The 72,089-nt window shown below is 45.4% G+C and overlaps 2 protein-coding genes across 2 annotated transcripts; one reads left to right on the forward strand and one right to left on the reverse strand.

Moving 5' to 3' along the window:
- Positions 1 to 885: 885 nt before the first annotated feature.
- On the forward strand, positions 886 to 18,880 carry TRMT61B (tRNA methyltransferase 61B). Its single transcript, XM_044291965.1, has 7 exons — positions 886 to 2,110; positions 4,007 to 4,109; positions 9,073 to 9,263; positions 9,349 to 9,440; positions 10,160 to 10,383; positions 16,523 to 16,606; positions 17,969 to 18,880. The coding sequence occupies exons 1-7, from the start codon at positions 962 to 964 to the stop codon at positions 18,034 to 18,036; spliced, it is 1,911 nt and encodes a 636-aa protein (XP_044147900.1). The 5' UTR covers positions 886 to 961; the 3' UTR covers positions 18,037 to 18,880.
- Positions 18,045 to 53,644, reverse strand: SPDYA (speedy/RINGO cell cycle regulator family member A). The gene is made up of 6 exons (XM_044291966.1): positions 53,437 to 53,644; positions 52,211 to 52,269; positions 34,486 to 34,571; positions 29,392 to 29,563; positions 28,489 to 28,792; positions 18,045 to 18,273 (listed from the first exon to the last, which is right to left on the reverse strand). Exons 1-6 carry the CDS (start codon positions 53,642 to 53,644, stop codon positions 18,191 to 18,193), a joined length of 912 nt encoding a protein of 303 aa, XP_044147901.1. The 3' UTR covers positions 18,045 to 18,190.
- Positions 53,645 to 72,089: the final 18,445 nt, after the last annotated feature.

The raw sequence follows: 72,089 nt of genomic DNA on the forward strand, positions 1-72,089 counted from the left end.
GCTACCCAGGTTCTGTGCAAGAACCATACCAAGAATTGCCATGATTTTTTTTTCTTTTGCCATAACACATATTTAAAAAAATGCTGCTGAAAAACCTGAGCCATTAAAAACAATGGCTAGTTGTTAAACAGTTTGGAATTCGGGCTGCAATCCTTAACAAAAATTTGCCATATAGATGTGCAATATCTCCATGTTACATTCTGTATGTTTAAAGGGGTTATCCGATATCACAAACAGCCCCCCATGTGCCGGGCCCCTCAGAGGGAACATACTTACCCCGCTCCTGGTTCCCGCAAAAAAATGGATCACTACATACATTGAAAGTCAATGGGTGACGGATCCGTTTTTATGACCGGATACAAAATGGAATGCTGCCGGAATGGAAGACATCCTGATGCATCCTGAGCGGATCTCTTTACATTCAGAATGCATAAGGACTAAACGGAAACGTTTATTTCCGGTATTAAGATCCTTTGCCAGAAAGCAACGCAGGTGTGAAACAGGCCGAACTGTTTGGGTAAAATTGGGGTTTGGAGGTTGGAGAACCTCATACAATTACAAATGAAGGCCTCTTCTCTGCTGAGCAGACGCAATTACGGCGGCTTATCGGTAGGTTTGCGTCTACTGTGAAGATACTAGAACCCTGACAAATATAAGGGAGACTTTACTGCTGGTTTCTGTGGACCCAGTCCCCTAATACCATAGTATTAGAAAACTGCTCATAATGCAATTCCCTACATGAGTGCACATGACCACAATGAGACATTTAGAGCCACTTCTATCCTCTGCTGTGTATAGGAGCAGCATGCACTTCAGAGCAGCAATCTGCTGGCTACTGTCAGCACATGGGCAGGAAGCGCTGACTGCTCACCCACGTGTGTGCTCTGCTTCCTGCTTGTCGCCGGGTGATGACGTAACGATCGCTGACCCTGCGGTTAGGGGAGATCCTCAGCTCCCCGGGATGTCGGCGCTGTGTGCAGGCAGGAGGCTGTGCTCTGCAGCGCTCTGGTGTCGGTCGCCCCCTGCCGGCCGCACGAGAAACCTGCTGACACCAAGAGTCCAGGGGCAGTTGCAACATTGTATCAATTGCTACTCCGCTTCACAGGAAGGTCAAGGAGGCGGGGGGCCGCCTGAAGCCCCCCATTCTACAGGTGCCCTAAGGACATGGAGGAGGAGGTGGTCCCTGTCCCCCTTGGACAGAGTGAGTCGCATGATCCCTCCTGAGTTTATCTCACAGGAGATCAGAGATCTTCAAACTCCAGAGGAGCTCAGACCCCCATCATCCTCCCAAGATCAAGCAGAGCAGCTCAAACCCCCATCATCCTCCCAAGATCAAGCAGAGCAGCTCAGACCCCCATCATCCTCCCAAGATCATGCAGAGCAGCTCAGACCCCCATCATCCTCCCAAGATCAAGCAGAGCAGCACATACCCCCATCATCCTCCCAAGATCAAGCAGAGCAGCACATACCCCCATCATCCTCCCAAGATCACGCAGAGCAGCTCAGACCCCCATCATCCTCCCAAGACCATAGAGAGCAGCTCAGACCCCCATCATCCTCCCAAGACCATGCTGAGGAGCTCAGACCCCCATCATTCTCCCAAGACCACGCTGAGGAGCTCAGACCCCCATCATTCTCCCAAGACCACGCTGAGGAGCTCAGACCCCCAGCATCCTCCCAAGACCACAAAGAGCAGCTCAGACCCCCATCATCCTCCCAAGAGAGTGGACATCATGGCAGCCCTGAGCAGGACCAACCCCCAGAACCTTTGCCATCCCTCCCAAAGTACAATGCCGCCCCATATAGCCCCCCAATATCCTCACCTCCCCAAGACCTTGCACCTTCAGGGGGTGTCCCTCTCCAGCCTGGAGATCTTCTCATGGCAGAGTTCAAGAGAAGACATTACTCAATGTTCAGGAAGATGTTCGTCCTGAAAAACTCAGGCAAACTGGTCAGCAACTGGGGGGCCATCAATTACCAGGACTTGTTGGGCAAACTGCCCGGGGAGAAGATCACGACCTCCACCGGGCACCAGTTCCTCCTGAGAAGACCCTCGCTGGATGAATACGTCATATACATGAAGAGGGGGCCCACCATCTCCTATCCAAAGGTTTGCGCTCGACCGACTTCTCCCATCGTGTTCTTTCCACTGTCTGCACATTCTTCAGTTTAAAGGGGGGGAGGAGGACGACATCTTTATATTTATTTGCTGGTCAGACCAGTCACATGATCACTTTCATGCTCAGTATCATTAGGATATATTCACATGGGCAGGTTTTGATCAGGTTTAAAGAGTGTAATCTTTAGCCGGAGTTGTTCACTTCAGATGCTAAGACTTAGCCGAGAGCGGACACTCGTTGTGGGTTAAAGCGCGTCTGTACGCTGGCTTGCGAACTGCTGCGCTGCCGCCCCCCCCAAAAAAAATAAAATAAATAAATATTGGAGGCAGAGACATAATGCTGCCAGTGTTATCCAATACATTCCAGAACTGTAAGGCTTACATAGCATCATAAATCAATATAACGCTGTGTGACCCCCGGCAGCGCTGGGAGGTCAGGCCGGGAGCTGCGTTGCGGACTCGCTGCGGGAGGAACGCTCGTCTGCAAGGGGCCTTAGGGCGGGTTTGCACTTGCGTTCGAGAATTCCATTATAAACGGAATATCCTAATGGAAGCCTTTTAAGAGGCATTGGGGAACGGATGCGGACTCCTTCGTACGGTCATGTGAATGAGCCCTGAATCAAATCAGGCGGATCCTGACTTAGTCCTCATGCACACGAATGTATTTAGTTTTTTTTGCGGTTAGGATGCGGACCCGTTCATTTAAACGTCATCCGTATTTTTTGCGTATTCGTGTTTTGCGGATCGCAAAATACATACAGTTGTGTACATGAGTCCTTATAGGGGTATATCCACACAGGACGTAATGAGTTACATGCAGATTTGTTTTAGATTTCACCCTGCATTGTAAGAGGTGAAATCTGCGCACGCTGCCGATGTAAAGTCCACCATTTAGGCCTCTTTTACACGAGCGTGGCGGATCGGCTCCGGATGCGTTCAGTAAAACTCGCACCGTTTTGCAAGCAAGTTCAGTCAGTTTTGTCTGCTATTGCGTTCAGTTGTTTAGTTTTTTCCGCGCGGGTGCAATGCGTTTTGAGGCGTTTTTCACTGGCGAGATAAAATCTGAAGGCTTACAAACATCTCTTAGCAACCATCCGTGAAAAACGCATTGCATTCGCACTTGCTTCCGGTTGCAGTGTTTTTTCCACTGAAGCCCCATTCACTTCTATGGGGCCAGGGCTGCGTGAAAAGCGCAGAATATAGAACACGCTGCGTTTTTCACGCAATGCAGAACTGATGCGTGAAAAAAAAAAACGCTCATGTGCACAGCCCCATTGAAATGAATGGGTCCGGATTCAGCGCGGATGCTATGCGTTCACGTCTTCGCATTGCACCCGCGCGGAAAACTTGCTTGTGTGAAAGGGGCCTTTTTTCACAGCATGTGGATCAGATTTCTTAAAGGGGTTCTGCAGCCAGTTTTAATTGATGACCTGTCCTCATTAATATCTGATCGGCGGGGTTCCGACACCTGGCACTTCCTCTTCATTACACTGCCTGTAGTCTCCCCTGTGACGATGCACAGTGTAATGAGGAGGAAGCAGCGCTTGCATGCGTGCTGGACCCCCACAGATCAGATATTGATGACCTATCCTGAGGATAGGTCATCAATATAATCAGGCTGCACAATCCCTTTAAAATCTCATGAACTTTGCTGGCACTGTAAAATATATATATATTTTTTTTTTAAAAAGCTGTCGATTTCCCGAATGCAAATCCAAAGTGATTCACCCCTGTGTGCACGTACCCTTACAGGTCTGTCAGAGGTACGGACTCATGACTCCTAACAATGCTCCATGTCCTGGACCAGAACGAATGATGTGTAGTGTACAGTAACATGTATGGTGCATGCCGGGGACTCTCCAGTGCTGACCGCCCTGTCACTTTCAGGACATTGCCTCCATGTTGATGATGATGGATGTGAATCCTGGGGATGTGATACTAGAAGCAGGATCAGGCTCTGGAGCGCTGAGTCTCTTCTTGTCACGCGCTGGTAGGTATGTGCCTTTATGCAGTCTGTTGTGAAGAAAATCACGGGGTGGCTTGGCATGAATGGTGTGTAATGGTTTCTGAGATGATCACATGGCACCCCACAAACCTGTAGCCTAAGGCCCCTTTCACAAGGGCGAGTTTTCTGCGCGGGTGCAATGCGTGAGGTGAACGCATTGCACCCGCACTGAATCAGGACCCATTCATTTCTATGGGATGGAGACCTTATTATTTTTCCTTATAACATGGTTATAGAATGCATAGTACAATAGCGCTGGAGGGGTTAAAAATAAATAAATATAATTTAACTCACCTTAAAGGGACACTGACAGGGCCAATAAGCATATTGAGGTATATATATGGCAGTACAGGTCTTATAATGGGTATTACAATCATCTAAGTACCCCCCCTGTCCACATTATACAAACAGTAAACTTAAGTTTTATAACCTGCTCCAACCGTCTTCAATCTGCCCAAGGGGCGGCGTTTCACCTCTCTTGCGCCCAGCCAGCCTCCCCCAACTGCCGCTTTGAAGCGCCACCCAGCTCATGAATATTCAGTTTGCTGGGCGGCTTCTGCGGTCCCCGCTCTGAAGCGCTGCGCTGAACAGTGCCCTGCGCATGCGCCGGATCTTGTGAAGTCGGGGACAGTAAGCGCCGCCCAGCGAAGTGAATATTGATGAGCTGGGCGGCGCTTACTGTACCGGACTTCACAAGATCCGGCGCATGCGCCGGGCACTGTTAAGCGCAGTGCTTCAGAGCGGGGACCGCAGAAGCCGCCCAGCAAACTGAATATTCATGAGCTGGGCGGCGCTTCAAATCGGCAGTTGGGGGAGGCTGGCTGGGCGCAAGAGAGGTGAAACGCCGCCCCTTGGGCAGATTGAAGACGGTTGGAGCAGGTTATAAAACTTAAGTTTACTGTTTGCATAATGTGGACAGGGGGGATACTTAGATGATTGTAATACCCATTATAAGACCTGTAGTGACATATATAGACCTCAATATGCTTATTGGCCCTGTCAGTGTCCCTTTAATCCACTTGCTCGCGCAGCCGGCACCTCTTCTGTCTTCTTCTTTGCAGTGTACAGGAAAAGGACCTGTGGTGACGTCACTCTGGTCATCACATGGTCCATCACATGATCCATCACCATTGTAAAAGATCATGTGATGACCGGAGTGACGTCACCACAGGTCCTTTTCCTGTACACAGCAAAGAAGAAGACAGAAGGAGATGCCGGCTGCACGAGCAAGTGGATTGAGGAGAGTTAATTATTTTATTTTTTTAACCCCTCCAGCACTATTGTACTATGTATTTTGTATTAAGAATGCTATTATTTGCCCTTATAACCATGTTATAAGGGAAAATAATACAATCTACACAACCCCGATCCCAAACCCGAACTTCTGTGAAGAAGTTCGGGTTTGGGTACCAAACCCGCCGATTTTTCTCACGCGTGTGCAAAACGCATTACAATGTTTTGTACTCGCGCGGAAAAATCGTGCATTTTCCCGCAACGCACACGCATCTTATCTGGGCCAAAAACATGACGCCCGTGTGAAAGAGGCCTAAATATCCACTTACCCGATTTTAAAGCAGCGCTTCACTTGTGAACATAATTTTGCAAGTCAAAGCTGCACAGACTGTGGAGACATTCTGCAGATTACATTGAGTGGTATACTCCCATTTACACCCAGAGCTGCATTCCCCATTCTGTTAGGTCCCATGCTGCAGAGGTTCAGATCTCGCCGCTGCTTCACAGCCCTGTGAACAAGCTGTAAGACATCTATGGGGAGATGGACCCCACTGAATGTTCTTGTTCATTTGCTTCCAAAATGAAACAACTTTCTAAACGGTCTGCGTTATAAACTTCCTTCCGCTTTTGTTATGCACAGTGTGTGTAAGTCCTTCACCTAGCGGCTGGCGCTGAGGAATGTGAAATAAATCCGTCAGAGCATGGCCCCTATTTCTGTCATATTTCTCTGCTTTTCTCTTCCCTGATTTGTTAGGCCCCATTCACACGACCTCATTTTGCAGTCCACAAATCATGGACACGGTGGCTGAGGTAATGTATGGAGCGGGCTTCTGCAGTGAGCTCGCTCCATACGCATCTGGTGCCAGATGCATAACACCGCAGACACCCGGCCACAATGACGGGGAACGGCGATCATTTAACCCCTCAGATGCCACAATCAACACCAATCACGGCATCTGTGAGGTAAGGCAGAGGGATGCGGCTCCCTCTGATGGGAGCCCCCGCCATGAAATTACAGTGCTCCGATCGCTTACCCTGGCATCCTGGAAGCTGCTGAAGCCTTCCAGGCCTGCCATGGTAACCTCCCTGCTGCTGTGTGCACGAGGCACAGCTCAGCAGGGAATGTGTCAAAATCCCATTCACCCTATTAGATCTCTTTAAGGGTCCGTGAATGTGTCCGCACCCGTTCCGCAATTCTGTGGAACGGGTGCGGACCCATTCATTCTCTATGGGGATGGAATGGATGCGGAGAGCACACTATGTGCTCTCCGCATCCGCATTTCCAGAGCGCGGCCCCGATCTTCAGGTCCGCGGCTCTGGAAAAAAATAGAACATGTCCTATTCTTGTCCGCTATTGCCGGCCGGGTGTATTGCGGATCCGCAATGCACTACGGACATGTGAATGGACCCTAAGGGTGAATGACACAAGGGATCAAAAGATCCCAGGTTCTAGCCCCCTAAGGGGGTTAAAAGTTGTTATTATAAAAGTAAAAAAAAAAATTTACAATTTTGAAAGTTTAATTCACCCACCTTTCCCAATTTTCCATATAAAAATATATAAACAACAAAAAAATAAACATTCCAGGTATCACTGCATCCCAAAAATGGCTAAACTAATAAAATATTTTAAAAAAATTCCAGTGTGTTCAACTTTTTTTAAAAAACACACAATTCACCATTTATTAGTCACCTTTCCCCCCCTAAAAAATGAGTAACAGTGATTAAAAAATACGTACTTACCAATAAAAATCAAAAATTTACCCCGCAAAAAAAAAAGCCCTCGTACAAATTAGCGATGAAAAGAAAATTTTGATTTCTTCAAAGGTTTTTATTTTTTTTAAAGTAGCAAAATAAACAAGTTTGGTATCGCTGTATTCATATTTAGCCGCAGAATATGGACGTCCTGTCATTTTTAGCGCGCATTGAACGAGATGTCAAAACCCAAAAAACCTTGACCGAATTGTGTTTTTTTTTCAATTTAATTCCACAAACAAATTTTTTTCCCATTTTTTTATTGTCTTTAAAAAATACAACTTAGGCTACTTTCACACTTGCGTTCGGGGCTCCGCTTGTGAGTTCCGTTTGAAGGCTCTCACAAGCGGCACCGAACGGATCCGTACTGCCCTAATGCATTCTGAGTGGATAAGGATCCGCTCAGAATGCATCAGTCTGGCAGCGTTTGTCCTCGGCTCCGCTCAGCAGGCGGACACCCGAACGCTGCTTGCAGCGTTCAGGTGTCCGCCTGGCCGTGCGGAGGCAAACGGATCCGTCCAGACTTACAATGTAAGTCAATGGGGACGGATCCGTTTGAAGTTGACACAGTATGGCTCAATTTTCAAACGGATCCGTCCCCCATTGACTTTCAATGTAAAGTCAAAACGGATCCGTTTGCACTATCATGAACAAAAAATAAAAAAATAAAAAAAAAATTTTTTTTTTTTTTTTTTTTTTATGTTCATGGTAATGTGAACGGATCTAAGCGTTTGCATTATAGGGGCGGATCCGTCTGTGCAGATACCAGACGGATCCCCTCCGAACGCAAGTGTGAAAGTAGCCTTAGGCCTATTGCACACGACCGTATGGCTTTTTCAGTGTTTTGCGGTCCGTTTTTCATGGATCCGTTGTTCCGTTTTTTGTTTCCGTTGTGTTTCCGTTTCTGTTCCGTTTTTCCGTTCCGTTTTTCCGTATGGCATATACAGTATACAGTAATTACATAGAAAAAATTGGGCTGGGCATAACATTTTCAATAGATGGTTCAGAAAAAACGGAACGGATTTTGCGGATCCATTGACTTGAATGGAGCCACGGACTGTGATTTGCGGACAATAATAGGACATGTTCTATGTTAAAACGGAACGGAAAAACGGAAATACGGAAACGGAATGCATACGGAGTACATTCCGTTTTTTTTGCGGAACCATTGAAATGAATGGTTCCGTATACGGACCGTATACGGAACACAAAAAACGGCCAGTAAACGGGAAAAAAAAACGGCCGTGTGCAATAGGCCTTAGGGTGGGTTTCACATCTACGTTCTGGATTCCATTATGGCTTTCCGTTTTAACATGGTTATAACGGAAAACAACGGAATCCATAAGACGGAAGTCAAAACAGAAGCCTTTAAGAGGCATTCCGTTTTGATCCGTCTTCATAGAAGTCTATGGGAATCACAACGAATCCCTCTGGTTCCCGTTATGCAAGACAGAAAACAAAGTCCTGTCGACAGGACTTTTTTCTCCGTTCAGCATAACGGAAACGGGACGGATAGACTTCTATTAAGATGCAATGCCTTTTAAAGGCTTCCGTTTTGCATTCCGTCTTAATACAAGTCCTTCCGTCTTATGGATGCTGTTATTTTCCGTTATAACGGAAAGACAAAACGCAGATGTGAATCCACCCTTATCCCACAAAAAATAAGCCCTTTATATGGCTATATGAACAGAAAATGTAAAAAGTTATGGCTATCGGAATGTGCTCGGTACTTAAGGGGTTAAGGTAAAGGTTAAAGTCTGGCGCAGTCAGTTTTCTGTTTTTGCCTCTTCATGTTCCGACACCCATGGTGATATGAGACATTGTTTTATTAGGACACTAGTTTGTCACGTATTCTGACTTCTAGCTGGTATTTTTTATTTCTGGAGCGGGTAGTGACATTCACCATACACTATAGCGCCATTGTACAGGTTGATAACTAATACGTTTTTTCTTTTTTCCCTAGTGGGGCCAGAGGGTTGTGTCCACAGCATTGAAGTGCGTCCTGACCATCATCATGTATCAAAGAGGAACTTCTTAAAATGGAAGACCGCCTGGGAAATTCGAAGCGGACGAAGTTGGCCAGATAATGTGAATTTCATCAACAAGGACGTGCTGGACGCTATGTCCGACCTCCGGGCTGTAGGATTCGATGCAGTGAGTAGGATTCGGACATCAGGCCTCCTGTGGTACCGGCCGTTTCTGGGTCATGTTCAGTCATCTCTGTGTCTGTGTTTTGCAGATGGCCTTGGATATGTTGAACCCACAAGTTGCATTGCCAGTGATAGTGGGGAATCTGAAGCAGGGTGCAGTGTGTGCTGTGTACATAACTAAGTAAGTGGGCAGCTGCAAATACCCAGGGTAACTCCACCCAATACACACATTACACATCTGTGTATCACCGTTTTTCTGTGCATGCGTTTGACGGCGTTTCTCAGAAGGCCATACAAGCAGCATATCCATATATGCCATATACCACTGAGACCCGTGAATGGCTGCAGCGGTCAATTGGGCTATATGGCTACGTCACCACTGCAGTCACGTAAACACAGACTGGAGGTGAGGACCGGAGTGCAGTGCTGGATGCAGCAGGCGAGTACATGGATGAGTATAAGATCTTTTTATTATTTTAACACAAATCCTGGCTTTGGGGTAGTTTTTCAATATCTTGGACAAACCCTTTAAAAAGGTCCTCCACTCGTCTACAAGGGATGGATAATCCTCATGATAGACCACCGCTATGTGATTGTCGGGGGTCTGATAGCCCGCACCCTTGCTGTTTGGCTGTTTTGCAGTAACTCCAGTGCTGGAAGCCGGCCCTGATACTACACAGCTCTGTAGGTTGTGCAGTGGACAGGGGAGATTACTGCAGAAGAGTTGACTTGGACCCCCACCGATCCTGAGGATAGATCATCACATGTAAGAGAGTGGACAACCCCTCTAAGGAGTTAATGCCATCATGTTTGCACTGGGGACCAAAACCTTCAAGTTACTTTCCTGTAAAGTTACTTATCTATGTAAATCACGTAAGAAATGTCTTTTACCTTCTACAGTATCACGCAGGTGATCGATCTTCTTGAGGGCATTCGTTCTTGTGAACTTCCCCTATTATGTGAAAAGGTTATGGCGGTCAGCGTCACGGACTGGCTGGTCACCCCCTCTGTACGTAAGGACGGCAGAATCTCCAAAAGGGTGGAACCCCAGTGGAATCTGTCTTCTGAAACCCAAACTCAAGAGCAAACAGATGACGATGAAGTTGAGGAAAGTCAGACAGACGGTGAGATGATTCAAGTTCCATAACTCTGTCCATACACTAGAGATTTGGGACGGTGGATTTGGACATTTAAAGGGGTTCTCTGGGCTTTTAATATTGACCAGTCCTTTGTTCCCAAGGGATATATGCTGTCGCCAAAGGTGCCCATCAAAAACACACACTTGTTTGGCCAGACTGAGTATGCATATACACTACTCACAAAAAGTTAGGGATATTTGCCTTTCGAGTGAAATTTATGGAAAATGTAAAAAGTTCCCACTCTAGTGATATTATATCATGAAAATAGGACGGCAATGGTGATTTCCTCATCTCAAACTATTTATTGACACAAAAGCCACCACCGGTGGTGGGTATACCCCCACAAAATGTCAGTGTCTCAGTAACTTGTCATGTGGCCTTGAGCGTCAATTACAGCTTGACAACAACGTCTCCTGTTCACAAGTCCACTTATTGTCTGCTGAGGCATGGCATCCCACTCTTCATAAAGGGCGGCCCTCAACTCATTAAGGTTCTGGGGTACACGGTGACTCAGCTGATCCCATAGGTTTTCAATGGGATTCAGGTCTGGAGAAAGTGCAGGCCACTCCAGTTGACGTCTCCCAGTCTCCAGCAGCCGTTCCCTAATGATGCCACCTCGATGAGCTGGCGCATTGTCCTCCATGAAGATAAAATTAGGCCTGTGTTCATGTAGAGGCACAATGACTGGATTAATGATGTTCTTCAAGTAGTATGGGCTTGTCACTGGACCATTCACATAGTGTAGGGCAGTTCTGTATTGACTAGACCCACCTGCCGCACTGTAACATCACCACCACCACCAAAGGCTCGTCTGGTGACAAGAGTGGCTCATGCATAGCACTCTCCTGGAAGTTTCCAACATCGTTGGCGGCCATCAATTCTGCTCAGTTTGAATCAACTATCATCAGTGAACAGCACTGAGGCCCACTGGTCTCTCATCCAGCGCAGATGCTCCCTGGTCCATGCAAGACGATAATACCAGTGCCTGGTGGTGCGGTGAGGTAGCAGCACGCAGACCACGCTGATATAGGCCTCATGCACACGACCGTTGTGTGCATCTGTGTCCGTTGTTCCGTTTTCTGTGATTTTCTGCGGACCCATTGACTTTCAATGGGTCAGTTGAAAACTCGGAAAATGCACCGTTTGTCATCCGCGTCCATGATCCGTGTTTCCTGTCCGTCAAAAAAAATATGACCTGTCCTATTTTTTTGACGGACAACGGTTCACGGACCCATTCAAGTCAATGGGTCCCTGAAAAAACACGGATGCACATAAGATTGCCATCCGCGTCCGTGATCCGTCGGCTACTTTACCACAGACGGATCCGCAGATCCGTCTGCATACAGCTTTTTCAGAGCTGAGTTTTCACATTGTGAAAACTCAGATCCGACAGTACATTCTAACACAGAGGCGTTCCCATAGTGATGGGGACGCTTCAAGTTAGAATATACTAAGAACTGTGGACATAACTGCTGCCTGGCAGCACCCGATCTCTTACAGGGGGCTGTGATCCGCACAATTAACCCCTCAGGTGCTGCACCTGAGGGGTTAATTGTGTGTATTATAGCCCCCTGTAAAAGCCAGGCAGCAGGGGGCAGACCCCCCTCCCTCCCCAGTTTTAAATTCATTGGTGGCCAGTGCGGCCCCCCTCCCCTGTATTAAATTTATTGGTGGCCAGTGCGGCCTCCCCTCTCCCCCCCCTAATTAAAATCCCCCCCCCCCATCATTGGTGGCAGCGGAGAGTTCCGATCGGAGTCCCAGTTTAATCGCTGGGGCTCCGATCGGTAACCATGGCAACCAGGATGCTACTGCAGTCCTGGCTGCCATGGTTACTTAGCAGTTTTAGAAGCATTATACTTACCTGCACTGTCTGTGACCGGCCGGGCGCTCCTCCTACTGGTAAGTGAAAGGTCTGTGCTATAAGCAATGCGCCGCACAGACCTGTCACTTACCAGTAGGAGGAGCACCCGGCCGGTCACAGAAAGCGCAGGTAGGTATAATGCTTCTAAAATTGCTAAGTAACCATGGCAGCCAGGACTGCAGTAGCGTCCTGGTTGCCATGGTTACCGATCGGAGCCCCAGCGATTAAACTGGGACTCCGATCGGAACTCTCCGCTGGCCACCAATGAATTTAATACAGGGAAGGAAGGGAGGGGCTGCCGCACTGGCTACCAATGAATTTAAAACTGGGGAGGGAGGTCTGCCCCCTGCTGCCTGGCAGCACCTGATCTCTTACAGGGGGCTATGATATGCACAATTAACCCCTCAGGTGCAGCACCTGAGGGGTTAATTGTGCGGATCACAGCCCCCTGTAAGAGATCGGATGCTGCCGGGCAGCAGTTATGTCCACAGTTCTTAGTATATTCTAACTTGAAGCGTCCCCATCACCATGGGGAATATACTGTCGGATCTGAGTTTTCACAAAGTAACTCAAATCCGATGGTATATTCTAACATAGAGGCGTTCCCATGGTGATGGGGACGCTTCAAGTTAAAATATACCATCGGATTGGAGAAAACTCTGATAGGGACTCCTGACTTTACATTGAAAGTCAATGGGGGACGGATCCGTTTGCAATTGCACCATATTGTGTCAACGTCAAACGGATCCGTCCCCATTGACTTGCATTGTAAGTCAGGACAGATCCGTTTGGCTCCGCACAGCCAGGCGGACACCAAAACAATTTTTTTTTTTACTTTCCTTTATATCTGGTGATCCTCCAAAAATCACGGAAGAAAAAACGGAGACGGATCACGGAACCCCGTTTTGCGGACCATGGAAAAATACTGTCGTGTGCATGAGGCCATAAACAGTTTCGAATGGTCTGACATGACACTTGGGTGCCTCTCACCTCCCTTAAATGTGCCTGGAGTTGTGTGGCATTCATCATCCGGTTCCACAGGGCATTGTTCACAATGAAGCGGTCATCAGTGTGGAATGTGGCCAAAGGACGTCCACTTCTCTACCTTTCTGTGACTGTTCCAGTCTCCCTATCTCTGATACAACCTGCTGATGACACTATGTGACCCTCTAAGCTCAGTGGCCACTTCCGTCTGAGAACATCCTGCAATGGCGAGGTACTGTTGATCAATTGTTAGGTGTCGTCTTGGTCTCATGATGTCAAAATGTGAACAGCATGATGAGGAGGACTGTTTAAATACCAATTCTAATGGAACCAGGGAATTTATTAGGTGATTCATGGATTAAACACCTGTTTTGAATTTTGCCGTTAAGCTACTTGTTAGAGAACAGCAAGTTGTGCAAAAAGTACTGAAACACTGAACAGTTGAACATGTGCATTTAAAAGTGTAGTGAAGGTTCACCTGTAAAGGTTAGAGGGCAACTTAGAGGGCATTTTAGGGTTATCCTGAAATTTTACTCACAAACCAAATCTCCCTAACTTTTTGTGAGTAGTATATATATGGGGGAGATAGGATCCCTTTACATGGGGACCATAATCGTGCAGACAAAATCCCACCCCAGCTGATGGCTCTTACTGGGAGTAGTCAAAGTGCTGGGTGGGTGACTACTCCCCATGTATTAGGCCGGGTTTTGCCAGGCATAAAAACAGCCGGCACTGCAAGGTTTGTGGATTTATCTCCCTCTGACAGTGGAGCTCAGGAGTCTGTGTGCTGTGAACTGAGGGCTGTGCTGGGATTTGAGGTTTGAGCCGGGCTGGAGGACTCAGGCCCCTCTAAAGGCGAACAGGCCGCCTATGGACTTGATGAGGATGAACTGCTAACAGGGTGTGAATTAACACCCAGGAGAAAAGGTGACTTTTGTTGTTTATGGACTTTCCTTGTGTGTGAACATACACCAAGCCACCTGCGTTTTGTGATACACCAATGTGTGAATAAACACTGCTGTTTGATTCAAGAACTGTGTACTTTGCCTCTTCTGTATACTGCATCCGCTAATCCTAACTACCAGAGCGAATCCCCACAATATACAGTATATATATATATATATATATATATATATATATACAGTACAGACCAAAAATTTGGACACACCTTCTCATTCAAAGAGTTTTCTTTATTTTCATGACTATGAAGGCATTAAAACTATGAATTAACCGTCTCTCCCAGCTGTATCTAGTGCACAGAGTATATAGGACTCCGGTATTTCTCCATAAAGTGGGTTGCAGGGATAGTCCCAATTGTCCGAAATGTGGCAGCGCTGAAGCTGATCTTCTGCATATGTTATGGTCATGCTCTTCATTGACCTCTTATTGGATAGCAATATTACATCTTGTTAATAAGGTACATAGTACTAAATTTAAAATGGATCCAAAAATTTGTATTCTGGGAATACTGCCAGAGGAAAATTTGCAGTCTACAGTAGCTACGGGAATAGAAAGGATGCTTTATCAGGCGAGGAAGACTGTCGCAGCAAAATGGATACAGGGGACACCCCCGGAAGTACCGGAGTATGTTGCTAGAATGAATGTGGTAGTGCGTCTTGAGAGGGGTGTATACCAGAAAAGAAAATGCTTGACTAAATTTGAGGCTATTTGGGGTAGCTGGATAGATAGGTCGGGATGCTGCAGTCCTTGGCTAGCATTGACGAGGAGTGCTTTGATTGCCCGGTAAGGCTGATCTGGGGAAGTGACTGTGTACAACCTGGTGTTAGGTGGAATGTGTGGTGTATGATTGTTGGTGTCTGATGTGTGATGTGTGACCGTGGACTGAATGCCATATCTGTATGGGAGTTTACTTACTTGGGGCTCATAGCCTGTAATGTTTATTGAGTTCAATCGAACTGGTGCCGATAGAATGAGGAGACAAGGAATTTGGAGGTAGTTATGCTCTTATTGCAATAATGTCCTGATCTTGAAAAGTTTGGGAGGGGAGGGGAGGGGGGGGGCTGTTTATAGGGATGTTTGTTGAGGGAGAAAACAATTAGATAAATAAAGATCTAGATCTAATGTGTATATTCCTACGATGTCTTATGGTCATAGGATGTATATTATGTAAAATGTGCATATGTAATATTTTGTACTTTTATCTTTTGTACCTGATGTCTATTGATGACTGGATATTTGATTTGACTGTCATTTGATGATGAAAAAGGAAAATTTGATAATAAAAATTATCTGATTCAAAAAAAAACTATGAATTAACACATGTGGAATTATATACATAAACAAGTGTGAAACAACTGAAAATATGTCATATTCTAGGTTCTTCAAAGTAGCCACCTTTTGCTTTGATTACTGCTTTGCACACTCTTGGCATTCTCTTGATGAGCTTCAAGAGGTAGTCACCTGAAATGGTCTTCCAACAGTCTTGAAGGAGTTCCCAGAGATGCTTAGCACTTGTTGGCCCTTTTGCCTTCACTCTGCGGTCCAGCTCACCCCAAACCATCTCGATTGGGTTCAGGTCCGGTGACTGTGGAGGCCAGGTCATCTGGCGCAGCACCCCATCACTCTCCTTCATGGTCAAATAGCCCTTACTTTCAAAGTTTTCCCAATTTTTCGGCTGACTGACTGACCTTCATTTCTTAAAGTAATGATGGCCACTCGTTTTTCTTTACTTAGCTGCTTTTTTCTTGCCATAATACAAATTCTAACAGTCTATTCAGTAGGACTATCAGCTGTGTATCCACCTGACTTCTCCACAACGCAACTGATGGTTCCAACCCCATTTATAAGGCAAGAAATCCCACTTATTAAACCTGACAGGGCACACCTGTGAAGTGAAAACCATTTCAGGTGACTACCTCTTGAAGCTCATCAAGAGAATGCCAAGAGTGTGCAAAGCAGTAATCAAAGCAAAAGGTGGCTACTTTGAAGAACCTAGAATATGACATATTTTCAGTTGTTTCACACTTTTTTGTTATGTATATAATTCCACATGTGTTAATTCATAGTTTTGATGCCTTCAGTGTGAATCTACAATTTTCATAGTCATGAAAATAAAGAAAACTCTTTGAATGAGAAGGTGCGTCCAAACTTTTGGTCTGTACTGTATATATATTAATATATAGATGCATAGGAATGTGTTCTCCTCCCCTGCTATAAAGAATGCCGTGAATAAAAACTGAGCTTTACTTTATCCTGGGTGTTGGTATTACAATTATATATACCGAACACTGACTTAAGATTTTGTTGTTTATTTTTTAGATGACGATTTCGCCATCGGATCCCAGCCTTTTGGGAAAGTGCCTTATATAGCGCGGCCAATGCCTTGGCAGGTAGGACATACAGGTAAATATGGATTCCTTCCTTATAGTCCTGTTCTGCCATTGGAAGATTTGAAGGCACGTTATTTATGATTATTTAAATTGCTGAGGTTCTACGTGTTCATATGTACTCAACTCACCCGTGGGTCTGGAAGATATCCTTAGTGGCAGTATCCATATATTGGGTTATCTTGGAATGGTGTGCATTCACTTTGTCAACGATGCATGCATGTACTGACACTAAGGATCATCATCTGAATTGTGCAGTCGTCTTAAAGTGTGCATGTCATTTGTGTACATGAGGGAAAACACCAATTCTGGCTATTATATGACTTGTATTCTGCATTTTTCACCAGTTTTCCCCTCTGCAGGCTCTAGCTGAGGGGAAGACTAGCTGATATAATGTCTCCCATACACTGCTCACACAGATAAAAAAAATCCTGCTCCTATCGATCTCTCAAACACAGATAGAAGCTCCAGTATGGAGGACATTATAAGGCAGTACTGAGCAGTGAGATCCAGCACTGGGGTGAGATAGCAGGTGAGCAGTGTCTAGCCATGTCTGTGCCTCTCACTCCAGAAACGCACTCCTCGTCTCCTCTGCTTATGGGCAGCTCTAACCTGATCCCTATAGTGAGGTGATAATCCGTTCCATCTCTCAAGACAGATTTTAGCAGTGAGTTGAAAGTCAATGATTATTGCAGGAGGCAAAGTAGAGGAAAAGTGGCTAACAAGTGGGAAAAACAGGCATTTTTCTACAATTAAATATATTATAAAGATATCTTTACTTGTTCTATTGATGTATGCAAAGTTTATTGAAAGGACAGTGCCCATTTAACATCAGGATAGACTGTGGACTTCACTACCAAGGATACTTCATAGACCCGGCACCAAGAGCCTTAAAGGGGTTGTCTCAGTCTTGCAAATGGCATTCATCATGTAGAGAAAGTTAATACAAGACACTGAAGCGAGACAACCCCTTTAGGTGCAAAAATATCAAGGTAGAGTCTTAGCTCCTCAGTAATCAGAATTTCTCTGACCATCAGGTGACTGAAGTACATTTACGGTGTTGTTGAACTACATATTAACTCACAAAGGACAATTCAGGCTGGGGAGAGGCAAACTGTAGTGTTCTACTTTATATATCTCCATTGCAGGAACATATGCATACATACAGCTCAGTATATCGGTATGAGATATATTATTATACACTGTCGTTGTTAGGTTCACTGCCCACTTTAATATAGTTTACAAAAAAATTGCATAAAATAATAATGGGAGAAAATTGTATTTTTAATAATAGAAATCCAAAGTTGTGTATTTTTACCGCTGTGACACTGGCTTGTTATAAAATTGTAATTTGTAAAATGCTTATTTTGCCTTCTAGCTTTTCTAGTGCAGTTGAGGAAATTCAGAGCCACATCAAAACAGATGACACAGGGGGACAGCAGCTGAGGCCAAGGACTGCACAGAGTATCATCTCTGTATGCTTATGTGATGTTACACATACAAAATTATGTAAAATATTTTTTCTAGAACGTTTAACTTCTTGGAATAAAACTGTTGTAAATGTTTGAGGCACCTGCTTCCAAATTCAGAGGTAGCGACGTTACTCCTCGCTGCTCGAGAACCACTCCATGGACTTGTCTTGGTGACAAATGCATCTCCTTGTCCTGCCGTTTGCTTGGTTATCTGAAGAAGAAAGGAGTAGAAAACCGTTTTTCATATTTTACATGTGCATTTTGAGTGGAGATTATAAAGTTATTTTATTTTTACGACACTGTAGACGTGAATAGTTGTATGAGATTCAGATAGGAAAATACTGTATCAAAAAGCTGTGGAAGGAAATAAATCATTTTGGTTTCCATGAATTGTGGAAAGATCACAGCTTCTATATTACGTTTTTACGCTCCTGCCATGGATCTTGTGGGTTGCATTTACATCTTAATCACAGGACTGCAAGAAGTTATAATGTGCTTTGCAAAACACACCTAACATTCCGCACTGTGTCTGTCCTGGGCGTTAGATGATCACACTGCTTGTTACAAGTACAGTAGTGACGTTATCAGGGTTGGGTCTTGTAACGAGCCTTGTAGCTGGGTGGTTATTACAAGCACAGATTTTTATTCACTAGAATTAGAAAATAAACTTTCCTGTTGATTGATTGAACAGCAAGCAGAGATCTTGAAAACGGAGGAATTGATTAAGTGTATAAGGCTTCACTAATGAATTAGCCTTAACCTTTATGCCCCTTTTCATTCAGGGAAATAAGACTTGTTCAGCCTGTGTTTAAGCCCCAAGTTTGGCATATACTGGTGCATCATAACCACTTCCCATCTGGGCCATTTGCCCCCTTCCTGACCAGGCCTAATTTTGCAAAACTGACATATCTCACTTTATGTGGTAATAACTTTGGAACGCCTTTATTTATCCAAGTCATTCAGAGATTGTTTTCTCGTGACACATTGTACTTCATGATAGTCATAAATTTGAGTCAAAATATTTCACCTTTATTTATGAAAAAATCCCAAATTTACCCAAAAATTTGAAAAATTCGCAATTTTCTAAATTTCTATTTCTCTGCTTTTAAAACAGAAAGTGATACCTCATAAAATATTTATTACTTAACATTCCCCATATGTCTACTTTATGTTGGCATCATTTTGAAATTGTCATTTTATTTTTTTAGGACGTTAGAAGGCTTAGAAGTTTAGAAGAAATTCTTCAAACTTTTAAGAAAATTGCCAAAACCCACTTTATAAGGACCAGTTCAGGTCTGAAGTCACTTTGTGGGGCCTACATAGTGGATACCCCCATAAATGACCCCATTGTAGAAACTACACCCCTCAAGGTATTCAAAACCGATTTTACAAACTTTGTTAACCCATTAGGCGTTCCACAAGAATTAAAGGAAAATGGAGATCAAATTTTTAAATTTCACTTTTTTGGCAGATTTTCCATTTTAATCCAATTTTTTCTTTAACACATCGATGGTTAACAGCCAAACAAAACTCAATATTTATTACCCAGATTCGGCGGTTTACAGAAACACCCCACATGTGGTCATAAACTGCTGTATGGGCACACGGCAGGGCGCAGAAGAAAAGGAACTCCACGTGGTTTTTAGATGCCATGTCCCATTTGAAGTCCCCTGATGCACCCTTACAGTAGAAACTCCCAAGAAGTGACCCCATTTTGGAAACTAGGGGATAAGGTGCCAGTTTTATTAGTACTATTTTTGGTTACATATGATTTTTTGATCATTCATTATAACACTTTATGGGGCAAGGTGACCAAAAAATTGGTTGTTTTAGCACAGTTTCTATTTATTTATTTTTACAGCATTCACCTGAGGGGTTCAGTCAAGTGACATTTTTATAGAGCAGATTGTTACGGACGTGGCGATACCTAATATGTATACTTTTTCTCATTTATTAAAGTTTTACACAATAATAGCATTTTTAAAACAAAAAAATTATGTTTTAATGTGTCCATGTTCTGAGAGCTATAGTTTTTTTATTTTTTGAGAGATTTTCTTATGTAGGGGCTCATTTTTTGCGGGATGAGGTGACGGTTTTATTGGTACCATTTTGTGGGACATACGCGTTTTTGGACACTTGGTGTTGCACCTTTTGTGATGCAAGGTGACAAAAATAGCTTGTTTTGACACAGTTCTTTTTTTGTTTTTTTTACGGTGTTCACCCGAGGGGTTAGGTCATGTTATATTTTTATAGAGCTGGTTTTTACGGACGCGGCAATACCAAATATGTCTATTTTATTTTATTTTTTCTATTTTAAATTTTTTATTTTTTATTCCTTACTTGGGGACTTTTTTTTTTTACATGTGAAACTTTTTTTTATTTAATTTTTTCAACCCTTTATTTTTTTTTACACTTTTCGTCCCCCATAAGGTCATACAAGACCTCTGGGGGACATTTGCTTCACTTTTTCTTTTTTTTTTCGCTGTTGATTTCTCCTGTAACTGGGGCTGACATAGTAGCCCCAGTTACAGAAGAAATGCACCCCCCAGAGAGGCTGTACAGCATGATTCTGCGCTGTACAGCCTCAGAGCAGGGCTGATCGAGGTCTCTGTAAGACCTCACACAGCTCCTGCACGCTCCAGTCCCGGCGGTCACATGACCGCCGGGCCAGAACAGGAAGCGCATAGTGCTTCCTGCTCTGCATACACAGCGCTCGGTGAGCGCTGTGTCTGCAGCGATCCGGAAGGCAGGGACACCTGGGAACCTCATATAGCAGGTGTGCCTCAAGAACATGAAACCTTATCAAATAACCTTGTTCCTTCCAGACATACATGTTTTAGGGAGTTGACTTACTCCTTACAGATGGTCCCATATCTCTTTAGCAACAACTTTTAAACACAATGTCCGTTTATGTTCACAATTATTTTTTATAAATTGAACTTGCCATGAACTCATCTTGGCTTCCTCAGCCACATAATAGAACTTTGGTTCAGGCTGATTTTATTCTTAAAGGCAATGAGATGAGCATACATTTTGATCATAATGTCATTAGATAATATTGTATACGTATGAAAATGCACAACACTCCACAGCGTCCCGCCCCCTTAAGTGACCCTCACAGAACCCCGCCCCCCTTAACAGTGACCTCCACAACATCCTGCCCTCTGAACAATGACCTATATGAGTTGTTATGAAAACCTGGTGTAAAACTGTGTGTATGTCAGTGAGGCGAAGACTGAAGGACTTGTGAGCTTCTACTGGCTAGTAAGTCGTGTGACTGTATGTCAATTAGGATATGTATGAAGGACCTGCAAGCTTCTATTGGCTCTATTGGTTCATGTGATGGTGCCATATTTGCATTTTTTGGGGGAATATCTCAAGAATGGTACATCTTAGAGAGCTGAGACCATTTTGAAAACCTTCCCGGACATCCAGTGTACCTATGTGCCAAATTTAGTGTCCAACTGGTTTAGGCATTCGGATGCCTAAAGAGGACAGACATTGATTTTTTCACTCTTTGAATTAGGCCTGTTTCACAGTTGTGTTGTGGATTTCCAGTCTGAGAGGATCTCAAAACTGGAATTAAACGAATCCGTTCCATTTAATACATCTGGATGCATCTGTTTTGGCCAGATCTGGTTGTATTAAATCAAAACTGAACATGCCGGATCTGGTATGAAAATCATTGTAAGTCAATGGTTGCCGGATCCAGTTTTTTTACTAACTGTTTGTTCCATTTCGCAGACCAGACACAAAACCACAGCTTGAAGCGGTTTTGCCTACGGTCAAAAACACAATGAAACGGAACACATCCTGACCATTTTTGTCCCCATTGACAATGAATGGGAACAAAACTTGGAAGGCTTGACCAACGTGTGAACAGAGCCTTAGTCTATCCATCAGCTTTAGGGTCTGTGAAAACTAGATTTTTGTGGACTCACCTGTAAAATCTCTTTCTCGCTTAGTTCATTGGGTGACACAGCTTCCACCCATTATTTTCCATTATTGCCGCAGGTGCTAGCGGTTTGTTTGCCGGTGGGGTCCTCAGTCTGGTTCGGCCCTTCCGGCATTAGTTATGTTCTGGTTTATTTCATGTATGGTTTTTTTTCTCCTACTCCTACTGCTTGGGCACAAACTGATATGCTCTCTCCTGGCTGAAGGGGGTATAGCCGGCAGAAGAGGAGCTAACACTTTCCAGCCTATTGTCGCCTCCTAGTGGCAGCAGCTATACCCACGGTCCTGTGGCCCCCAATGAACTAAGCGAGAAAGAGATTTTACAGGTGAGTCCACAAAAATCTTGTTTTCTCGCTCTTTTTATTGGGGGACACAGGACCGTGGGACGTTCCAAAGCAGTCCACGGGGCGGGAAGAACACACCCCCATGGAAAACTGCCTTGCGGAAGCTCAGGACACTGCTGCCTGCAAGACCTTGCGGCCCAGCACAGCGTCCGCTGATGCAAAAGTATGCACCTGGTAAAACTTGGTGAACGTGTGCAAGGACGACCAAGTTGCTGCCTTGCACAGCTGTGAAGCTGAAGCCTGGTGGAAGCGAGCCCAAGACGCGCCCACTGCCCTGGTAGAGTGGGCTGTGATACCGAGGGGCGGCGCCTTGCCCCGGGAGCGGTATGCATCAGCAAATGCCAAACAAATCCACCTGGAAATTGTCACCTTGGAGGCCACCCAACCTTTGCGAGGACCTTCCAGAATAACGAACAGAGAGCCCGTACGGCGGAAAGTGCTCGAGACAGATAAGTAAATCCTGAGAGCCCTAACCACATCCAGGTGTTATCTTGGTGCAGAATAAGGAAGGGTTCCTTATAGGAAAGCGCATGCCCTGGGATCTCTTGTTCGAGAGAAGAAGGCGGGGAGTTTGTGGTTGAGCTGGGACGCCATCAGGTCCACCTCCGGTTGACCCCACCGGAGACAGATCACTTGGAACACCTCCGGGTGCAGAGACCACTCCCCCGGGGCCACCGTCATCCGACTGAGGAAATCTGCCGTCCAATTCTCCACTCCCGGAATGTAGACCGCCGAAAGAGCTGGAACATGGGTCTCTGCCCACCTCAGGATTTTGGCCGACTCCTCCATCATCGCTTGACTGCGGGTTCCTCCTTAGTGAGTAATATACAGTCAGGTTCATAAATATTGGGACATCGACACAATTCTAAAATTTTTGGCTCTATATACCACCACAATGGATTTGAAATGAAACAAACAAGATGTGCTTTAACTGCAGACTGTCAGCTTTCATTTGAGGGTATTTACATCCAAATCAGGTGGACGGTGCAGGAATTACAACAGTTTGCATATGTGCCTCCCACTTGTTAAGGGACCAAAAGTAATGGGACAATTGGCTTCTCAGCTGTTCCATGGCCAGGTGTGTGTTATTCCCTCATTATCACAATTACAATTAGCAGATAAAAGGTCCAGAGTTCATTTCAAGTGTGCTATTTGCATTTGGAATCTGTTGCTGTCAACTCTCAAGATGAGATCCAAAGAGCTGTCACTATCAGTGAAGCAAGCCATCATTAGGCTTAAAAAACAAAACAAACCTATCAGAGAGATGGCAAAAACATTAGGAGTGGCCAAAACAACTGTTTAGAACATTCTTAAAAAGAAGGAACGCATCGGTGAGCTCAGCAACACCAAAAGACCCGGAAGCCCATGGAAAACAACTGTGGTGGATGACCGAATAATTATTTCCCTGGTGAAGAAAACACCCTTTACAACAGTTGGCCAGATGAAGAACACTCTCCAGGAGGTAGGTGTATGTGTGTCAATGTCAACAATCAAGAGAAGACTTCACCAGAGTGAATACAGAGGGTTCACCACAAGATGTAAACCATTGGTGAGCCTCAAAAACAGGAAGGCCAGATTAGAGTTTGCCAAACGACATCTAAAAAAGTCTTCACAGTTCTGGAAGAACATCCTATGGACAGATGAGACCAAGATCAACTTGTACCAGAGTGATGGGAAGAGAAGAGTATGGAGAAGGAAAGGAACTGCTCATGATCCTAAGCATACCACCTCATCAGTGAAGCATGGTGGTAGTAGTGTCATGGCGTGGGCATGTATGGCTGCCAATGGAACTGGTTCACTTGTATTTATTGATGATTGGTGACTGCTGACAAAAGGAGGATGAATTCTGAAGTGTTTCAGGCAATATTATCTGCTCATATTCAGCCAAATGCTTCAGAACTCATTGGAAGGTGCTTCACAGTGCAGATGGACAATGACCCAAAGCATACTGCAAAAGCAACCAAAGAGTTTTTTAAGGGAAAGAAGTGGAATGTAATGCAATGGCCAAGTCAATCACCTGACCTGAATCCGATTGAGCATGCATTTCACTTGCTGAAGACAAAACTGAAGGGAAAATGCCCCAAGAACAAGCAGGAACTGAAGACAGTTGCAGTAGAGGCCTGGCAGAGCATCACCAAGGATGAAACCCAGCGTCTGCTGATGTCTATGCGTTCCAGACTTCAGGCTTTAATTGACTGCAAAGGATTTGCAACCAAGTATTAAAAAGTGAAAGTTTGATTTATGACAATTATTCTGTCCCATTACTTTTGGTCCCTTAACAAGTGGGAGGCACATCTGCAAACTGTTTTAATTCCTACACCGTTCACCTGATTTGGATGTAAATCCCCTCAAATTAAAGCTGACAGTCCGCAGTTAAAGCACATCTTGTTCGTTTCATTTCAAATCTATTGTGGTGGTGTATAGAGCCAAAATCTTAGAATTGTGTCGATGTCCCAATATTTATGGACCTGACTAAGTCACTGCCGTGGCGTTGGCTGACTGTACCCAGATCGGCCGGCCCTTCAGGAGAGGGGCCCACTGTAGAAGGGACAGATGAATGGCCCTGAGTTCCAGAATGTTGATGGGCAGTTTGGACTCCGACTGAGACCATACGCCTTAGACTGTCTGGGGCAGGAAGACTCCACCCCAACCCTGAAGACTGGCGTCGGTGTTGATGACCGTCCATGAGACCTGGAGAAAGTATTTCCCCGACTCCAAGGTTGGGGTCGAAAGCCACCACCTGAGTGCAGAACGCACCCCTGGAGGCAGGACGATGTGACGATCCAGGGAATCCGGTGACTTGTCCCACGACAACAAAATTGTCCGCTGTGTGAACGAGTGTGAAATTGTACAAACGGAACCGCCTTAAAGGAAGCGACCATTGCACCCGATACCTTAATTCAAAATCGAATTGAAGGGTAACTGCGCTGGCGGAGAAGGCGGACTGACCGACGAAGGGCTAGCCGCTTGTCCAGAGGGAGGTGCACCAACTCTGCGGCCGGGTCGAGGATAATCCTGGAAAAGTGATCCGTCTGGTGGGGTATAGGGAAGACTTCTGGAAGTTCACCAGCCAGCCGAACCGCGCCAGTGTATCCAGAGTGATACGCAGACTGTCCTCGTTCTGAACGAAGGTCGCTGCTTTGACCAGGATGTCATCCAGATAGGGAATCAGGGTGATGCCCCTGGTACGAAGAAGTGCCAGGAGCGGAGCGAGTACTTTGTGAAAACTCGCAGTGCCATCGCCAAGCCAAAGGGAAGGGCTACGAACGGGCAGTGATGGGGCCCTACTGCAAAGCGGAGGAAGCGCTGATGTGACAGGGCAATAGGGACATCTATGTATGCGTCCCGAATGTCTATTGAAGGGAGGACTTCGCCTCGGTCCAGTGAAGCAATCACAGAGCGAAGGGATTCCATTCTGAAGTGTTGAACCCGGAGGAAACGGTTCAGCAACTTGAGGTCCAGAACTGGGCGAACTGATCCTTCTTTCTTGGGGACGACAAAGAGGTTTAAATAAAAACCCGTGAATTGTTCCGTCAAAGGAACCGGGGAGATCACCCCCCCCCCCCCACACTGTCCCCACACAATAGTTTCCCCCACACTGCCCCCACACAATAGTTTCCCCCACATAGTAATTTGCCCCCACACTGCCCCATATAGTAATTTGTCCCCACATTCCCCACACAATAGTTTCCCCCACACTGCCCCCATATAGAAATTTGCCCCCACATAGTAGTCCCTCCCATAATAATTTGCCCCCACACAGCAATTTGCCCCCACACTGCCCCATTTTATTTATTTTTTCGTTCCCCCCCCTCTTCCCCAAGGGCGGTGGGTATTAAATAAAGGGGATTGGTAATAGGGGGGAAAAAAAGGAGGAAATAGAAAAATTTGTATTTTCAAATATTAATTGTTAATCAGGATTTTTTTATTGTTAAAGTTGATGTGTTTCGGGTACAAATGTATATGTCCATATGAAACTGAAAAAAAATAGATTAAAAAAAATATATATATTTGCCCCCACACTGCCCCATCTAGTAATTTGCCCCCACATAGTAGTTCCTCTCATAATAATTTTCCCCCACATAGTAATTTGTCCCCACATAGTATTCCCTCCCATAATAATTTGCCCCCACACTGCCCCATCTAGTAATTTGCCCCCACATAGTATTCCCTCCCATAATAATTTGGCCCCATACAACCCCCACATTCCCCCCCCCATGTACTCGATTTATCTTCCCTAATATGTCCTCATGTGTGTCCCCCCCCCAAAGTAGGCACATGAAATAAAAAATGAACAAAAAATGAAAAGATAAATACTCACCCAGGGCCAGGCCAGAGGAATGCAGGATGAGTCAGGCGCGTCACAGTGCTGCGTCCCGGCACAGGCGCGCGATGACGTCATCACGCACGCCTGCGCCGGGATTTCACTACTGCATAGGCCTTAGGCCTACAAGGCCTGAAGCCTATGGTGGTCATCGGCGACGGGACAGGGAGCTATGCGCTCCCGTGCCCCGCCGCAGTATGTGGGCGTTCGGGTCAGCGTTGGGCCCCCCAGAGGTGCTGGGCCCGGGGCTGCTGACCCGAACGTCCCTATTGTAATCCGCCACTGTGAGGAGGGCGCGGACTGCGCAGGTGGAGATTTATCAACCAAACGTCCCATGAGAGAGAGGGTGGATTGGGATATTTTATAGAGGTCCTCCACTGCCCGAGATAAGGCACGGGCCCAGTCCGGTTCCCAGTCATGCGGCTACGTAGGCTGGGGGGGGCAGAACCTGTGTTGGCGCACAGCATGCGGAGCATACAGAGTCGGCTAGCCGCGAGGTGAACTTAATTTAGCATTTCTCACATGTATAATAAGTGGCGACTGTTGGCATGCGGGGCGCACTAGTGGGTAGGACATGGCTGCTCACTACTGTTCTCAAGGCTGGAGAGGGAAGGAACCGTCCTACCAGCATGCAGGGGGCCCAGGCCCTGTGGTCCCTGAAGAATCGTGCTGCCGGCTGAAGCTGGATTCACGCAGATATCTGCGGTCCAGCTGAGTTCTCTGAGCCACGGCGGTAAGCCTAGCCCCACCCCCTCGCGTCATTGTGGGAGGCGCTGGTTGCGGCCCACACTCCACAGAAGCCAGGGCCTTAATTTGCGGCGCGCGGCCGACCAGGAGGCACTTCCGGTCGGCCGGAGAACAGAGGGTCCTTGAGCGGTGCACGTAAGGCGCCCTCTGGCGCATACCGGCCGCCGGTGCCCACCCCGCAGCTTGGGAAGCAGCCAATGCGGGCCGGAGCCCGAAATCCAGGTAGGCCTGAAATGAAGCCTGGGCCTAAAGTGAAACGCGGCCGGCCGGGAGGTACCAGGGGAAGCTGTAACAGCGTGGCCCCCCTCAAGACATGCATCCCAGTGTCCCTAACTACACCGCTGACACCCTCAGGAATGAAAGAGTTTAAATCACCTACCCTAATGCGGTGGCTGAGAGGGGGCGGTGCAGGATAATACTCACCTAATCCCGATTACTCACCCCATCTTCCTCCTCTTCTCTTCACCCCTCCTCAGAGAACCAGCAGGGTCACCTCTTCAGCAGATGGCACCCGAAGTAGCAGGAGACTGGAATGGCGGGGGGTCTCACCGGATCCAGGTAACCCTTTGGCTGGTGGGAAGCAGGGGAGCTGGGCTGCCCTGGTCCACTTTTGCTTCTTGGGGGAGGTCGAGCGGTAAGGGAATCCGACACCGGCCTAGCTCCCGGGGTAGACAGAGGGGCTAGGTGTCTCTGTTTCCCCTACCTAAAAGGGGAAAAAGATAAAACAAAAAAGAAAAAATAACAAAAGGAAGCCGTCTTGCAAGCAGGGAGGTCTGCCTCCTACGACACTAAGCTAAAACCTGATATGCTCTCTCCTGGCTGGAGGGAGTATAGCCGGCAGAGGAGGAGCTAACACTTTTCAGCCTAGTGTCGCCTCCTAGTGGCAGCGGCAGCTATACCCACGGTCCTGTGTCCCCCAATGATACGAGCGAGAAAGATATTTTTTCATTTGTTGCAAAAAGGCATGGCTCACTGGTGGGCTGCATTGATCATTACATCCAGGTTTAGATGCTCAAATAAAAAAATAAAAAAATTAAATATTTTTAAAGAAACAAACCTTTGTAGCAATCATAAATTTGTGGCGGATCGATGAGCATCTTGTCACCAGGTGAGTCCAGAGTACTGTGTGATGCAATCCGCTCTCTCACTGATAATGTGGAATCAGATGAAGAAGATGAGTCGTCAGATAGGCCGAGACCTAAGAGCTGTCCTTTCTTACCGCAGAGGGAACAGTCTTGTGGTGTGGCACAAGGTCCACGGGGGACGTTGAATTCATTGCTACTGTAAGTTCTCAGCGCTCCGCTGTGGTGCTCAGATCGTTCGCGCTGCCAGATGTAGTGTGATGGTGCTATTGCCATGACCTGCCAGTAAGACACTGTTTATTCTACTACTCAATAAAACTTTAAAATGTAAATCATATAGCTGAGTAGTGAGTGCAGCTCTGGAGTATAATCCAGGATGTAACCCAGGATCAGTACTGGATAAGTAATGTAATGTATATACACAGTGACTGCACCAGCAGAATAGTGAGTGCAGCTCTGGAGTATAATCCAGGATGTAACCCAGGATCAGTAATGTAATGTATATACACAGTGACTGCACCAGCAGAATAGTCAGTGCAGCTCTGGAGTATAATACAGGATGTAACTCAGGATTAGTACAGGATAAGTAATGTAATGTATGTACACAGGAAATCCACCAGCAGAATAGTGAGTACAGCTCTGGAGTATAATACAGAATATAATTTAGGATCGGTACAAGATTAATAATGTAATGTGTGTACATAGTGACAATGCTTTTTTAATTCTATGTGTAAAATGGTGTTCAGTCTAAAGAACTATAGAGGTTAAAAAATGTTGTGATCTGTCCAAAAGTATACAGTGAATATATGTTTTTCTGCAGTAATGTTTGACATAGGGCACAGATGTGGTGTGGAAAGTTTTGCAAAGTAGTAACTAGCCTCTTCACAGCAGCGTCTGCTCACAGCTGCCCTGTAGTTTATTCTACACCATAAGTGATCTCTTGATGTCAGAAAACCTATAAAGAGCTTGCGCCAATTCCTTCCTAAAGCCCACGGGAAGATTTCATACTTGGCTTCTTCGTAATCCTCTTCCATTGTATTTGCTAGGTACCTGTAGAGTAAACATAGAGGTAAGTATGTTTTTTTCTGGCAGTAAGAAAATGATAGTACAACTAAGTCGTAAGAAATGAGTAAACATGCACATGTAGCAGAGCAGGACTGTTTTTTTTAATAATCCTTTTATTGTCATTTTTAATTATAGTACATATAAATAAAAGGTAAAACAAATACAAGTCATAAAACCCAAAAAAAAAAAATGTATATATAGTGAGGAACAGAAGTATTTGAACACCATGCGATTTTGCAAGTTCTTCCGCTTAGAAATCATGGAGGGGTCTGAAATTCACATTCACACTCTGAGAGACAGAATAAAAATAAAAAAAACAGGAAATCACATTGTATGATTTTTAAAGAATGTATTTGTCTTGCACGGCTGAACATGAGTATTTGAACACCTGAGAAAATCAGTGTTAATATTTAGTACAGAAGCCTTTGTTAGCAATCACAGAGGACAAACGTTTCCTGCAGTTCTTGACCAGGTTTGCACACACTGCAGGAGGGATTTTGGCCCACTCCTCCACACAGATCTCCTCTAGATTTGTCAGGTTTCGGGGCTGTCGCTGAGCAACACGGAATTTCAGCTCCCTCCAAAGATGTTCTATTGGATTTAGGTCTGGAGACTGGCTAGGCCACTCCAGAACCTTGATATGCTTCTTACGGAGCCGCTCCTTGGTTATCCTGGCTGTGTGCTTCGGGTCGTTGTCATGTTGGAAGACCCAGCCACGACCCATCTTCAATGCTCTGACCGAGGGAAGGAGGTTGTTGCTCAAAATCTCACAATAAATGGCCCCATTCATCCTCTTCTTAATACAGTGCAGTCATCCAGTCCCCTTCACAGAAATGCACCCCCAAAGCATGATGTTACCACCCCCCATGCTTCATAGTAGGGATGGTGTTCTTGGGATGCAACTCATCCTTCTTTTTCCTCCAAACACGATGAGTGAAGTTTAGACCAAAAATTTCTACTTTGGTCTTATCTGACCACATGACTTTCTCCCCGGCCTCCTCTGGATCATCCAGATGGTCATTGGCAAACTTTAGACGGGCCTGGACATGTGATGACTTGAGCGGGGGAACCTTCCGTGCAATGCGTGATTTGAAACCATGACAGCGTAGTGTTCTACCGACAGTGACCTCTGAAGCTGTGGTCCCAGCTCTCTTCATGTCATTGACCAGCTCCTCCCTTGTAGTTCTGGGCTGATTCCTCACCTTTCTTATCATCAGTGATACCCCACTAGGTGAGATCTTGCATGGAGCCCCAGTCCGAGGGAGACTGACAGTCGTCTTTTGCCTCTTCCATTTTCTAACAAATGCTCCAACAGTTGATCTATTTTCATCAAGCTGCTTGGCAATTGCCCCGTAGCCCTTTCCAGCCTTGAGGAGGTCCACAATTTTGTCTCTGGTGTCTTTTGACAGCTCTTTGGTCTTGCCCATGGTAGTAGTTGGCGTCTGACTGACTGTGGGGTGGACAGGGGTCTGTAAAGAGCTCAGACAGGTGGCACTAAGTTAGATTAATGAGTGGAGTAGAGGTGGACTTTTTAAAGGCACAGTAACAGGTCTTTGAGAGACAGAATTCTTGCTGTTTCTCAGGTGTTCAAATACTTATGTTCAGCAGTGCAAGACAAATAAATTTGTTAAAAATCATACAATGTGATTTCCAGAATAAAAAAAATAATTCTGGCTCTCAGAGTGGGAATGCTCCTACAATGTGAATTTCAAACCCCTCCATGATTTCTAAGTGGGAGAACTTGCAAAATCGCAGGGTGTTCAAATACTGCTGTTCCTCACTATATGTAAATAAATAGGTATATAAATATATAACAACATCAGGACTTTTCATTACACTTTTTTTTCAAACTGATAATTCTGTCATTTATCATACACTGTATATCTTAAAGGGGTTCTGCAGTTTGTTTAAACTGATGATCTATCCTCTGGATAGATCATCAGCATCTGATGATCTGATCGCAGGCCCAGTGACGTCACGACTAGTATCAATGGCCTGGGCGGGGCTCAGCTCTGCTCCCTTGAATGGAGATTAGCCCCGCCCAGGCCAGTTGATACTAGTCGTGATGTCACTGGGCCGGCGGTAAACAGTGAGAAGGCCACGGCGCTCCTGGAGCGCCACTGCCTTCTCAAACAGCTGATCGGCGGGGGTCCAGAGGATAGATCATCAGTTTAAACAAACTGCAGAACCCTTTTAATATCACAGATCAATGGCAAACTCAGCTCTGCTACTTTTGTAATAGTTGTAAAGCTAGGGCTACACAGTGCTGAGACATGCAAGTCACCAGAAATCCAGCAGGCCCTGTATTTCTGGTGACTCGCTTGTCACAGTCACACCAACTTGCAAATCGCAACACGACAACATTCACTTTCACGATGTTGCAATGTAGCATTGCGATACTGTGATCTTCGGCTACGTGACGTGTTGCGCATCCATGTAGCTCTAGCAGAACGTACGCCTTATGCGCCAACACACCATTATACAGGGAGATTTACTAGAGGCCTTGAATATTCTATAATAACTCTCGCTGGGACGAAACAATCTAAACCAGGGGTGCACAACCTGCGGCCCGGGGGCCACATGCGGCCCTTGATACCATTCTGTGCGGCCCCCAACCATCTGGTAACAGACATGTATGCCTATGTCTTGTGGCTGCTTACATGTAATTTTCATGTATTTCTCCCATTAGATGGGAGTCCTGGAAGTGTAACTAGACATTAATGGTATATAATGTGTGTTCAATATGCCATAAGTACAATATTTCAGTTGTTAATACACCTTTAAATTTTAATTTCGGCCCTCGTCATTGGTTCAGTCTGGCAATGTGGCCCCCAACCAGAAAACGTTGTGCACCCCTGATCTAAACGAAACAATGTGTAATGTGGTCTTCAGTGTATGGAGCTTTGAACAAGTAGGTACGCTCCCGCGTACTTAGGCGCAGATGGAGCAGTGTGTCACACATCAGCATGGAGCACGGCAGAAATGGAGTCCTTTTTCAGCAACAGGGTAATTTCAAAGAGGCTTTTGCCATCACGTTCGCCAGATCTGACACCACCAGACTTCTTCCTTTGGAGTATGCGCAAAGGAAAAGTCTATCAGAACAAGCCTTGCACTTGTTGGGACAAAACCCCCACCTCTATAATTGTCGGGGTCCCAATTGCAGTTTTCTTTATGAGCGCTCAGAGAGCTGACACCGACACACGGCTGAATCAGATTCTCTCCTTTATTCCACAGACGTATACATCTTTATAACACTACAGATAATCACAGACAAATCTGGCCCACCACCAAGGGGTGGAAATCAAAACTAATGATTTGATTCGTTATTCATAAAAGGCAATACTTCCGCACTATACTAACAGAATTCTAATAGTTAAAAAGTTTCTCCAGCATCTTATCTCAAAGTTGAAATTCTTCAGCAGTACATCCCTGTGAAAACAAAACATAACTTTCTTGGACATCAAACTCTGATAAGGGGAGTGAGGGAGCTGCTATACTTGGCCTTGTAGCTAGAACATTTGGTTTATTCACAGAACCCAACCCCCCTCCCCCCTCATCCTTCACAGCTGGCTCAGTAATTTTGCACATATCCACAAGATGGAGGACATGTTTTTACAAAATGGATTCTCATCCCTCACACACTGTGGAAGATTTGAACAAAAACATCCAGCGTGAAATTGCTGCTATTCACCCCAATACGCTTGCCGATATGTTCAAGAACATGGAGCGCCGTGTCGAAATATGTCTGGCAGAAAACAGAGATCACTTTCAGCAATCGATTACACATAGATCAAGGTAGGTGACGTATTTTTTTGGTTCACTTTGCCTTAGCTTACAGGGAGTTATATAGTTAAAGAGAACCTGTCACCTGGATTTTGGGTATAGAGCTGAGGACATGGGTTGCTAGATGGCCGCTAGCACATCCGCAATACCCAGTCCCCATAGCTCTGTGTGCTTTTATTGTGTAAAAAAAAACGATTTGATACATATGCAAATTAACCTGAGATGAGTCCTGTCCGTGAGATGAGTCAGGGACAGGATTCATCTCAGGTTAATTTGCATATGCATAAAATCTTTTTTTTTTATACACTAAAAGCACACAGAGCTATGGGGACTGGGTATTGCAGATGTGCTAGCGGTCATCTAGCAACCCATGTCCTCAGCTCTATACCCAAAATCCCGATGACAAGTTCCCTTTAATGCAGTTGAAAAAAGACATAAGTCCATCAAGTTCAACCAAGGGATAGGTGGGGACACGGGTTTTTTAAAAAGCAGATTAAGAACCGGATTCCTAGACATTTTCATAAGGATTAATGTTATTTACTTTTAAGAATTCATCTAAGCCCTTGTAGATACAAAAATATAAACGCAACACTTTCGGTTTTGCTCCCATTTTGCATGAGTTGAACTCAAAGATCTGAAACATTTTCCACATACACAAAAGACCCAATACTCTGAAATATTGTTAACAAATCTGTCTAAATCTGTGTTAGTGAGCACTTCTCCTTTGCCGAGATAATCCATCCCACCTCACAGGTGTGGCATATCAAGGTGCTGATTAGACAGCATGAATATTGCACAGGTCTGCAACTCTGAAATGTGCACAGTTTTGCCTTAGTGGGGTGGGGGGGGGGGGGAACCAGTCAGTATCTGGTGTGGCCACCATTTGCCTCACGCAGTGCAACACATCTCCGTCGCATAGAGTTGATCAGGTTGTTGATTGTGGCCTGTGGAATGTTGTATCACTTGTATACTAGTCTGTCTTTTGTTTTGTACATGAACCCTCTGCGGAATATGATGGCGCTATATAAATAAATATTATTATTATTATCTGGTTTTATCTGACAGAAAAAAATAATTTTAATGACACATTCCCTTTAAATGTAAAGTGAAGAGGATTTACTCACAGAGCAGTAAAGAAATTGGCTCGGGTGTACTCATTCATATGGAATCCAGCTCTCTTGAAATAAACAAAGGTCATCGCTAAAAGATACTGTGCGAATAAATAAATCTGTCAGTGCCGTCATCTGATCACATAGAACTCTATAACACTCTATGCATCATCTTTATGATGGATATAGAGCAGCATCTTCTTCAGCTTTTTTCCAAAAGTGCAGCCCCTCTGCTGCAATACCCAACAGAGAGAGGCCGTGATTTGGAAAGAACATGAAGAGCCTGAACAATACATCATATACTATGAACATGCACATGTATATAAAGTGCACACTATGCATACAGCCGTTACCCCATACTGGAAATACTCTAATCAATTAAAAGTTATTTTAATAAAATTCAGCAATCAGTATGAAAAACAAGAAACTTTTGTAATTTACTTCCTGCTATAAAAATGTTTGAGTTGTCAGATATTCTCTTTGCTCATTATAAAGGTGTTTAATCAGTATAGGAATGTGCACGTCCATCTCCTGACGTGGTCACACGTGCTCGGCTCCATCGTTCAGCTGCCACCAGGAAGGACATGCCCCCTGAGAAAAGGACACGCCCCTGAGCTGCCAGCCTAAGAACAATGTAGTAGAGCAATAGCTCTGGATCCATGTGAGGTTATTAAAAAGAGATTGTCATGTACTATACACCCCTTTCTGTTTTTGCATTTTCGTTTCCTACTTTCCTGGAGCCATAACCTTTTTTATTTTTCCGTTCACATAGCCATATGAGGGCTTTTTTTTTTGTGGGACAAATTGTACTTTCTAATGACACTATTGAATATTGCACACATTGTATTGGAAAGCTGAAAAAACAAAACGCAATTCCGACATGGTTTTATGGGTTTTATTTTTACGGTGTTCGCTATAGAATAAAAATGAACTTTTACTTTCATTCTCCAGGTCTGTACAATTAATGCGATACCAAATATGTATAGTTGTTCTTGCATTTTTATACTGAAAAAAATAACGTTTTGAATTCTTTTTTCTTTTCATCGCCATATTCTGACCCTCATAACTTATTCATAGTTATGTCTACGAAGATGTGCGAGGACTCAATTTTCGTGGGATGATCTGTAGTTTATGTGAATACCATTTTGGGGTCTGTATGACTTTTTGAGGGAGGTAAAATAATGAAAAAATGGCAAATAGGCCATTTTTATTTTCCTTTCAATTATGTCATTCGCCGTATGGAATACGTTTTTTTATATTTTAATAGTATGGGCATTTTCACACACATGGCGATGCCCATGATGTTGATTTTAGTTTTTATTAAGTATTTTTATTTTGGGGAAAGGGGGTTGGTTAGAATTTTTATATATTGTTTTTAATATTTTTTTTTTACTTTTTTTAGGTCTCCAAGTGGACCACAACATAAAATCATAAGACTGCAATTTGCTATACAGTAATTGAATTTCCTCCATTAAATCCATGCAGAAATAGCTATATTACAATTCAGTATTGCCACCTGCTGGCCTGAATGTTAATATACAAGTAATGAGCCTAGAAGCTTAGTACAGGCCCAGGTTCATTACCTACTTGGAACGCCTTCCCAATTAACCCCTTAAGGACTCAGCCCTATTTCACCTTAAGGACTTGGCCATTTTTTGCAAATCTGACCAGTGTCACTTTAAGTGCTGATAACTTTAAAACGCTTTGACTTATCCAGGCCGTTCTGAGATTGTTTTTTCGTCACATATTGTACTTTATGACACTGGTAAAATGAAGTAAAAAAAATTTTCATTTTTATTTATAAAAAAAATACCAAATTTACCCAAAAATTAAAAAAAAATTGCTAATTTCCAAGTTTAAATTTTTCTACTTCTATAATACATAGTAATACCTCCAAAAATAGTTATTACTTTACATTCTCCATATGTCTACTTCATGTTTGGATCATTTTGGGAATTATATTTTATTTTTTGGGGATGTTACAAGGCTTAGAAGTTTAAAAATCTTGAAATTTTTCAGAAATTTTCAAAAACCCAATTTTTAGGGACCAGTTAAGGTCCGAAGTCACTTTGCGAGGCTTACATAATAGAAACCACCCAAAAATGGCAACATTCTATAAACTACACCCCTCAAGGTATTCAAAACTGATTTTACAAACTTTGTTAACCCTTTAGGTGTTCCACAAGAATTAATGGAAAATAGAGATAGAATTAAAAAATTTCACTTTTTTGGTAGATTTTCCATTTTTATAATTTTTTTTCCAGTTACAAAGCAAGGGTTAACAGCCAAACCAAACTCAATATTTATGGCCCTGATTCTTTAGTTTACAGAAACACCCTATATGTGGTCGTAAACCGCTGTACGGGCACACGGCAGGGCGCAGAAAGAAAGGAATGCCATACGGTTTTTGGAAGGCAGATTTTGCTGGACTGTTTTTTTTTTACACCATGTCCATTTGAAGCCCCCCTGATGCACCCCTAGAGTAGAAACTCCCAAAAAGTGGCCCCATTTTAGAAACTATGGGATAGGGTGGCAGTATTGTAGGGTACATATGATTTTTGGTTGCTCTATATTACACTTTTTGTGAGGCAAGATAACAAGAAATAGCTGTTTTGGCACCGTTTTTATTTTTAAGCAAAAAAAAATCATGTTTTAGTGTCTCCATATTCTGAAAGCCATAGTTTTTTCAGTTTTTGGGCGTTTATCTTAGGTAGGGTCTCATTTTATGTGGGATGAGATGACGGCTTGATTGGCACTATTTTGGGGTGCATATGACTTTTTGATCGCTTGCTATTACACTATTTGTGATGTAAGGTGACAAAAAATGGTTTATTTAGCACAGTTTTAATTTTTTACGGTTTTCATCTGAGAGGTTAGGTCATGTGATATTTTTATAGAGCCGGTCGATACGAACGCGGCGGTACCAAATATGTATACTTTTTTTTTTTATTTATGTAAGTTTTACACAGTAACAGCTTTTTTCAAACAAAAAAAATGATGTTTTAGTGTCTCCATATTCTGAGCCATATTTTTTTTATTTTTTGGGCGATTGTCTCAGGTAGGGGCTCATTTTTTGCGGGATGAGGTGATGGTTAGATTGGTACTATTTTGGTGGGCAAACGCCTTTTTTATCGCTTGCTGTTGTACTTTTTGTGATGTAAGGTGACAAAAAAAGTTTAACAGTTTTAAATAATTTTTTTTTTTACGGTGTTCATCTGAGGGGTTAGGTCATGTGATATGTTCATAGAGCCGGTCGATACGGACGCGGTGATACCTAATATGTATACATTTTTTTTTTTTCCTTTTTACCAATTTTTTTTAACTTTATTTGGGGAAAATTACGTTTTTGTTTATTTTTACTTGAAACTTTACATTTTTGGGGGGAAAACTTTATTTTTTCAACTTTTTTTCACTTAATTTTTTGTCCCACTTTTGGACTTGAACTTTGGTGGGTATATTCCTTTACAATGCATTCCAATACTTCTGTATTGGAATGCATTGGCTGTATGAGTAATACTGTGTATTACTCATACAGCTTCCGGGGCCTGTGAGATCCAGGGGGCTGGATCTCACAGGCTCTTCACTGGAAGGCAGCGCAATGCCTTCCTTAGATATCGCACTGCCTTCCATGCCATCGGATCCCCCCCACAGCCGCATGGGGACCCGATGGCACCGCCGCACAGCCACCGCAACCGCAGGTAAAGCCGCAAACCGCAGGTCTGAATTGACCTGCGGTTTGCAGCGATCGCCGATACGGGGGGGGTCACATGACCCCCCCCAGCATTGTGACAGGATGCCCGCTGAATTATTTCAGCGGGCATCCTGTTCCAATTAACCCCCACCGCAATCGCAGTTTAAACCCATGACGTACCGGTACGTCATGGGTCCTTAAGGACTCGGGAAACATGCCGTACCGGTACGTCACGCGTCCCTAAGGGGTTAAACGGCTAGGGAAGACTTTCCTGCCCGTGAAGTGCTCACTTCCGGGTTTCTGGCCTCTCAGATGCCATGGTCACATTTGACCACAGCATCTGAGGGGTTACATGTCCACAGTAGGTATTAGCGCCAATCGCGGACATTAGCCGCAAGTGTCGGCTGTATGAAACAGCAGACACACGGTAGCTGTGGCACTTGCTCTACTCTAGAGTGGGCAACATCTTTAAAGACTCAACATCCATTGTACATGTACGGCGGATGTTAGGGATTTTGTCTCTTGATTCAGCCAGCGTTCCAGTAATTTTAGTTATGGATTTTTCCTACCACAGATGCTATTGGTGCTGCAATAAGTGCCTCCAAATGTCTGACCCATGCAGGCCCAAACACTGGTACTTGTACTGATGTGTAGATGAAATAGACCACAGCTTTTCCCTGGCGCAATATTCCTCTGAAATAAGTAACCAGATATGTTCAGAAAAGTACTCAAGGACATTTATGTAAACCCCAGTATGTCGCCATAAAAAATTAGTCCCAAAATGTGTTTGTGCATGAGCCACATTGCATCATATCAGCTGCAGAAATGCATCGGACTGCATCCATTGCACAAGTTTCCTGCTGTGGGTACTGTGAAGTTTCTTATTTATTCAGGTCATGGTATATCAGTAGTAATACGTCAGAGGAACTAGAACTGGGCTCCTTGTATTTTCTTGTAAAGTCGTTTCACTAGTCATCTATCTGGCTTTCTCAATTATATTAACTTGTGCAAGTAATCTCTTGCATTAAGTACTGGTTACAGTCAGCATAATCAACACAAGGTCAAGGACCTCATGGAAGTAATATTTTGATTGCAATTTGCCTGATTGAAGCTATTAGATGTAATTAAACTGCTTTGGGAGAGGTGTTAGAACAGCATTGTAAGTGGCAGACAATAGATGTAACACAACTCTACCTCTATTCAAGCTTGGTCTCTCCAATATGACATAAATAGCTTATTTTACACCTCTTGAACATGCCCTCCTCTGTGTCTTAAGATGTGCACCTCGCCGCTATCAAATTAATTTATTTTGTCCTTAAGATGTAGGTACACATCTGAGTCCTGACGCAGGTGTTGGCTCTTTTGTACTGGGCCTTACACTGGTGTAGCTGCTGTTTTGTTTCCCCAATGTACAAGTCTTTGCACTTCTCACTGCATCGGACTGCATACACTATACTGCTCTTCTTGTATTTCGGCGTTGGGTCTTTTGGGTGAACCAGTTGCTGTGCACAGCTGACCAGTTAGTGCAAAACACTAAGGGCAAGGAGAGACATCAGAACAAGTTCTCCAATCTATAAGCCAGGACTGGCAACAGCCATACAGAAATTAAACTAGACACAAAGAGATTTGTCTGGGACACTGCAAAGGCAAGAAAACTGGGTGAAGAACTTGTCAGCCACAGACAGATGTCCTAGCTAAAGGGTTCAATTTTGTGATTGCCCCAATACCATCCCAGTGTTAGATATTATCTCAGCCACAGAAGCCTCCATCCATAACTACAAAATGGTACAGGATGAGCCTGAACAACTAAAGTGTCTGCAGGCTTATCCAGCGCTAAACCACCCCCATCCAACCTGACTACAGAAGAAAGGAAGGCCATTACATCCCTCAAAAAAGACCCAAACATCATCATCCTGCCCACTGATAAAGGAAGACGAACAGTTGTACTTAATAAATCTGACTACCATGCAAAGGTAACCACGCTTCTGAGTGATAACGACACATATGAAGCCCTAAGGAGGGTCCCAACCAGCGGTTACATTAAAAAAAAAGGACATAGAACTTTTACAACAGTTGAAAAACACCCAAGCTATTGTTTGGGCCATGTATTATCACCTCTACCCTGGTGAAGCCCATCCTTGTATCCAGAAGGCAGGGACACCTGGGCACTGTCCCTGCCTTCTCTAAGGGTTGCCCTGCTGTCACTGACAGCGGGCAATCCGATCTGCAGCTGCACGATTAGCGTGCAGCTGCGATCTCTGAATAGATGTTCAGAAACGTCCATTCAGAGATAGAGAACCACCTCCCGGATGTTTATAGTCAACGTGCGGACGGGAGGTGGTTAATTTTAACAGTATTTAGACGTATAAAACGTATACATATGTGGTATTGTTGTAATGATGCTGACCCAGAGAATGAAGGGCACAGGTCAGTTTTGATGCAAAGGTAATGCCGTGGGAGCAAAACATGTAAAACAGTGGAGGAATTGCATTTTCTTCCCAATTTCACCCCATTTTGAATTTTTAACACTATATTGTATGCCATATTAAATGGTGACATTAGAAAGTAAAACACACGCCCCCTGAAGAAGCGAGGCGAAACGCGCGTCGGGCTAGGAGCCATCACCTCATCCTTTCCTGGTTAGTATAGGCTGCTCCACTGTCAATTGTAATTTGTATTGCTTGTTGCCGGCGGGTCAGCATCTGGTCACAGCTTTGTGATCACATTGTCCTGCTGACCTCCCCGCAATATTATTGCTACTTATGTATATTTTTCTGTGACATGTGGTGGCGCAATTGAGACTGTGTGTCTTCTGTGTGGTTATTTATGGGTACTTATTACCATCCATCACATCAGTATAGACAATACTTTGTCTCATTTAGCCTTATGCATTATCTGACTTACCAGTTTATGACTATTGGTGGCTCCATGCACTTTTTACTTTATCCTCCTGCATTTTTTACCACGAATTGTAACCGCTATATATGTATTACTCATTATTTTTGTCTTTCTATTAATAAAGATTTATCTATTATATACAGACGTGGACAAAATTGTTGGTACCCTTTGGTCAATGAAAGAAAAAGTCACAATGGTCACAGAAATAACTTTAATCTGACAAAAGTAATAATAAATTAAAATTCTATAAATGTTAACCAATGAAAGTCAGACATTGTTTTTCAACCATGCTTCAACAGAATTATGTAAAAAAATAAACTCATGAAACAGGCATGGACAAAAATGATGGTACCCCTAGAAAACACAGAACATAATGTGACCAAAGGGACATGTTAATTCAAGGTGTGTCCACTAATTAGCATCACAGGTGTCTACAACCTTGTAATCAGCCATTGGGCCTATATATATGGCTCCAGGTAATCACTGTGTTGTTTGGTGATATGGTGTGTACCACACTCGACATGGACCAGAGGAAGCAAAGGAAAGAGCTGTCTCAAGAGATCAGAAAGAAAATTATAGACAAGCATGTTAAAGGTAAAGGCTATAAGACCATCTCCAAGCAACTAGATGTTCCTGTGAGTACAGTTGCACATATTATTCATAAGTTTAAGATCCATGGGACTGTAGCCAACCTCCCTGGACGTGGCCGCAGGAGGAAAATTGATGACAAATCTAAGAGACGGATAATCCGAATGGTAACAAAAGAGCCTAGAAAGACTTCTAAAGAGATTCAAGGTGAACTTCATGCTCAAGGAACATCAGTGTCAGATCGCACCATCCGTCGTTGTTTGAGCCAAAGTGGACTACATGGGAGACGACCAAGGAGGACACCATTGTTGAAAACGAATCATAAAAAAGCAAGACTGGAATATGCCAAACTACATGTTGACAAGCCACAAAGCTTCTGGGAGAATGTCCTGTGGACAGATGAGACAAAAATCGAAGTTTTTGCCAAGGCACATCAGCTGTATGTTCACAGACGAAAAAATGAAGCATATCAAGAAAAGAACACTGTCCCTACTGTGAAACATGGAGGAGGCTCTGTTATGTTCTGGGGCTGCTTTGCTGCGTCTGGCACAGGGTGTCTTGAATCTGTGCAGGGTACAATGAAATCTCAAGACTATCAAGGAATTCTAGAGAGAAATGTACTAGCCAGTGTCAGAAAGCTTGGTCTCAGTCGCAGGTCATGGGTCTTGCAACAGGACAATGACCCAAAACACACCGCTAAAAACACCCAAGAATGGCTAAGAGGAAAAAATTGGACTATTCTAAAGTGGCCTTCTATGAGCCCTGACCTCAATCCTATTGAGCATCTTTGGAAGGAGCTGAAACATGCAGTCTGGAAAAGGCACCCTTCAAACCGGACACAACTGGAGCAGTTTGCTCATGAGGAGTGGGCCAAAATACCTGCTGAGAGGTGCAGATGTCTCATTGACAGTTACAGGAAGCGTTTGATTGCAGTGATTGCCTCAAAAGGTTGCGCAACAAAATATTAAGTTAGGGGTACCATCATTTTTGTCCATGCCTGTTTCATGAGTTTATTTTTTTACATAATTCTGTTGAAGCATGGTTGAAAAACAATGTCTGACTTTCATTGGTTAACATTTATAGAATTTTAATTTATTATTACTTTTGTCAGATTAAAGTTATTTCTGTGACCATTGTGACTTTTTCTTTCATTGACCAAAGGGTACCAACAATTTTGTCCACGTCTGTATGTGTGAGACATTCTAGGTTTTCTATTTATCCACACACATATTTCTTTACATGCTAGCCTAACATCTTTGGTTGTGTACCGCAAATAAACAAGCCCTGAACGGAAAAGTAAAAAAGTTATGGCTCAAGGAAGGTAGGGAAGAAAAATGAAAATGCAAAAACGAAAAAGGGTTTAATCCAAAGGGTTAAATTGGTTGATAAGGTAACTTTCACACTGGCATTTTTGCTGGATCCGGCAGGGTTCAGAAAAAATGCTTTCGTTACTGTAATAAAACCATCTGCATCCGTTATGAACGGATCCGGTTGTATTATCTTTAACATTGCCAAGACGGATCCATCATTAACTCCATTAAAAGTCAATGGAGGACGGATCTGTTTTATATTGTGGCAGATTGTGGCAGAGAAAACGGATCCGTCCCCATTGACTTGCATTGGGGGTCATGTCGGATCCGTCTTGCTCCGCATCCCAGGACGGAAAGAGAAAAACATGTTTGCGGTTTGCTCTCTGGTCTGGGAACGCAACTAAACGGAACTGTTCTGTTCAATATAGTTTTGTCCCCATTGACAATGAATGGGGACAAAACTGAAGCGTTTTTTCCGATATTAAGCCCCTATGACGGATCGCAATACCGGAAAGGAAAACTAAAACGCTAGTGTGAAAGTAGCCTTAATCAGAGAACCACATCCAGAACTCCCAGGACTTCTAAAATCCAAAGCTTGATATTGGTTACAGAGGAAACAATGGTGTCCTATGACGTCACATCCCTTTTCACCTAAATACCCACCACAACGGCAGTCCAAACAGGACAGGGTTAACACAAGACAACACCCTCAGCAGCAGAACAAATCTTAATCAAGTTCAAGTGTGTTCCTTGCTGGACCTGTGCCTGACCATAATCTATTTTAAATACAAGGATAAGTTCTCCAGACAGAAACAAACTGTGCCATGGGATCACCAGTTTTGCATTGTGGCTAACCAGTACATGGAGGAAATAGAACAGAAAGCCCTAGACAACTTCCCGGGAATTGCATCCGGTCACTGATTCAGATATGTGGCTGACACCTGGGTTAACATTCAGAAACTAGAGGTTCATGCAAATACTGAACACATCCACCATAGCTTCAGGTTTACCAGGGATGATGTGTAGAACAACACGCTGGCTATTCAGTACTGGGAGGCAGGCTGAAAACTGGAGTCTACAGGAAACCTATTGATACGGACCAGTACCTGCTGTTTGATTACCACCGTCCTCTGGATCACAAACTGGGATCATCAGACCCTAACACCACTGGGCAGAGACTATCTTAACCTGCATAGAGGCTAAAACAAAAGGAATTCAAAAACATGAGGGGCCTTCCTGGTATTTAGGGATGAAACCATTTCCCGTTTACCTTGGAACCGAACCCGAGTTTGGGAAATGTTTTTTTTACAGTAGAAATTGATTTATGAAGTTATTATGCGAAGTCTCGCGAGACTTCGCAAAGTAAAAACTTCGGCTCATTGGAGCCAATACATTCTAATACTGTACGGCGCGCTTGCTCTGTACAGTATTCAAACGAAGTATTATGCGAATCAACTTCGGATGTTTCATCCGAAGTCGATTCGCTCATCCCTACTGGTATTAAAGAAGAGGAAAGACGTAGAAGTGAAGTAGGGAAGAAATGGAGGTGTCTGAAAAACTCAGAAGACCTGGCAACGCAGAGGCAGCAACTGGTTCACCCAAAAAATTTAACACCAAAACTTAAGAGCAAAGCTGTGTATGCAGTGATGAGTGCCAAGGCCAATAAAACAACAGCTGCACCAATGTATGTCCCAGCACAAAAGAGCCAACACCTGCAGGAAGGACTCTGCTGCGAACCTACATCTTAAAGGGGTTGTGCAGTGCAAAGATATTGATGACCTATCCTCAAGATAGCTCAGCTGTTTGAAGAGGCGGCGGAACTGATGAGAGAGCTGCTTCTGCTTCAAAATTACCTGTGTTTGCAGCAGTGGCAAGGTGTAATTGCAACTGCTTGTTTCATTCACTTGAACAAGATGAGGAGCTGTAATCACAATGTGCCGTCTCTACAAGCCAGACAACAGGAAGGTTATTTTGATGCAAAAGCAACGCTCACAAACAGGTGATGGGTAGGGGTGATGAGAATCGGACCTCTACTGTTCTTATGCTGATGACCTATCCTGAGGATAGATCATCAATATGTATGCACTACAGAACCCATTTAAATGGAATCTGTCACTACGCTCTTGGACTATTACCTGCAGTAATACATGGTAGTAAGTCCATGTCACTCTTTTTTTATTTTCCTAGCGCACACTGTTCCCCCGGCTGCAGTGAAATACCTTCTTAGGACTACTGTGCATGCGCACAGGACTCTTTTTCCATTATGTTAGCGCAGTACATCAGCCCTTTTAGTGCAGCTTTGGAAGCAGACAGCGGGGGAACAGGGAGAAGTAGGAAAATAAAAAATGTCGATCTGGACTGTTTATGTGCAGTACTACTCATGTAGTACCGCAGATAAAAGTCCAAAATCACAGCAACAGATTCCCTTTAAAGGAGTTTCATGTTTCATCTTTGCATTGTGAATTTTGGGAGGAAGTGGCGAAGTAATTCATTGCATGCTTGGCCTATTTTCATGTGTTTCAAATTTCTGCTCCAGAGTATGGCAGGCTTTCTCGCAACAAGCTTTAACGCAGATAACTGGCTGGTCGAAGCCAAAGACGTGTTCTCTGACAAAGAGTTTTCCCCCAAAAAATATATTCCCTCCTTTCATGCAGCATTTAAAGAACTAACTGACATTTATAAGGATCAAATCCTTTCTTGGTGGGAGGTACAGAGCCTAGAGAACTATTTAAAACATAACATTGTTCCGAGGGGACTTCGGATCTCGCTCTTGCCTGCAACGAGTTTCAGAAATCCAGGCTTCCTGAGTAAGTGGGAATAGGAGGCAACCAATAGTTCTCTCCGGCTTATGCGCCTTCTCTTGGCAGAGGAGAAAAATAATTTGGAAACTTTAAATCAAAAATTAACTGCAAGTATTGAGGTTGCTCAAACGTTCTTACTGGAGGTGGAGTTTGCAAATAAAGAGTAACAACTTCAAAATTTCCTTGAGAAATATCAATATCATCTCAAGAAACGCAAGCAGCGCCAATTTGTGAGGAACTTAGCAGACTTAAATCACTGCGAAAGGTGCACCACAATAATATGTAACTGACAACACTGGCTAATCCCTCAAGTTGATGTTAAGAACTGAGCCAATGTATTCCAGTCAGAAACACATCGGAGCCCTTTTGCACCACCGTCAAGGTATCTCAGCGTGGCATGGGTTCCTACCACTAAGCTACCTACGGAGTGTGAACAACGGTCTGAGAGGTGCAAAGACACAACTTACAGCCAAGCTCACGCACACCTCCATAGTGAGATCACTCAGGCAGTGGGAGAGATTATAAGGCTGTAAGCCCCACCTATAACAGGCCACATGACACAGGCTACCAGGTGCGACAGAATGCTACTGTTGTCAGTTGCATATCATTGTGGTGCACCTTTCGCAGTGATTTATGTATTTTTATTTTTGCATCCACACATTATCCCATCTTGTGTAGAATGCCATTGTGGTGCATGTGGTCTGCTGCCGACATCCTCCATTGTATGCATTTTCGTTGGGGATTGCTGTTAGCAACTGATCACATGCAGAGAAATTGCTCCCCCGGTTATAAACACGCCACAGTGTTTGGGGTTTTTGAGCATTTCCTCCCATGGCCACTTTATTTCAGAACTTAGCAGACTTCAAAGAAAACAGGATCTATTCCTCCATTGCCAATAAAAGGGACACTGTGGGTGGCAACACTGACCAATTTTCGACCGAAACTGACTTTTCTGATTCCGACAGTGCACCAAAAGGGACTAGGCTGTCTCCTCGGGGGGGGGGGGGGGACCCCAAGTTGTTAAAGGGAACCTGACACCAGGATTTTGTGTATAGAGCTGAGGACATGGGCTGCTAGATGGCCGCTAGCATATCCGCAATACCCAGTCCCCATAGCTCTGTGTGCTTTTATTGTGTAAAAAAACTGATTTGATACATATGCAAATTAACCTGAGATGAGTCCTGTCCCTGACTCATCTCACGTACTGGACTCATCTCAGGTTCATTTGCATATGTATCAAATTGTTTTTTTTACACAATAAAAGCACACAGAGCTATGGGGACTGGGTATTGCGGATGTGCTAGAGGCCATCTAGCAACCCATGTCCTCAGCTCTATACCCAAGAGTACCATTGAGACTCAAGTTCTCGAACTTGGCCTCTCCCTTGTGCCGACCCTCAATTTCAACAGATTTTATATTAGTAAGGACCTAAATCTTTTTGTCCGTAAGCTTCGCTGGCACAAACATTTTAAACTGCAGGAGAGGAAGCAGTGTCGCGAACTTGGTATCCCTTTGGATATCCTATCAGACGTGCGTCTGCTCTATGATCTCGAAAGGTAATCCAAGCAACAAGAAGCTTTGGGTCCTTTCACCAATTTAAAACTTAAAAGCAACAAAATGCTACCTGGTTCTACTGAATTGTCCTGTGTAGAGGTTTTTCTTGACACTGTTTCACATCAAATTGAGGACCTACGCTACTCTTATTTTTCCAATCTTGACCAGGCCCATGCCACTGTTACTTCGGATCTTGAAAGTGACCGTTCTATAGTCATCAAACCCTCTGACAAGGGGGGGATACAGTGGTTATTGATCATGATCAACATAGGGCCATGTGTGAGTCCCTATTACACAATTCCTCCACATATGAAGTGTTATCCCGGGACGATTTCAGATTGGAACGCAAAGAAATTCTAGACGAGGCCAAGCTGTCACAAATTATTACTGACGACGAGTATAAATTTTTGTTACCTGGTTGTCCTCGTATGTCTACGGTCTACTGTGCACCCACTTAAAGGACGACCCATAGTGTCGGGAGTGGGGAACCTTTGTCAAAATCTAGGGATCTATGTTGACCAGATTCTGGCCCCCTTTGTGACTGCACTTCCCTCCTACACCTGTGACACCACAGACCTCCTTAAACAGTTGGAGGGGATTCACATAGAGGAGGGCAGCTTACTTGCAAGTATTGATGTCGAGGCGCTGTATTCCAGCATTCCTCACTTCCTGGGCATTAAAGCAGTGGAGCATTTTTTCAGTACCCGAGGTTGTCAGTATCGTGGCCAGTCTCTTTGTCCTCCGTTTATTGGAATTCACTCTAACTCGAAACGTGTTTTCCTTTAATGGCAGGGTCTACCACTAGCTCAGGGGCACGGCGATGGGGAGTCCCTGTGCCCTGTCATACGCTAATCTGTTCCTGGGCTGGTGGGAGGAGACCCTGTTTTTTACGGAGAAACGGTCCATAACCATAGATCCGGTGGGACTGTGCTCTACATTGACGATATTTTTATCGTCTGGAATGGAAATGATGCCTCATTTCGGTCCCTGGTGGAGGCACTTAACGATAACTCCATTGGATTACGGTTTATGTGTGAAGCAGACAGTGAACGTCTGCCTTTTCTTGATGTTCTCATTTCTAAAACTGAAGGAGGTGAGCTTGACACGTCTGTATATAGGAAACACACCTCTACTAACACCTTACTTAAGTGGGAGAGTAGTCATCCTCTCCCCCTTATAAAAGGGGTATTCCTAAGCGTCAATACCTCCGTTTAAGGAGGAACTGCTCCACCAAACGTGAATTCATCAGGCAGGCTGATGATCTACGCCTCAGGTTTCGTCAGCGAGGGTACCCAGATAGGGTTTTGATGGGAGCTTTTAGGTCAGCAATACAGGAAAATAGAACAAATCTCCTCACCCCTAGATCATATCATGCACAGACCCCGAAGCTCATCCGCCTAATCACTACATTTGACAGGGCGGCGACTGAGATTCGTAATGTCATACGCAGAAACCAAACTGGGGTATTCTTTTGATGGACCCAGATCTGAGGGAGGTAGTGGGTGAATACCCACACCTCACTTATCGCCATGGACGCAGTCTCTGCGACAGACTGGTTTCCAGCGAATACAAGCCTCCGTCCCACACCGGCTCCTTGTGGCTACAAATGAATGTCAAAGGTTGCAGTAGCGGAGAAATGAAAAATGCAGCGGCACTCACCAGTGTGATGAAAATCAAGCGGGTACTTTATTCCAACAGGCAGGGGGCAGAGTCAAAGGTTGCTATAGGTGCAGTGGCTGCATTGCTTGCGGCCACTTGCAAACTGGGAAGACGTTCTGTAGCAATGTCACCGGTAAAGAATATACCATTCATCACTACATTAACTGCCGAACTCGAGGAGTGGTCTATTGCCTAACTTGCAAGGAACACGTTGGCAAGACCATCTGCGAGTTCCACAGAAGAATTGGCGAACACTTGAATGACATCTCCAAGGCCAAAGACACACCAGTGGCCAATCATATCCACAATCACCATAATGGCAAATCTCTGGTATCTTTTATGGGCATAGACAGAGTCCTTCCCCCACGGCGTGGGGGGGACTGGGACTTGGCTATTCTCCAGCGTGAAACCTGCTGGATTTATTACCTCAAAACCATGGCCCCCATTGGGTCTGAACGAGCAGCTCAATTTTAGCTGCTTTGTTTGATAACTCTGTCTGCTGTCATGATTATTCTCCTTTTGTGTCTTTGACATAACGGCCTGATACTGCCTAGATAGGGCCTGTTGCTCTTTAGCCTGTGCATAAATAGCTCTGTTTCACAAGTATGGTGTTCTAGGTACCAGAGGCTCACGCCACTGTTAGCCTCCATTGCAACCTAGGACGCTCGGGGTTTGTTTCTCCGTGGCGTCCTGTTTGCTAGGCACTCGGCCCGCCTCCAGATTGTTGATGTATCCGCCCCTCCTGTGTGCTGCATGCCGTGGAGCACGGCGGTCTTCAGCGCTGCGTTCCATGGCTTTTAGCCTCCATCACGTGACTGTTGTCACGTGGAGCGCGGCAGCTTCCTGTGCTGCGTTCCTCGGTTTAACTGTTGGAGCACGGCGCCGCCTTGCGCTGCGATCTACGTCATGCGTTCCACCGATCACGTGTCCCGCACAACACTGCAACAGGTGACTGTAGTGGGCGGCCCTGGATTATTGGCGCCCTGACCGCTGCCTTCAAAACGCACCTGCATGTAGGCACTCTTTGCCGATAGCCCTGTTCCTTTGACCCTATACCTTGGGCCCCACATGGACCAATAGTTACTCTTCACCTGCTTCACCCACTGGTGTGCTGGTTTATAGGTCTTGCTGTGATTTTTGGGTTGCCTTGGTCCCACCGGCCTGGCTTCCCCCTTGGAGCCATTTTTGAATCTGCAAGCTCCAGCCATTGCTACCTTTTTGTTTACATCTTCCCCCTTTAATGCAAGCTCCTCTCGCTTGCCACCCTAATTGTACATCTCCCCTGATGAGTTAATGTGAAACGAAACGTGACACGTCGGGAGTTCATCTTTAGTAGGGTGTATTAGGGACACCGCCCGTTATCAGGGAAAGGTATCCAGACGGGGTCGCCCCTTGCGGGGCAAGCACTTCGTATAGATAGGTAGGGTGACACTAGTCCCGTCCCTCATTTAGGGTGAACTAGGGACTTTGACTCCTGACTCCTATCTACACTCAAGCTACATGTATGGTACCTCCTCTGAATAGTACTCCAGTCTACGTGATCCTCTAATCTGGGGAACCCACTGTTTGGAATCCCACCTGACTGGGAGAGTCTATCAACATCTACAGCCACTGATGGGTGAGAGCGTTCCTTACTTTTAAATGTTATATACTGGTATCATTCAGTGTTTATTTTGGCCCAAGCAGGGCTTGAGTATATTGTTTGAGGGTACTTATCCGTGGCTAGCACGGTTTGTATTATAAGCATATCTAATAAATGTTAAGTTTTATCTCCCTTTGTCGGGGACCAGTTTTTTGCATTGTGAATTTTGGGAGGAATTGGCGAAGTAATTCATTGCATGCTTGGCCTATTTTCGTGAGTTTTCATGTTAGCAAGATTTATCATCTGTCCACAGGCTAGGTTATAAATGTATGATCGCTGGGGGTCCAACTAGTCAGACGCCAACTGCTCCCGAGAACAGTGTCCCCTAGTACACTACTGTAAATGGATCTAGTGGTGGTGTGCATAAGGGAACACCATTTAATTTCCTTCTATGGGACTAACCGAGATAACCGAGCACTGTACTTGGCAGTCAGACAGTCACACATGTGAACCCCCTTTACTTTTACAAAGGGAAATCGGGGACCCATGTTCACGTGATTGGTGGGGATCCCACTGGTCGGACCCCCAGCATTTAAATGTTTATCACTGATTCTTTGGATAGCTGATAAATGTTGTCAATGAAGCAAATGTGGAACTATGGTTGAGGCAACATTCCTGAGAGCAACTTTTTCCTTCAACAGTACAGCCATTAGTGGATGTGGCCGGTGACAGCTGTTTGTGATGTCACACTACAAAGCATGTGACCACAGCTGTTCGCTGACATCATGGGTGACACTTTATGGTCTAGTAGGCAAGCATCAGCTGCCGTGGTCACATTACTACACTCCTGTGTTAACAAATCTACACAGAGCTAAGGCATGGAGTGCATTGCATGGGGAGAGGTGAAGAATGGCAAAGGTAAGTATATGGTAAGTATTTTTTTTGCAATTTAAGACTACTGAGAGGTGCATTTGCCCCCCAATATTACACTGCCAGATTTAGCAGATAATTGTCTGGAAGGAAGCGTTCATTTACATGCAGCGATCTCCTCCACAGTATAGGTAGCAGTGATTACTAATACTATAGCTCGTCCCCGTACAGAATCGTTATAGCTTGGAAGAAAGACGAGACAGAGGGGATATGCTAGAAACTTTTAAATACATAAAGGGAATCAACAAGGTAAAAGAGGAGAGAATATTTAAAAGAAGAAAAAATGCTACAAGAGGACATCGTTTTAAATTAGAGGGGCAAAGGTTGAAAAGTAATATCAGGAAGTATTACTTTACTGAGAGAGTAGTGGATGCATGGAATAGCCTTCCTGCAGAAGTGGCAGCTGCAAATACAGTGGAGAAGTTTAAGCATGCATGGGATAGGCATAAGGCCATCCTTCATATAAGATAGGGCCAGGGGCTATCCATAGTATATTGGGCAGACTAGATGGGCCAAATGGTTCTTATCTGCCGACACATTCTATGTTTCTATGTTATTTGCCAGCGGCAGAGCGCGATTAGACAGCATTCATCGGGTAAATGGCGGCACATTTACACCTGCAGATCATCGCTAACGAGCGTTCCTACAAAAGCTTTAAGTTGTTAGCAATGATCTGGCCAATCCTCGGCCAGTGTAATACAGGCTTAAGACTACGACTATCATTTACCTTATCTGCTATTTTGCAACAGCAATCCATCCACAAGAAATCTTGAATTAAATCATCATCTGGAATACAGATTAAAAAAAAATACTATTAAATGGAAGTCACATCATTTTAGGATCTTTTAACATGAGCATTTTTTTCATTCTAGCAGGTTTTTTACAAAAAAAAAATAGTGTAGTCTGCAGCATTATTCTTATCATCGAAAACATTGGAACCATGGAAACCGGATGGACCCTATTATAGTGTGAACAGAGCCTTAAAGGGATTTTCAGAGATTTTAATAGGATAGGTCATCAGTATGTGATCGGTGGAGGTCCGACACCCGGGATCCCCGTCGATCAGCTGTTTGAGAAGTCGGCGGCAATCGCAGTAGTGTCGTGGCCTTCACCTAACTTTCCCTAGGCCAAGTGACAACACGTGCATCGGTCATGTGGCCTAGGAGCAGCTCAACCGCATAGAAGTGAATGAGGCTGAACGCGATACCAAACATAGCCACTATACAACCGTGGTACTCACAAGAGCGCTGGTGCCTTCTCAGACAGCTGATCGGCGGGGGTCCCGGGTGTCAGACCCCTATCGATCAGATGCTGATGACCTATGCTGAGGATAGGTCATCAGTAATAAAACCCTTTTAATATATTTAGCCTTACATATTTCTCAGTTTCTAACATGTTTCACTAAAACAATCACTGTAAAAATCACGCATCTAAAAATAGAATTGTAAGCCTTGACACGACCGTGGCACCTTTCCGGGTCTTGTTTGTGATCGGGGCTATATGTGACAGAACTCGACCTACCTAACCCATAAAATATGCCAACGGTCTGAGTTGTGCCATAACCGTTACCGTCGAGAGTATACCTGAAAGAGGGCATACCCTGTGGGAGAGTAGAGAAAAGGGGTGGGCTGGGAGGGGAATACTGCTGCTGCTATCCGTGCCCTGATGACGAGGGTGAGCAGCTGATAAAGGCCAGGGCGCCCCTCCCACAAATGCAGGCCAATAACTCGGCCTTGCTACAAATACAACCTAAGCATGTAAGCGTCATCTTATACCAAGCTGTGCAATTGTATTATCTGCCCATTTTCAGTCTGATTGTTTCTATCTGACTGAGATTTTTAAAATCAAAAAGCAGCTTATATAATATAATATATAATAGATTATATATGACGGCCCTAGTAAACTATCAGCATTCTGATGACAGATCACTGAGGCTCATGCTTTTTCACCTACCAAATAACTTGAAGAAAGCCGCCATCTCTTGCCTTTGGATGACCAGACACGGTCCTCTCGGGCGTTTTGGTACATGGTTGTCGCACACATTTCCTTTTTGAAGCGGACGCCTTAACCTAAACTTGCTTTGACGGAGAGATCTGGAGGCAGATTTCACGTGAACGGTGACTGTCTTGGGAGTCTGATAACAAGCCTGATTGTGCCTCATACTGTAAGAATCTGAAATGATCAGAGATCAGCGAGTATTACAGTACATGATCGGATGGGAACCATAAGCACCTTGTGCAGACAGATCCTTACACACACAGATATCTCTGTTTTTTTTGTGGGGTGAATTACATTTTTAGTGACACCATTATGGGGTATATATAACTTATTGATTACATTTTATTATCTTTTTGGGGAGGTAATGGAAAAAAAGCAATTCCGCCATTGTTTTTTGCACTTTTAATTTACATCGTTCACCGTACTGCAGAACTATCATGTTACTTTTCTTTTATGGGTCCGTACAATTATCAACATAACAAATATTTATAGTTTTATTCTTCTTTTTTTTTTTTTACAAATTTTGCACAATATTAGGCCTCTTTCACACGGGCGAGTTTTCCGCGCGGGTGCAATGCGTGAGTTGAACGCATTGCACCCGCACTGAATCCGGACCCATTCATTTCTATGGGGCTGTGCACATGAGCAGTGATTTTCACGCATCACTTGTGCGTTGCGTGAAAATCGCAGCATGCTTTATTTTGTGTGTTTTTGATGCAACGCAGACCCCATAGAAGTGAATGGGCCTGCATGAAAATCGCAAGCATCTGCAAGCAAGTGCGGATGCGGTGCAATTTTCACGCACGATTGCTAGGAGACAATCGGGATGGGGACCCGATCTTTAATATTTTCCCTTATAACATGGTTATAAGGGAAAATAATAGCATTCTGAATACAGAATGCATAGTACAATAGGGCTGGAGGGGTTAAAAAAAAATATAAAAAATTCTAACTCACCTTAATCCACTTGTTCGCGCAGCCGGCATCTCTTCTGTCTTCATCTGTGAGGAATAGGACCTTTGATGAGGTCACTACGTTCATCACATGGTCCATCACATGATACATCACCATGGTAAAAGATCATGTGATGGACCATGTGATGAGTGTAGTGACGTCATCAAAGGTCCTATTCCTCACAGATGAAGACAGAAGAGAGGCCAGTGTCATGGTCTTACCTTCTTGCTGTTCTCCTTCGTTTGACATGTGCTGGCGGCCATCTTGGTTTCTGGGTTTCTTGTAGCCTCCCACCCTGCGGCTTCTCCTTCCCACTGGGAGGAGCTGGATGCCCAGCTCATACATATAGGAGGTCTGTGGCTTCAGTTCCTTGCTTGGTCCTCCTGTGTTCACATGCTTCCAAGACTGCAGCTGCTTCTGGTTCCTGATCCTGGCTTCGTCTGACTACCCTTCTGGTTCCGATCCTGGCTTCGTCTGACTACCCTGCTGGTTCCTGATCCAGGCTTCGTCTGACTACCCTGCTGGTTCCTGATCCTGGCTTCGTCTGACTACCCTTCTGGTTTCTGACCTCTGGCTTCGCAAGACCCTGCTTCGGTTTAGCCATCCGTTTGGACTTTTGCCTTACAGGTTGATTTTCAATAAAGCCTTCTTATTTTCCCTTATCTCTTGTTGTACGTCTGGTTCATGGTTCCATGACATTAGGACCAAGCCATGAATTCTGACGGTACAGGGCCATCCTCGCTACCTACGCTGGTTGCCAGACTTGATCAGCAGGATCACCTGTTGGGTCGGTTCGCTGTGGCGTTGCAAACCCTGCTTGAACGCACGGCTCATTTAGCTTCCGTTGCCGATGGGTCGGTTGTCGCTCCTGGGCCCGCTCCTACTGCCGCTCCGGTTGTTGCGCCAGAGTCTACCCCGACACCTGTTGCTGCGCCTGCGGTGTTTCGGGGTATGACCGGTTCTGCCCCCCTTCCACAGCGCTTTGGGGGAGAGCCAACTCAGTGCCGAGGTTTCCTTAACCAGGTGGGCATCTATTTCGAGTTGCTGCCACATGCCTTTCCTACTGAGAGATCAAAGGTGGGCTTCTTGATCTCGCTGCTCTCGGACAAGGCCTTGGCCTGGGCCAGCCCTTTATGGGAGAACAACAATCCGGTGGTTGCCGAGTTTTCCGGTTTTGTTGCTTCTCTTCGGAAGGTATTCGATGTGCCGGCTCGTGCTGCCTCTGCTGCGAAGCTCCTTATGTCCATCAGACAGGGTTCACGATCCGTAGCTGAATACGCCATTGAGTTTCGTACCCTGGCAGCAGAGGTGGGCTGGAATAATGAGGCTCTGGTCGCTGCTTTCTCTCATGGTCTCTCGGATGCCTTGAAGGATGAGGTTGCAGCTAAGGACCTACCAGTGGAGCTCGAGTCTCTTATTTCTTTCCTGGTTTTGATTGACACCAGACTCAGGGAGAGACCTTCCTTTAAGGAGAGCCTGCGGAGGTCTTCTAACAGATTGGCGCCTAAGTTTGCTGTCCCACCCGTGCCTCCCTCTCCTCCCACGCCTCCTGGGGATGACTTGTCTGGGGGTGAACCCATGCAGCTGGGGTTTGCTCGCCTGTCCGAGGGGGAGAGGGTACTCTGGAGACGCGAGGGCCGATGCATGTACTGTGGTCTCGGTGGGCATTTTCGGCTGGCATGCCCGAACCGTCCGGGAAACGCTCGCACCTGAGATCCTGTCGGGGGCAGATCTTGGGTGGAGTCTCCTCGTCCCCGGTTTCCCGTGTTGACAAACCACTGATTACTGTTGTCCTCTCCTGGGTCGGGGGCTCGGCGACGACCCAGGCGTTGGTGGACTCTGGTGCTGGTGGTTTGTTCATTGATAGTGTGTTCGCTGCCGCCAATTCCATTCCTCTGCAGCCTCGAGGTTCCCCACTGGCTCTTGAGGCGATAGACGGCAGACCCCTTCTGCCGCCACACGTGACTCAGGAGACCCTTCCAGTGGGGATGGCCATTGGTGCCGTTCACAGAGAGTCGGTCTGTCTCCAGGTGATTTCGTCTCCACACTACTCGGTGGTCTTGGGGTACCCCTGGCTCCAGAAGCATAATCCGACTTTCGATTGGAGATCGGCCGAGATCCTCTCGTGGTCACCGCAGTGTGGGGCTAGTTGCATCCATGGGCCTGTCAAGTTGCTGTGTACTTCCTCGGACTCTCTGTTGCCTCCTGAATACGAGGAGTACCGGGATGTATTCGATAAGGTGCGTGCGGTTGCCCTACCTCCGCACCGCCCATACGATTGTGCCATAGAGTTACAATCTGGTGCCGTTCCTCCTCGTGGCAAAGTCTATCCACTGTCGGTAGCGGAGAATGAGGCCATGGAGGAGTACGTGAGGGAGGCGCTTTCACGCGGACACATTCGCAAATCCTCGTCCCCGGCAGGGGCTGGATTTTTCTTTGTGAAAAAGAAGGGCGGTGAGTTGAGGCCTTGCATCGATTACAGGGGTCTCAATCGCATCACGATCAAGAACGCTTACCCGATACCCTTGATTTCCGAGCTGTTCGATCGCCTCAAAGGGGCCACGGTTTTTACCAAACTCGACCTGAGGGCGGCATATAACCTGGTAAGGATCAAGGCGGGCGATGAGTGGAAGACCGCGTTTAACACCAGGACCGGTCATTATGAATCCTTGGTTATGCCCTTTGGGTTGTGCAATGCGCCTGCAGTCTTCCAGGAATTCATCAACGATGTTTTCCGTGACCTGTTGCAGCAGTGTGTGGTGGTCTATTTGGATGACATCTTGGTATATTCTGAATCCATGGAGGCCCACATTCTGGATGTCAGACGAGTGTTGCAACGGTTACGAGAGAACAAGCTGTTCGGTAAGCTTGAGAAATGCGAATTTCACCGATCCCAGGTAACCTTCTTAGGTTACATCATTTCCGCTGAGGGGTTCTCCATGGATCCTGAGAAGGTTTCGGCTGTCTTACAGTGGCCCCAGCCCAGTGGTCTTCGTGCCCTGCAGCGCTTTTTGGGCTTCGCCAATTATTATCGGAAGTTCATCAGGGACTTTTCCATGCTAGCCAAGCCTCTCACGGATCTGACCAGGAAGGGCAGTAATCCCCAGGTCTGGCCGCTCGAGGCCATCCGAGCTTTTGAGGCTCTAAAGTCCGCCTTTGTGTCGGCTCCGATTCTGTCGCATCCCAACCCTGGGTTGCCTTTTGTCCTCGAGGTGGACGCGTCTGAGACGGGAGTAGGCGCCCTTCTGTCTCAGCGTAGAACACCAGAGGGTCCTCTGCTTCCTTGTGGGTTTTACTCCCGGAAACTGTCTTCCGCGGAGTGCAACTATCAGATTGGTGACAGGGAGTTATTGGCCATCGTGCAGGCCCTTAAAGAATGGAGGCACTTGCTCGAGGGCTCGGTGGTTCCGGTTCTCATCCTGACGGACCACAAGAATCTGACCTACCTCTCTGAGGCCAAGAGATTGACACCACGTCAGGCCAGATGGGCTCTGTTCTTGTCACGTTTTAATTACGTGGTCTCCTACCTACCCGGTTCCAAGAACATCAGAGCGGATGCCTTATCACGGCAGTACTCCGAGCTGTCCGGGGAGGAGTCGATTCCGACTTCGGTCATACCTCCGAATCAGATCCTGGCCGCCATTCGCACCAGCCTGACCTCTCCCCTGGGTGAGCAGATTTTGGCGGCTCAATCTGGTGCTCCCTCTGGGAGACCCAACGGCAGATGTTTTGTGCCTGAGGAGTTGCGCACTCGGTTGTTGCGAACCTACCATAACTCCAAGGCCGCGGGGCATCCTGGAAAGAATCAGCTGTCCTGGGCTGTTTCACGTCTGTTCTGGTGGCCTTCTCTACGTTCCGACATCGCCGCATATGTAGCGGCATGCTCCATTTGTGCCCAGAGTAAGTCCCCTCGGCACCTTCCGTTGGGCCTTTTGCAACCCATAGCCACCGGGGAGCGTCCATGGTCACACCTGGGGATGGATTTCATTGTGGACCTCCCTGCATCCCGAGGCCATACGGTCATTCTCATGATTGTGGATCGGTTTTCCAAAATGTGCCACTGTGTTCCTCTCAAGAAGTTACCCTCTGCACAAGAGTTGGCCTCGATTTTTGCCAGGGAGGTCTTCCGGTTGCACGGTTTGCCCAAGGAGATTGTGTCGGATCGGGGGAGTCAGTTTGTGTCCAGGTTCTGGCGCGCCTTTTGCTCCCAGTTGGGGATTCATCTCTCTTTCTCCTCGGCCTACCACCCTCAGTCCAATGGGGCCGCAGAACGATCCAATCAGGCCTTGGAGCAATTCCTTCGTTGCTATGTCTCCGATCACCAAGACAATTGGGTTGACCTCCTGCCTTGGGCTGAGTTTGCCAGGAACACGGCGGTGAACTCTTCCTCTGGGACGTCTCCCTTCATGGCCAATTATGGGTTCCAACCTGCCGTGTTACCGGAGGTATTCTCTCCCCAGGATATTCCGGCTGTGGAGGATCACCTTTCCGTCCTACGTGCTTCTTGGGTACAGATCCAGAGGTCCCTTGAGGTCTCTGCTCAGCGCCAGAGACTCCAGGCTGATCGCAGACGAGCGCCCGCTCCTTCCTACCAGGTCGGAGACCGCGTATGGTTGTCCACCCGCAACCTCAACCTTCGAGTGCCCACTCCCAAGCTGGCGCCTCGCTTTGTTGGTCCCTTCCGAGTGCTTCGCAGGGTAAACCCGGTAGCCTATGCCCTTGCGCTTCCTCCTGGCATGCGGATCTCCAACGTGTTTCATGTCTCCCTGTTGAAGCCACTGGTGTGTAATCGTTTCACTTCCTCGGTTCCTCGGCCTCGTCCGGTCCAAGTGGGCAATCGTGAGGAGTATGAGGTGAGCAATATCCTGGACTCACGCCTGGTCCGCGGTCGGGTGCAGTTTTTGGTCCATTGGCGTGGTTATGGTCCAGAGGAGCGTTCCTGGGTTCCCTCCGCAGATGTCCATGCTCCCGCCTTGCTCCGAGCCTTCCACGCACGCTTCCCTCAGAAACCGTTCTTTACTCCGCGGAGGAGGGGCCCTTGAGGGGGAGGTACTGTCATGGTCTTACCTTCTTGCTGTTCTCCTTCGTTTGACATGTGCTGGCGGCCATCTTGGTTTCTGGGTTTCTTGTAGCCTCCCACCCTGCGGCTTCTCCTTCCCACTGGGAGGAGCTGGATGCCCAGCTCATACATATAGGAGGTCTGTGGCTTCAGTTCCTTGCTTGGTCCTCCTGTGTTCACATGCTTCCAAGACTGCAGCTGCTTCTGGTTCCTGATCCTGGCTTCGTCTGACTACCCTTCTGGTTCCTGATCCTGGCTTCGTCTGACTACCCTGCTGGTTCCTGATCCAGGCTTCGTCTGACTACCCTGCTGGTTCCTGATCCTGGCTTCGTCTGACTACCCTTCTGGTTTCTGACCTCTGGCTTCGCAAGACCCTGCTTCGGTTTAGCCATCCGTTTGGACTTTTGCCTTACAGGTTGATTTTCAATAAAGCCTTCTTATTTTCCCTTATCTCTTGTTGTACGTCTGGTTCATGGTTCCATGACAGCCAGCTGCGCAAACAAGTGGATTAAGGTGAGTTAGAATTTTTTCCCCTTATAACATGGTTATAAGGAAAAATAATAGCATTCTGAATACAGAATGCATAGTACAATGGGGATGGAGGGGTTAAATAAAAAAAATTAAAAATGTAACTCACCTTAATCAACTTGTTCGCGCAGCCGGCATCTCTTCTGTCTTCATCTGTGAGGAATAGGACCTTTGATGACGTCACTACGTTCATTACATGGTCCATCACATGATCCATCACCATGGTAAAAAGATCATGTGATGGACCATGTGATGAGCGTAGTGACGTCATCAAAGGTCCTATTCCTCACAGATGAAGACAGAAGAGAGGCCAGCTGCGCAAACAAGTTGATTAAGGTGAGTTACATTTTTATTTTTTTTATTTAACCCCTCCATCCCCATTGTACTATGCATTCTGTATTAAGAATGCTATTATTTTTCCTTATAACCATGTTATAAGGGGAAAAAATACAATCTACACAATCTTGAACCCAAACCTGAACTTCTGTGAAGAAGTTCGGGTCTGGTTACCACATTCAGTTTTTTATCACGTGCGTGCAAAACTCATTGCACCCGCGGGATAAAAACTGAACAACGGAACGCAATCACAGTCAAAACTGACTGCAATTGCATACCTACTCGTGCGGGTTTGCCGCAATGCACCGGGATGCATTCAGACCTAACCTGGACACACTCGTGTGAAAAAGGCCTGTCAACGCATGCCAAGAGCCATAACTTAATTTAGCTGTATGAGGGTCTGTTCTCTTGTGGAGCGAGAGGTCGTTCTCACTGGCACTATTTTGGGGTACGTGGGAGATAGGAAAAAAACAATTTCTTTGCTTCTTTTTTTTTTTTACGTTCTACACAGGGAGGATTAAATACCTTGTAAACCTCAATCAGTGCTCATAAAGAGATATCATCAAATATATAAAATTGGTGCCAGTTCATAGATAATTCTATTTATCAGTGGACAGTATCGGGAAAGTCTCAAAAATCATGCCGTCAATAGTCAGTAATCATCTTTATGCATATTTTAACTAAGGCTACTTTCACACTTGCGTTGTTAATTCCGGTATTGGAATCTGGCAGAGTATCCATTTTGACTTTGCACATCAGGACGCATGCGTTCTGTTAGGATGTGGTTGTGTGAAATCAAAAGGGAAAAAAACGGATGAGGCGTTTTAGACTCCTAAAAAAACTGATCCGTCACCATTGACTTACATTGTTTTCAGTGGCGGATCGTTTATTTTCTCGTTTTTATGACCGGACACAAAAACGCAGCTTGCAGCAGTTTTGTGTCCGGTCTGATGGAATGGAAGACATCCTGATGCATTCAGAATGCATGAGGACTAAACGGAAACGTTTCTCTCCGGTATTGAGATCCTCGACCGGATGTCAATACCGGAAAACAACAACGCAAGTGTGAACGTAGCCTAAAACACGTTATTTGATAATAACAATGAGGAACTGTCATGACATTCTGTACTGCAAATGAAATTGGATGTCACATCCCAAGCCTAAGGCGGCAAACAGCATCTACACAAACCATCAGAAGGTATTTGCATGACATTGGGCTACGGGCTGGACGTCCAGATGCAGGTGTCCATTGAGCTCCGCCTCCGCAAGCAAGACAGCAAAGGAGGCTGGAATAGAGGTCTGTCCTCTTCGGAGATGAGTGCCACTTTTGTCTCAGACACAATGAGAGCCAGAGATTGGTCTGGAGTCCATGTGGGCAAAGTCATGAAGAGGCCTTCACAAGGGAATGTCACACCAGTCCTAGTCTGGGAGTATGGTGTGGGGTGGCATAATGTACGGTAGACGGACCCCTCTAGTCTTCAAATCCAGTACACTAACAGCTCGGGTTACATTGACTTGTTCATTTCTCCAAAGTGTCCCCAAAAATGTTTTCAACAAGACAACACCAGGCCGCATGTTGCTTGTGCTACTGTGAGCAGCCTGCATGACCTAAACGTGCTACCTTGACCTGAAGCGTCTCCGGATTTGTCTCCCATCAAGGCAGATTATTCTTCAGACAACCAGTAATAACCTCAGTGAAAACATGCCAGGGCGCGGAAGTGCGTGTATTTCTACATGTGGCACTCATAATCAATGGTGAAGAAATCCAGATGTTTTGAATATTTTGTTCTCATTTCCATATCATTGACATGTCCATGGATCCTGTGATTTCCATAATTCCACATGTTGGGGAGTGTATCAGTCACTAAGCGTATGACACTGCTGCAGAAGGTCCTGCAACAGGACTGAGAGATGGTCATCTGCACATGGGTGAATAGATCATGGAATTACTGGAGTGCTGTGACTTGAAGCAGATTTTACGCCAGAATTGTGGCACAAATTCTGGCCGAAAGCCTCTACTAATTGGGCCGAAAGGTCTCTTATTCCTCTGGAACAGATCTGTTCCGCGGCCTCCTGGAGCTCACATTCTACCTTTGTGAGCCATTATAGAATCAACCTCAGGGGTTCAGAAGACACTGCCTTTGGGCGGTCTGTTTTGAATTCCATTCAGCATTGAAGTCCCTACCCTTTAGGCTAACTTCTTGCTAAGTCCCCACATGTGCTGCTGGTTAGGACGTAAGGGAAGCATTAATTTCTTAACGATAAATTGTTTTCCCTTAGTCCTAACAGCAGCACACAAATATCCCTCCCTTATGTTTTTACTTAATTTTTTTCTTGTTATAACACACTGGCGTATGGGGGGTTTGGCCTCTTATAGAGAGGTAATGGGGGCGCTAATTACTTAATTGTTCTGATTGATTACTTGACTGCATTAAACATTCCGTCTGTCCTACCAGTTTCACTGGGGCGGATAAACCCCCACATGTGCTGCTGTTAGGACTAAGGGAAAACTAATTATCATTAAGAAATTAACGCATACTGGAGATACATGGCTGTATAACTGGAGATACATGGCTGTATACTGGAGATATACTGGAGATACATGGCTGTATACTGGAGATATACTGGAGATACATGGCTGTATACTGGAGATACATGGCTGTATACTGGAGATATATGGCTGTATACTGGAGATACATGGCTGTATACTGGAGATATACTGGAGATACATCGCTGTATACTGGAGATATACTGGAGATACATGGCTGTATACTGGAGATATACTGGTGTATACTGGAGATACATGGCTGTATACTGGAGATATACTGGTGTATACTGGAGATATACTGGAGATACATGGCTGTATACTGGAGATATACTGGTGTATACTGGAGATATACTGGAGATACATGGCTGTATACTGAACATACATGGCTGTATACTGGAGATATACTGGTGTATACTGGAGATACATGGCTGTATACTGGAGATATATTGGTGTATACTGGAGATACATGGCTGTATACTGGAGATATATTGGTGTATACTGGAGATACATGGCTGTATACTGGAGATATACTGGAGATACATGGCTGTATACTGGAGATATACTGGTGTATACATGGCTGTATACTGGAGATATACTGGTGTATACTGGAGATAGATAGCTGTATACTGAAGATATACTGGAGATATATGGCTGTATGCTGGAGATATACTGGTGTATAATGGAGATATAGCTGTATACTGAAGATATACTGGTGTATTATAGAGATATATGGCTGTATACTGGAGATATACTGGAGATATATGGCTGTATACTGGAGATATACTGGTGTATACTGGAGATACATCGCTGTATACTGGAGATACATAGCTGTATACTGGAGATATACTGGTGTATAATGGAGATACATGGCTGTATACTGGAGATATACTGGTGTATACTGGAGATATATGGCTGTATACTGGAGATATACTGGTGTATGCTGGAGATACATCGTTGTATACTGGAGATACATGGCTGTATACTGGAGATATACTGGTGTATAATGGAGATACATGGCTGTATACTGGAGATATATGGCTGTATACTGGAGATACATGGCTGTATACTGGATATATACTGGTGTATACTGGAGAGATATGGCTGTATGCTGGATATATACTGGTGTATACTGGAGAGATATGGCTGTATGCTGGAGATATACTGGTGTATACTGGAGATACATTACTGTATACTGAAGATATACAGGTGTATACTGGAGATATACTAGTGTATACTGGAGATACATGGCTGTATACTGAAGATATACAGGTGTATACTGGAGATATACTAGTGTATACTGGAGATACATGGCTGTATACTGAAGATATACTGGTGTATACTGGAAATACAGTGTATACTGGGGATACATTGCTGTATACCGGATCTAAGTAGATTTGCCATTCAAGACTCTGCAATTACTGTAATGGCGCTATATAGTCTTCACCCAGCTTTCCCACAATTTTTTTTTTGTTGCAATATCCGACTGCGATGAGGACTATGTCGCGACATAATGGCCCTAAATAGTATTCACAATATCTCTGAGTGTTTACATCAATGGTAACCTCGCGATACAGCCTCTGACCGCACGGCTCGGCAGCACAGGGACTCCCTGAGGACACGCCCGACTATTCCGGCAACAGAGGGGCGTCTACAAACCAAGGCTAATCGCAAAGCTGAACCCACCAATCACAATCCAGGTACGGCATAGCAACCAATCAGCTGCCAGTAAGCGCAGACTGCTGGCCAATCAGATTCGCTCTTTTCGCAGTCCCGCTCCGTGTATTCTTGAAACCAAGGGACCCGGAGAAAGAGGCGGGAAAATGATGCGACTACATTTTTCTGTGGCCGCCATATTGTGTGACTGGAGGGACGCGTTATTTTTAGCGTTTAACACAAGTACAAAAATCTCTAGAAGAGGGGATGTCATCAAATAAAACCAGGAGCTTTTTTTTTTTTTTTTAAAGCTCTGCTGCTATATCTATGATCTGCTGCTTTGCCCCATCGGCAACCATTTTCTCCTCAGCAGCCCAGATGGAAGGTGATTTTGACAAGAAAGTTTCACTATGGCACACACACCTCCATTTTACTAGATCAGAGATATGAACCATAAACCATTTAAGGGTTAAAGTACCACATTTGTGGAAAGTACCAGGAGCCAAATATACCTTTTTAGTTCATAGTAAAAGGGTTGTCTGAGATTTGGGCAAATACAGGCTGAACATGAAAAAAAAATGTCACGACAACAGCGATATGTTATGACTATGTGACATTATGAGGCCCAGTGTATACAACATAAATATATCACCCGTTCTCTGTTTATCAGATACGGCCTCAGGAACACGACTGTTGCCTGTTTTACGGTCCGCAAATTACAGATCTGCAAAACACGAGTACCAGTCGAGTGTCTTCCGCATTTTGCGGAACGTCCGCCCCATAGTAGAACAACCTATTCTTGTTTGTAATGTGGACAAAAAAAGGACATGTTCTATTTTTTTGTAGATGTAACGGAACGGACAAACGGATGCGGACAAAAAAAATAAAATGGATGACAGAACTGATTCGAATGCGACTGGTCAGGCTCTGTTCACATTACGCTTAGAGCCTATCTCAGAGGTTAGAAAGATCTACCATCGTATACCTCCGACAGAAGTATCTCAATGTATAGACACACAGTAAAAATACCTCACCCAAAGCTACGTCGGTCCGACAGAGGCCGAAAGGACAGTTTTTGGGCTTCCATTGGGTAAAATGGGGCCCTAATAGGTGCAAATAATTTTTTTCTACTGGCAATAATAATTGCGGGTATATTCCTATTAGGCCTGTTATTAATGGGGGCGCTCATTAGTACATCCTTTAACTCCCCCCTCCTTGTGTTAAGGAAAAAAAAGAGGCGCTCACCTCCTCCATTTGATCGCATCGCTTGATGACCTCTCGCAGTGCGATCAAATGGAGGAGGTGCGTTCTTTTTTTTTTTTTACACAAGCAGAGAAGGCGGCATTATTAATTTTGGAAGGCACTAATGGTGGCAGTACTATTTTGAATCTGGGGGGCACCAATAGGGGCTTTGCTATTACTAGGGGGCACTAATGGGGGCAATATTAATTCTGGGGCACTAATGGGGGCATTATTAACCACTTCAACCCCGCTAGCTAAAACCCCCTTAATGACCAGGCCACTTTTTACACTTCGGCACTACACTACTTTCACCGTTTATCGCTCGGTCATGCAACTTACCACCCAAATGAATTTTACCTCCTTTTCTTCTCACTAATAGAGCTTTCATTTGGTGGTATTTCATTGCTGCTGACATTTTTACTTTTTTTGTTATTAATCAAAATGTAACGATTTTTTTTCAAAAAAATGACATTTTTCACTTTCAGCTGTAAAATTTTGCAAAAAAAACGACATCCATATATACATTTTTCGCCAAATTTATTGTTCTACATGTCTTTGATAAAAAAAAAATTGTTTGGGAAAAAAAAATAATTGTTTGGGTAAAAGTTATAGCGTTTACACACTATGGTACAGAAATGTGAATTTCCGCTTTTTGAAACCGCTCTGACTTTCTGAGCACCTGTCATGATTCCTGAGGTTCTACAATGCCCAAACAGTAGAAAAACCCCACAAATGACCCCATTTCGGAAAGTAGACACCCTAAGGTATTCGCTGATGGGCATAGTGAGTTCATAGAACTTTTTATTTTTTGTCACAAGTTAGCGGAAAATGATGATTTATTATTTTTTTTCCTTACAAAGTCTCATATTCCACTAACTTGCGACAAAAAATTAAAAATTCTAGGAACTCGCCATGCCCCTCACGGAATACCTTGGGGTGTCTTCTTTCCAAAATGGGGTCACTTGTGGTGTAGTTATACTGCCCTGGCATTCTAGGGGCCCATATGTGTGAGAGGTAGCTTTGCAATCAAAATCTGTAAAAAATGACCGGTGAAATCCGAAAGGTGCACTTTGGAATGTGGGTCCCTTTGCCCACCTAGGCTGCAAAAAAGTGTCACACATCTGGTATCGCCGTACTCAGGAGAAGTTGGGGAATGTGTTTTGGGGTGTCATTTTACATATAACCATGCTGGGTGAGAGAAATATCTTGGCAAAAGACAACTTTTCCAATTTTTTTATACAAAGTTGGCATTTGACCAAGATATTTTTCTCACCCAGCATGGGTATATGTAAAATGACACCCCAAAACACATTCCCCAGCTTCTCCTGAGTACGGCGATACCACATGTGTGACACTTTTGCGCATCTAGGCTGCAAAAGTGCCCAAATTCCTTTTAGGAGGGCATTTTTAGACATTTGGATGCCAGACTTCTTCTCACGCTTTAGGGCCCCTAAAAAGCCAGGGCAGTATAAATACCCCACATGTGACCCCACTTTGGAAAGAAGACACCCCAAGGTATTCAATGAGGGGCATGGCGAGTTCATAGAAATGTATTTTTTTGGCATAAGTTAGCGGAAATTGTTTTTTTTTTTTTTTTTCTCACAAAGTCTCACTTTCTGCTAACTTAGGACAACAATTTAAATCTTTCATGGACTCAATATGCCCCTCAGCGAATACCTTGGGGTGTCTTCTTTCCAAAATGGGGTCAGTTGTGGGGTGTTTGTACTGCCCTGGCATTTGAGGGTCTCCGCAATCATTACATGTATGGCCAGCATTAGGAGTTTCTGCTATTCTCCTTATATTGAGCATACAGGTAATGAGATTTTTTTTTCCGTTCAGCCTCTGGGCTGAAAGAAAAAAATGAACGGCACAGATTTCTTCATTCGCATCGATCAATGTGGATGAAAAAATCTCTGCCAAAAAAAAAAAAGAGGAGGGGAAAGGCGTCTGCCAGGACATAGGAGCTCCGCCCAACATCCATACCCACTTAGCTCGTATGCCCTGGCAAACCAGATTTCTCCATTCACATCAATCGATGTGGATGAATAAATCATTGCCGGGATTTTTTATTATTTTTTTACATACAAAGTGTTTGCCAAAGCATAGGAACGCCGCCTCCTCCTCAGCTCGTATGCCTCGGCAAACGTATCTGTTACTGCAGAGTAGAAATCTCGTCTTGCAGCGCCGCATACACCGACTTGCGTGTAATCTGACAGCAGCGCAATGCTTCTGTCAGAAAGCACATCAGTGCTGCAGCTAGTCGATCGGTTGGTCCACCTGGAAGGTAAAAAAAAAAAAAAAAAAACAGGCCGCAACGCAATAATTTTATTAACTTTGGAACAGAACATATAAACTTTAACTTTTTGAACTAAACATTAACCTTTTTGCTTACTGGTGTTTTTTTTTTTTTTTTTTTACCTTTATAGAACAAACCTCTCCTTCCCCGTGGGTCAATGTGCAAAGCGCAAATCGCCCAAAGATGTGGCGAAGTGCGTTATGCACTTTGTCCCAGGTGAAAGGAGAGGTTTGCAGCAGCTGTGAGTGAATGGGCCCTAATAGCCCTGTGTGCCTGTCCTGGTGAGATTTGATCCCTATGCTAGGTGTACCTGTGTGTGGTACTTCCGGAAACACTCTCCAAAGCATAGGGCAGGGTGGTCAGGACAGTCAGGACAGAAATAGCGGGTGTCACGCCTTATTCCACTCCTGCTACAGACACGACATTTTTTTCGGGGTGGCGGTCGGTTTGAGGTACCAGGAACGACACTGGGGAAATGTTGCTCGTGTAGACGGCTAACTACACTGGTGGATGGGGCCACGGAACCTCCTGGGTACAGGAGGTTCGCGATGATCTCTTCCTGAAATTTGAGGAAGGATCCAGTTCTCCCAGCCTTACTGTAGAGAACAAAACTATTATACAGAGCCAATTGAATTAAATATACAGACACCTTCTTATACCAGCGTCTGGTTCTGCGGGACACTAAATACGGAGCCAACATCTGGTCATTGAAGTCCACCCCTCCCATGAGCAAATTATAGTCGTGGACTGAGAGGGGCTTTTCAATGACACGGGTTGCTCGCTCAATTTGGATTGTCGTGTCTGCGTGAATGGAGGAGAGCATGTAAACGTCACGCTTGTCTCTCAATTTCACCGCGAGCAGTTCTTCGTTACACAGTGCGGCCCTCTGCCCCCTTGCAAGACGGGTGCTAACGAGCCGTTGGGGGAAGCCCGCGCGACTAGTTCGTGCAATGCCACAGGCGCCAATCCGTTCTAGAAACAAATGCCTAAAGAGGGCCACACTTGTGTAAAAATTGTCCACATAAAGATGGTACCCCTTGCCGAATAAGGGTGACACCAAGTCCCAGACTGTCTTCCCACTGCTCCCCAGGTAGCAGTGGCGTAACTACCAGGGAAGCAGGGGAAGCGGCTGCTTCGGGGCCCGGGCTGCCAAGGGGCCCGGCGCCCAGCGTGTGTGTGAAAGTTTATTTTCAACTTGATTAATGATTCTATTCTCATTCTTCACAGCAGGCGCAGCGGCGGCGGCGGCCGCCCCCCCCCCCCCCCCGCGCTAATGTGATCGGATCATGATATTTCATCTTTCTATTCTTACTGTCTCCAGTCTCCTGAAGTCTGCGCTTCCTGTCACTTACTGCTGCCGCCTGCCGCTCCCTGCTCTGCTCTTAACCATCAGTATGTTGGCGGGCTTAATACAGTCTGCGCGCTGCGCAGACTTCAGGAGACTAGAGACAGTAAGAATAGAAAGATGATTGAAAGATCATGATCCGATCCGATCACATTAGGTAGGTGGGGGGGGGGGGGGGGCCCGGCCGCCGCCGCCGCCGCTGCGCCTGTTGTGAAGAATGAGAATCGAATCATTAATCAAGTTGAAAATAAACTTTCACACACACGCAGGACGCCGGGCCCCTTGTCTGCGCAGCGAAGTCTGCGGCCCCGAAACAGCCAGGAGGACAGGAGGAGCTGCGCAGGCGGCAGCAGTAGAGAAGAAGAGGCAGAGCACTGAGAGCAGCACCACGTCCACGTCAGGTCCAGCACCAGCAGTCCAGCGCCCAACCAGCCCAGAGTGTGGTAGCTAGTAAGTTGAACTTGTAACCAGTGGCGTAACTACCAGGGAAGCAGGGGAAGCGGCTGCTTCGGGGCCCGGGCTGCCAAGGGGCCCGGCGCCCAGCGTGTGTGTGAAAGTTTATTTTCAACTTGATTAATGATTCTATTCTCATTCTTCACAGCAGGCGCAGCGGCGGCGGCCGCCCCCCCCCCCCCCCCCCCCCCGCGCTAATGTGATCGGATCATGATATTTCATCTTTCTATTCTTACTGTCTCCAGTCTCCTGAAGTCTGCGCTTCCTGTCACTTACTGCTGCCGCCTGCCGCTCCCTGCTCTGCTCTTAACCATCAGTATGTTGGCGGGCTTAATACAGTCTGCGCGCTGCGCAGACTTCAGGAGACTAGAGACAGTAAGAATAGAAAGATGATTGAAAGATCATGATCCGATCCGATCACATTAGGTAGGTGGGGGGGGGGGGCCCGGCCGCCGCCGCCGCCGCTGCGCCTGTTGTGAAGAATGAGAATCGAATCATTAATCAAGTTGAAAATAAACTTTCACACACACGCAGGACGCCGGGCCCCTTGTCTGCGCAGCGAAGTCTGCGGCCCCGAAGCAGCCAGGAGGACAGGAGGAGCTGCGCAGGCGGCAGCAGTAGAGAAGAAGAGGCAGAGCACTGAGAGCAGCACCACGTCCACGTCAGGTCCAGCACCAGCAGTCCAGCGCCCAACCAGCCCAGAGCCAGAGTGTGGTAGCTAGTAAGTTGAACTTGTAACTACTTTGTCTTTGTGACTGACTGAGGTTGGGTACTAATGGAATATGGCTACTCTGTGGGGGCTGGGGCAATAAAGGGGCAATGGGCATTCATTGATTGGCATAACTAGTGTGTGGACACTAATGGGGAATAATAATAACAACATTTTACTGTGTGGCGTGGGGGCAATAAGGGATGCTGGGCCTGGGAGCATAACTACTGTAAAGGGGAAATAATGGAGCATAACTACTGTTTGGGGGTACTAAGGGGCATACATACTGAGTGAGTGGGACATCCGACGTTGTGTGGAGAGTGTAGGAGTCTTACAAGCCGCTGCTGAGGGAGGGGTTATGGGGAAGTTGCTCTGGGCATTCATAAATTTGCTCTGGCTGGGGCCCATACATTTCTAGCCATTGTCTGCGCCTCCCTGGCCCCTGGCCCTTATCTGTGCCCCCTGCCTTTGTCTGCGTACTGGCCCCTGTGTGCACCTCCCTGGCCCTTTCAGTGCAGCCCCTGGCCCTCATCTGCGCCCCCCCGGCCCCGGCCCTTGTCTGTGCCCCCCTCCCTCCGGCCCTTGTCTGTGCCGCCCTGACCTGTGCCCCCCTGACCTGTGCCCCCCTGCTTGCTGTTCTGCCATCTACTACTGCTTATTTTATTGCTCTTATATATGCAGAGGGTGTGCGCTTATATGTGCCATAATAACCACTAGTACATGGCAGAACTGCGGGCAGAAAGGGGAGGCTGCCATGTACTGCAAGCTAAAGACATTATCACCCCCCTTGCCAATGTTTTATATAAAGATAAATAAATAAACAAAACAAAAAAGTCTTCCCTATTAAAATATAAAAAAATACTAAAAACATGGTTTTGGTGACCATAAACCCCCCCCCCCCACTCCTCCCCAACACTCACACGCACACACCAAACAAAAAAAAAATGAATAAGGGCCCATGCACACGACCATATGCCCTTATGGTCGAAGCGCGCTGGGGGGGGGGGGGGCCCTTACAAAAATTTGCTGTGGGGCCCAGTCACTTCTAGTTACGCCCCTGCCAGGTAGTCAGGGCAACCGACCGGCTCCAGGGTCTGATCTTTTCCCTCATAGATCCGAAATTTGACCCCATACCGGGCGCGCTTGCTTGGGATGTATTGTTTGAAGCCAAGGCGCCCGGTAAAATGTATCAGGGACTCGTCTACGCAGATGTTTTGCTCAGGGGTATACAAATCTGCAAATTTCAGGTTGAAATGGTCTATGAGGGGCCGAATTTTGTGGAGCCGGTCAAAAGCAGGGTGGCCTCTGGGACGGGAGGTGCTGTTATCACTAAAGTGCAGGAAACGCATGATGGTCTCAAATCGTGTCCTGGACATAGCAGCAGAGAACATGGGCATGTGATGAATTGGGTTCGTGGACCAATATGACCGCAATTCATGCTTTTTAGTTAGACCCATGTTGAGGAGAAGGCCCAGAAAAGTTTTA

This window comes from Bufo gargarizans, chromosome 4 (genome assembly GCF_014858855.1).
Source record: "Bufo gargarizans isolate SCDJY-AF-19 chromosome 4, ASM1485885v1, whole genome shotgun sequence".
Lineage (NCBI taxonomy): Eukaryota > Metazoa > Chordata > Amphibia > Anura > Bufonidae > Bufo > Bufo gargarizans.

Bases quoted from the DNA above. Each gene is read 5' to 3' on its own strand.
- TRMT61B (XM_044291965.1), top strand. From the start codon at position 962: ATGTCGGCGCTGTGTGCAGGCAGGAGGCTGTGCTCTGCAGCGCTCTGG. The intron at 9,441-10,159 runs GTAAGTGGGCAG...TACCTTCTACAG, and splicing joins TGTGCTGTGTACATAACTAA to TATCACGCAGGTGATCGATC. The intron at 10,384-16,522 runs GTGAGATGATTC...TTTATTTTTTAG, and splicing joins TGAGGAAAGTCAGACAGACG to ATGACGATTTCGCCATCGGA.
- SPDYA (XM_044291966.1), bottom strand. From the start codon at position 53,644: ATGAGGCACAATCAGGCTTGTTATCAGACTCCCAAGACAGTCACCGTT. The intron at 29,564-34,485 runs GTGAGTAAATCC...TTTACTCTACAG, and splicing joins GCCAATTTCTTTACTGCTCT to GTACCTAGCAAATACAATGG. The intron at 18,274-28,488 runs GTTTGTTTCTTT...TTTCTTCTTCAG, and splicing joins AATTTATGATTGCTACAAAG to ATAACCAAGCAAACGGCAGG.